The following is a 72089-nucleotide window of genomic DNA, read 5'->3' as shown; positions in this document are numbered from 1 at the left end:
TTCCTCCATGGTTTCCACGTCCGATTATTTCTCCAAAGGCATGTTTGATATTCTTATGCACGTTGGTTAGGAAACAAACTACTCTTTCCTAGCTTTGTGCGTGTATGCACTTGCATGGACTCCTTTAATCTAGTAGCAACGCTCTCATATTTAACATGCACTCTTTCTTTATGTGTAATTGGCATAAATTCTGGACCACATAGAATACACAAGGTTTCATCCTTTCCTTTGCTAAGATGTGTCATCTCCTCCATGATATTTTTATCCTCGTCTCGGTTAACTTCATTTCCGACATCCGCCTCATCCACATGCATTGTCGTCGCCTCATTCATAATATCCTTCGTTTGCACCATTTTGTCATTGACCGATGCACTCATCATGACCTGTGTATTAGTTATGTTTGCAGTAGGACATGCCGTATCAAGAGGGGCAGGGCTAGCACCCGAAACACATCAAGATTCATCAAGTCGTGTGCCGGCAACCCCACCCCTCTAGTTTATCCTCCGTCATAGTTTTCATTGTGTTTGGCGAAGCCCTGCCGGAGATTGTTCTTCACCACCACCGTCACCACTACTTCACCCCTCTTGCTGGATCAAGAAGGCGAGGACGTCGTCGAGCTGAACGCGGAGTTGTTGTAAGTTCGGTACTTGATCGAGACGGATCGTGAAGGTGTACGATTACATCAACCGCGTTGATAAACGCTTTCGCTTAGCGATCGTCAAGGGTATAAAGATGCTCTCCCCCACTCGTAGCTATGCATCTCCATGGATAGATCTTGCGTGTGCGTACAATTTTTTTGTTTTTCATGTAACGTTCCCCAACACGAAGGCACCCCCACCAGGTTATATGAAAATACATGTGGATGCGGCCACGGCAAGAAATCGAGTGAGGAGTACGGCAGCGGCTGTATGTCGTGATGGAGGGAAATTAGCTGGGAAGCTCCTCCTTGGTAATTTGTGGCATAAATGATGCAATGACACCGGAAGCTATTGCATGTCGGGAGTTTGTATCTCTAGGAGAAGATCTCACGGGAACATTGAGAGTACATGGGAACATTCAGGGAGATTAATAGTAGGTCTCAATGTTTAATTATATATTTTTTCCCTTTGAAGGCCGAGCTACTAATAGCGACACCGATAGGTTAGCCAACTTTTCGCATTCTCTCGATCAGGGGCGACATGTCTGGTTGGTCCAACTCCATGATCCATTTTGTATCTCATATCATGTGGATTTTGAGCAATAAAATTTGGTTATATCCTAAAAAAATCGTGCATTATTGATGATAGTGGGTCTATATCCGGTACAATCATACGTTCATGCAGTTCTGCAACCCATTCCCACATGCAGCCCATTCCGGTACATGTGATCGTCGTATTCGCATCTGGGACAAAGAAACAACTCAAAACTCTTGGACCCTTGAAAAAACCGACACTTGCAACATAAACCAACGATTATCTGTCAGTCATCGACCGATCGACGCGTTCCACTAGCCACGAAAAGCGACGGCTCAAATGATCCAATAATCATCCACTACTGAAGCAAAGCACGTTGAGTTTCAAAAAGAGATGTAAAATGAATATATTCTAAGGCACAGTGGGCTTCAATGGAATTTCTGAAAGAAATGGATGGCGGGTTCCCAAGAACCTGGTTGTAGTTTCTTTTTAGTTGGGGTGCTTTGTACCATTGTTTGGCTTTGATATAATTCTACGGTCCTTTCCGCAGTGCTTTTTAAATTTTCGTGGAGTAGGTGCAAGTTGCTAGTTGCTACTGCGAGTGCTAAACGAAAGTGCCGAGCATTTTGATTTTGATTGGAGTGTCCAGTCTCTAGCCGAGAAAAGGGAAAGGGTTAGCTCAAGATTCCCTACTCAACTTGACGAGATACTTAGCATACTTCTTTGTTTCTCTCTCTATCTCTCAACGATGCTGCTATGCTTGCTGTCTTGGATAGATAATTGATGGTTGAAGCACAATCGATTTGACACACATGCGAGAAGATTCCGAGTAAGCATGCACGCAGAGCCGCCTTGCCCTTGCAACGATCCAGTGATCGAATGGCCGGACAAAATCCCCAAACAAATAAGTATACCATTCTTTAATTAGTACTCACGCTTTAGCGCAATAAATCGCAGCGCAGATCGCTTTTATTCACGGGAATAAACAAGGCAGGGGAATCTGAACTATTCTCTCTCTCTTTCCGCTCGGTAATTTTGCTTGCAGCTGCAGATCTCCTCGTCATCTACGCGGAATCTGCACTGCGGATTCCCGTGGGCCCCCCCAGGCAGGAAGCCCACGTGAACTCGCCGATCTGGCGCGTGGGGCTGTTGCCGATAGCACGCGTGGCCTGGTTCACGTCCCTCCGTGGCCATCTGGACGGCTGTGCCAGCGCGACCCACGAGGAAGGAAAAGGTCAACACTGACGTGGACCCACAGGCCCGCGGCCGGGAAACGTCCGTCCAGGACACGTGTCACCCCGGCGCGTCCCACGTCTCCCAACGGCCTCAAGCTGTCGCGCACCCCCACGAGGGGTTCTGGTTGACTAGGACCACGCGCACCGGCTCCATCTTTAATCGTCCTGGTGCATCACAGGACCAGTCCTCCACTCCATGTGGTTAGTGCTAGTGACCTCGCTTGACTAAGGCTGCTTGTAATGGATAGTATCATAAGTTAGTATCATCCATGTGATACTAGTATATAATACTATCTCCCTAATGCATAGTATCATATAGTAGTATCATAGATGACTTTATTTATTGCCAGACACATAATAGGATTGCATTTATTATGATACGGTATCATGATATGGTACTCAATCCTTTTTTTCTCATTTAATTCTATGCCACCTCATCTAAATTGCCTAGTTGACATGTATGATACTAGCTATGATACTTCCATTACGACCAGCCTAAGAGGGTATTTGGATACGTTTTAGTCCCATGATTAAAAGCAGTGGGACTAAAACTTGCTAGCCTCATCCATGCTTGGATATAAATACTAAATAGATTAAAATCGAGTTAATGAGCATTTATTATTCTCCAAACCCTCCAATCCAGAACTCCCATGTGTTAAAGGAGATGAGTTAAATGAGGAGAGAGAGGACTAATCCATATTTTAGTAGGGTTCCCATGACTAAATTTTTTTAGTCTCAAGACTAGTTTTATTCTCTCTTTAGTCAGGAGTGATTGGAATTTTAGCCTCTAAAAGATACTAGTTTTAGTCAGACTAAAAATAGTCCCTTGGATCCAAGCATGCCCTAATGAAACCACTCCGCTAGCATTTTTTTATTTTCGGCTTTCTATCTAATGATCGAGCTAGTCATGCTAGGAGCATCTCCAACCGTTGAGCCTCTCAGAAAGCATTTTTTTTGCCGCTTGGAAGGCTGCCGGCTAAAAATTTGGTCGGAAGTGAGAAAATCTCCAGCCGTATCCACCCCCAAGCGAGGCAGTCGTCCTCACCGCTCCGTCCAGCTCCTCGCCTCCGCTGGCCCCGCGCTGTAGCTGCTCGCGTCCTCGCCGCACCGTCCCGCTCCTCGCCTCCGCTGGCCACGCTGTAGCTGCTCGCATCCTCGTCGCGCCGTCCTGCTCCTCGCCTCCGCTGGCCCCGCGCTGTAGCTGCTCGTCGGGCCTCGCCGGGCTGGTGGCCGGCGCCTGCAGCATGGCCATCGGCGAGTTCGTGTCCGTGTATGCGCAGTACGACATCGAGGTGGCCCAGATCAAGCGCGAGGGCGCCAAGGGCAAGAAGGAGAGCCTGCCGAGCCCGACGCTGGCCGCGCTCGCGTCGGCGCTGGCGTTCGCGGTGGGCGCGCTCCTGTCGCTGCTGGCCGGCGGGTTCGTGAGGCCGCGGGGCGCCAGGGTCGGGGCGGTGGGCTGCACCTTCTCCCTCGGTTGCTGGCGCTGGGCGGCCCTGCCACGCCCCCGCCGGCAACGGAGGACAACGGCCGCGGCGCCAGCGTCCTCCCGCCTCCCTGCTCCAGCGCCCTCCCGCGGTGCTAATGGACGAGCTCCCCACCTACCTGCTCCAGCGCCCTTCCGAGCCGCACCTTCTTGTCTGGTGGTTGTCGAGCCTTGACTTCATCGGCGAAATGGAGGAGCAGGAGATAAATCTGGTCGGCGCCGGCGGAATGGAGGTGAAGGAGGAGGGGATGGAGTCGTTCGAGCCGACGGAGGACGAGCTGGTGCTGCACTTCCTGCGGCCGCAACTGCGTGTGGGTTCGCGTCGCGCGTAGCGGGCACGGTGGAGGAGGCGGACCTGTGTGCGGCGCCGCTGTGGGAGCTGCTGGAGCGACACAGCCTGCTGGGGCGCGGACACAACTACTTCTTCACGGCGCGGTGGCGCGGTGGTGGAGGCGGACCCGTGCGCGGCGCCGTCGTGGGAGCTGCTGGAGCGACATAGCCAGCTGGGGCGCGGGCATGGCGGTGCGGGAAGGTAGGCCGCCAGCCGACGCAAGGCGGAGAGGATCCCCGAAGAATCTCGTTCTGCGTTTGAAGGAGAGAACGAAAAGAGAGGGCATGCAAGTGGGTGGGACCCAGAGAAAAAGGAAGGAGAGAGAGAATGGGAGGCTGACTGTGGGCCGAATGCATGCAAAATCTTCTCTCTCCGCCCCCAAGTGCTCCCCGATGGGCTAGGTTTGGCATGGGAGTGCCGGTGCTAGTTTTGGCTAAATCCGGCAAAAATCGAGAGCCTGAGGGTATGGCTGGGACACTTTTTTACTGCCGGTGATTAAAAAGTGGTCCAGCGGGGCTTCTTGGGACGGTTGGAGATGCTCTAAAAAGTAAATCCAGGGAATCCATACAACTTCCGTATAGCATATTGCCACCACCTGCCAAACATCATTTTCAACGTTCGGGCCTACAGAATTCCAAGGTAATAAAGCTCAAAATAAGCATCAAGATATTTATTTTGGGTATTCTTAAATCTTGACCTTCATTTTTGATTTATTCAGCATGTGTCATGGCAGTACAAAGAGCATCAGGAATAACAAAAAATTACAATCACGTCCATAGACCACCAAGCTACCACTGCAAGCACTTGAGCGGACCGAAGGCACGCCACCGTCATTGATCCCTTCCTCATTGAAGTCGCACAAAACTTGTTGTATAAGATAATAAGGAAGTCGCCGTGCTAAGCTCCCACACGACCAGTGCACCAGAACAGCAACATTCGCCGATGAAAAGAAGTGTAGATCAAAAGGATCCAACCTATAGACACGAACGAAAATTGAATTCAAGCAGATCCACCGAAGACCGGCACTGATCGAATCCCACGAGATCCACTAGAGACACATCACTGCACGCCCCTTGGATGAAGCTAGATGCTAGTCACATCACCGAGACGAGGCTAGTTTGAGAACTTTATTCCATCTTCTGGGAGTCATTGCCGCACCGCCTTCCTAAGCATGACACAAACCTAAACGAACTAAAAAACCATCTAAAAAGGCATGATCCTTCCTGCCTGTATGGGTTGGGGTCCACCACACCTCCATGGCCCTAAGATCATCGGACATGAGGCAGACCGGCGACGGGGACAACGGGAGAAAGAGGAAGCTAAACTCTCTTGGGAGAGGAGGCAACGGTTGCGTCAAATAGATACATTTCTTCTTAATTCTTTTATGTATAGTGTATTGTGTTTCATTGGTATAAACACTTGTCCAGTATAAATCAGCGACAATTAATAGGTATCGAAAGGAGTATATTTTTATGATGAAATTGGTTTCATTGTATTCGCTTCAAAACTACTTGCTTAACATTGTAAATTTATACCATCTTTTCTAGGGGTAAATTTATACCATCTAAACCATATATAATCGATGTAATTCTTTATTAAATCATTTTCTTAATGAAACCCCACACTTCCTATATATAGAATGGAAGGAGTGTTTGTTAAAATAATTTCTTGTATCATTCAAATTTTCCGTTCTCGATCGTACTATTGTCGTGTCTGTGTACATCAGTAATTAGACAAGTCGGAGGTACTCTTTATGAAAGAAAAAAAAACATGCCGCTGTCATGTGTTTCACACTATCTGTGCTATCATTTGAATTTGAGCCGACTAATGCCTAGAGAAGCCTGTCGTCTTCTTGGGGGCGATGACAGCGAGGCTATGTCTTTTGGACCGATTCAAGGGTTCAACGATGAAGACTACAGTTCCAGGGCGTTGGTCCTTAGGGTCATGTGCACGATGACTTTCCAATTGTCATCGATAAGGTCAGGCCGGCTTCGGTAGTAGAGCGACGACAACATCGCATCGATGGCTCATTCTGACGGCGGTATTGGTCATTTGGTGGTCTAGAGACATCGATGTAATTTTTATTATGCTTGGGGTGCTCTGTACTTCTTGTGAACTTTTTAAATAGATTTTGATGTTTTTGGTACACAAATAAAAGCCCAGAGAAGCCAAGCTGAGATTATTTTTTTGCCTATGCTATTTGGAAAAGAGCGACAAAAGTCATGTATACAAACTGGGGTCTCATTTTTTTTGAGCATCAGTACAGACACGGGCGCTCATATACACGCGCATACACTCACCCCTATGAACGCACACACGCACACCCTACCCCTATGAGCACCTCTGAGAGACTGAGCTGGCATATCATCTTGAGATTTATGAAGCCACCGTAGGCGCCTCGTCGTCGACGGGAACGTCTCCTCCCACTGAAAGCGCATTGCCGGAAATCCTGAAATAATTCCAGGAATAATGCGAGCACCAGGATTTGAACCCTGGTGGGTTGGGAATACCACTATCCACCTAACCAACTCACTAAAACTAGATAAAATGAGTAACTTACCATTACCATGTTAACAATTCTCCCTTGCGTAGCTATCAACATCTCGCTGTGAATTGAGGTTTCATTTTTCTGGATTTATTTTAGACTTTCCGGCGATGCTCGCTCGGTGGAAGGATATGTTCCCATCGACTACGAAGGCGTCCGTGATGACTTCGTCAATCTCAAAATAATATGTAGATCCAGTCTCGGGGGTGCTTACAAAGTAAGACGTGCATGCGTTCGTAAAGATAAATGTATGTGCATATATGAGTGTCTGCGTCCAGAACGGGTTAGAGAAAACAACTCGCGTGCCGGCTGAATCCTAATGAGCAGGACATGGCGGTTTGGCCTTGGAACGCCAAGCAAGTATACACCTCGGCCTCCGCTTACCAGATGCTCTTCGAAGGCGCAATCAGGGTGACCTTTGCGAGGTGGATTTGGAAGTGTTGGGCACCTCTCACCTGCAAAATCTTCCTGTGGCTGGCAATTTAGCATATGGTATGGACATCCAGTCGTAGGGTTAGGCATGGGCTGCAAGATGCGCCCTCACCCTGCTACCTCTGTGACCAAGAGGAGGAGAACGTCGATCACCTCCTGGTCCAATGCGTTTACTCACGGCAAGTGTGGCACATGACTCTTTCCAGGACGAGGCTCGACCCTAGCCTAGCCCCGGTGGTCAATGATAACCTGGAACAATGGTGGGGCAATAACCGAAAACAGACCGCCAAGGAGAACCGTCAGGCATTCGATTCAATGGTGATTTTAGTGTGCTCTCACTTATGGAAGCAAAGGAATGATAGGGTCTTTCGCTCGGCAGCTTTGCCGTTGACAGTTTCAGAACTTGTCAGTAGGATTTTTTCACGGGCGCAAGTACCTCTACAGCGCACGACAACAAGGAGGGCTGGCCCAAGAGGAAGAGACAGCCTGGTCACAAGTTCGATCCAGCAACCTGGGAATTATGTGGATAAGTGTAGGTGTGCGTGTGGATGAAAGGGCATCGAGAGAATTGCTTGAACCTGTACTCCTTCCTGATCCCCTTCTTCCTCTCTGAACTCTCTCTCTCCCTGCTTCAATTCCCCTCCTCAATCACCAATTTCTCCCTGTATCGCCATGGATTCGAGACAATAGAATAGAGGAGTGTAACATACGATATCAGATTTGCCTACCTACTTACAGAAGTCCACCTTCTCTACACGGCAACAGCGGCAAGCCGTCGCAATGGAGCAACGCGTCGGCAAACTTGCGACCACGCTCAAGTTAATCCAAGAGCAAAACGCCGCGATCCAGAAGGCGGTGGCGCAACCACGGCTCTCTTCGGGGAGATCAAGCCATCGGTCGTGGGTCTCGTGGAGTGGAGATCAGAGTTGGACCAGGCGGTGGCGGATTTGCGCTCGGATCTCAGTGGCGTGCGCCGCGACCTCGACGTCGTCATTCGCAACCCCGTCCTCGCCCTCAAGCTGGCGGATCTTCCGCCGTTGGTGCAGCAGCCGCCAGCGGGGGTCTCGCTCGTTCCTGACATGAGCTCATCCAGGCCTGATGGTCGCCGCGACGACATGGATTTCTAGGGGATGTGAGTTGGGGTAGTGACTACCCTTGTTCCACCTCCGGTCACGGGTATGTTACTGATAACCCACAAGTGTAGGGGATCGCAACAGCTTTCGATGGTAGAGTATTCAACCCAAATTTATTGATTCGACACAAGGGGAGCGAAAGAATATTCTTAAGTATTAGCAGTTGAATTGTCAATTCAACCACACCTGGATAACTTAGTATCTGCAGCAAGGTATTTAGTAGCAAAGTAATATGATAGTAATGGTAACAGTGGTAAAGGTAAAGATAGTAATGATAGCAGTATTGTAATGATTGTAACAGTAGCAATGGAAAAGTAAATAAGCGAAGCACAATATATGAAAAGCTCGTAGGCAATGGATCAGTGATGGATAATTATGTCGGATGCGATTCCTCATGTAATAGCTATAACATAGGGTGACACAGAACTAGCTCCAGTTCATCAATGTAATGTAGGCATGTATTCCGAATATAGTCACACGTGCTTATGGAAAAGAACTTGCATGACATCTTTTATGCTACCCTCCCGTGGTAGCAGCGTCCTAGTGGAAACTAAGGGATATTAAGGCCTCCTTTTAATAGAGAACCGGACCAAAGCATTAACACATAGTGAATACATGAACTCCTCAAACTACGGTCATCACCGAGAAGTATCCCGATTATTGTCACTTCGGGGTTGTCGGATCATAACACATAATAGGTGACTATAGACTTGCAAGATAGGATCAAGAACTCACATATATTCATGAACACATAATAGGTTCAGATCTGAAATCATGGCACTCGGGGCCTAGTGACAAGCATTAAGCATAGCAAAGTCATAGCAACATCAATCTCAGAACATAGTGGATACTAGGGATCAAACCCTAACTAAACTAACTTGATTACATGGTAAATCTCATCCAACCCATCACCGTCCAGCAAGCCTACGATGGAATTACTCATGCATAGTGGTGAGCATCATGAAATTGGTGATGGAGGATGGTTGATGATGACGATGGCGATGAATCCCCCTCTCCGGAGCCCCGAACGGGCTCCAAATCAGCCCTCCTGAGAGGTTTTAGGGCTTGGCGGTGGCTCCATATCGTAAAACGCGATGAAACTTCATCTCTATTTTTTTTCTCTGCAAAACGGAATATATGGAGTTGAAGTTGAGGTCGGTGGAGCAGCAGGGGGCCCACAAGACAGGGGGCGCGCCCTATAGGGGGCGGCGCCCCCCACTCTCTTGGACAGGGTGTGGGCCCCCTGGCCTTCATCTTTTGCCAGTATTTTTTATATTTTTTGAAACTTATCTCCGAGGATTTTCAAGTCATTCCAAGAACTTTTGTTTCTGCACAAAAATAACACCATGGCAGTTCTGCTGAAAACAGCGTCAGTCCGGGTTAGTTTCATTCAAATCATGCAAGTTAGAGTCCAAAACAAGGGCAAAAGTGTTTGGAAAAGTAGATACGATGGAGACGTATCAACTCCCCCAAGCTTAAACATTTGCTTGTTCTCAAGCAATTCAGTTGACAAACTGAAAGTGATAAAGAAAAACTTTTACAAACTCTATTTGCTCTTGTTGTTGTAAATATGTAAAGCCAGCACTCAAGGTTTCAGCAAAGATTATGAACTAACCATATTCTCAATAACACTCAGGTCTCATATTTTACTCATATCAATGGCATAATCAACTAGCGAGCGATAATAATAAAACTCGGATGACAACACTTTCTCAAAACAATCGTAATATGATATAACAAAATGGTATCTCGCTAGCCCTTTCTGAGACCGCAAAACATAAATGCAGAGCACCTTTAAAGATTAAGGACTGACTAAACATTGTAATTCATGGTAAAAGAGATCCAGTCAAGTCATACCCAATATAAACTAATAGGAATGCATATAAATGACAGTGTGCTCTCCAGTGGGTGCTTTTTAATAAGAAGGTGATGACTCAACATAAAAGTAAATAGATAGTCCCTTCGCAGAGGGAAGCAGGGATTCGTAGAGGTGCCAGAGCTCGATTTTAAAGTAGAGATTGAATAACATTTTGAGCAGCATACTTTCACTGTCAACGCAACAACTATGAGATGGCTATATCTTCCATACTACATGCATCATAGGCGGTTCCCAAACAGAATGGTAAAGTTTATACTCCCCCACCACCAACAAGCATCAATCCATGGCTTGCTCGAAACAACGAGTGCCTCCAACTAACAACAGCCCTTGGGGAGTTTTGTTTAATTATATTGATTTGCTTGATCTTTTTGGATCATGGGACTGGGCATCCCGGTTACCGGCACTTTCTCGTGAATGACGAGTGGAGTCCACTCCTCTTGAGAATAATCCACCTAGCATGGAAGATACAGGCAACCCTAGTTGAAACATGAGCTGCTCGAGCATACAAAACAGAATTTCATTTGAAGGTTTGGAGTTTGGCACATACAAATTTACTTGGAACGGCAGGTAGATACCGCATATAGGAAGGTATGGTGGACTCATATGGAATAACTTTGGGGTTTATGGAATTTGGATGCACAAGCAGTATTCCCGCTTAGTACAGGTGAAGGCTAGCAAAAGGCTGGGAAGCGACCAACTGAGAGAGCGACAACAGTCATGAACATGCATTAAAATTAATTTACACTAAGTGCAAGCATGAGTAGGATATAATCCACCATGAACATAAATATCGTGAAGGCTATGTTGATTTTGTTTCAACTACATGCGTGAACATGTGCCAAGTCGAGTCACTCAATTCATTCAAAGGAGGATACCATCTCATCATACCACATCACAATCATTTTAATAGCATGTTGGCACGCAAGGTAAACCATTATAACTCATAGCTAATTAAGCATGGCATAAGCAACTATAATCTCTAAATGTCATTGCAAACATGTCTACTTCATAATAAGTTGAATCAGGAACGATGAACTCATCATATTTACAAAAACAAAAAAGGTCGAGTTCATACCAGCTTCTCTCATCTCAATCAGTCCATCATATATCGTCATTATTGCCTTTCACTTGCATGACCGAACGATGTGTATAATAATAAGAATGCACGTGCATTGGACTAAGCTGGAATCTGCAAGCATTCATTTCAAGAAAGAAGACAAGGTAATATGGGCTCTAAATTAAATCAACACTCATGCATAAGAGAGCCACTAAACATTTTCAATATGGTCTTCTACTCTTGACCCCCAAAGAAAGGAAAAAGAAATAAAACTATTTACACGGGAAAGCTCCCAACAAGTAAAAGAAGAACGAGAAATCTTTTTGGGTTTTCTTCTTTAATTATTTCTACTACAGGCATGAAAATTAAACTAACTAATTTTTTGGTTTTTTTATTAAAGTTTATCAAACACACAAGAAAAAACTAGAAAAAGAATTTAAACTAGCATGGATAGTACAATGAAAGAGTATGAGCACTGACGACTAGAATAGTGTGTGAACATTAATGTAAAGTCGGTGGGAAATACGTACTTCCCCAAGCTTAGGCTTTTGGCCTAAGTTGGTTTATGGCCATGGATAGCCTGACTGATATCCGTAATTGTAACTGGGGTCGTACTGAGATGCGATAGTCATTGCCTCCTCAGCTGCTGCCTGACGGCGGGCTGCTTCCGCCCTCCTCTCATGTTCATTTGCCTCCTCCCTGGTGACAACATATCTTTGTTTTGCCTGATAATCAAAAAGGGTAGGAGCAAGGAGAGTAATATGGACAGCACGACGTCTGTCAAAGATTAGTCGATACTGGAGGAATTGGTCATTCCTTTCAAGGAATTAATGACTAACCATAGCATTATGATCTAAATAAGCAGGGAGCAACCCCGTACCATTTTCATGTATGGGTATCTCAAGATAATTGGCCACACGGGTTGCATAAATTCCTCCAAAAAAGTTTCTAGCTAAAGCATTATGATGCAACCTACGTGCAACAATTGCCCCTAAATTGTATCGTTTATCACCTAATACAGCACTCTTGAGAACACACATATCAGGGACACACATGTGACATGCTTCATCTTTACCATTAATGCATCTACCAATGAAGAGAGCAAAATAATGTATAGAAGGGAAATGAATGCTCCCTAAGGTTGCTTGTGCTATGTCCCTGGATTCTCCCACAGTGATATTAGCAAGAAAATCTTTATATTCAGATTTACTAGGTTCATTAATACTTCCCCACTGCGGGAGTTTGCAGGCAGTAGTAAAATCTTCTAGGTCCATGGTATATGATTTATCATAAATATCAAACAGGACACTTTGAGAATTGCGCGAAGACGTAAATGTAAACCTTGTCACAAATGAATTAGTTAAGTACTGGTACTGCGGGCACTTATCTTGCATGAACGTCTCAAGGTCGGCATTACGCACATATGCATCAAATTCATCCTTGATACCCGCTGCAACCATAAATGGTTCCGATGGCCATTCACAAGGCCGTACATAATCTTCCCTTGGTAATTTGTCATCGAGCTCACGTATTGCGAGTCGGGGTCCTTTCTTTCTTGAAGAACCACCTTGGTACATTTTCCTGAACATATTTCTTTTTCCGCAATATTTCTGAATTTTTTTAGTAACTTCAAAATAAAAGTAAATAAAACTGAACAAGATTGATAGCAACTACTCCTACAAGTGCCTAGAGCCTATATCATGCATTAAAATTACTTAGGACCTCATAAATTTGACATGCAAGCTCAAGAACAGGGTCACCTATGCAGCAAAAATTTGCAATGAATAAAGCACTAAAACAAAAACTAATTGGATCAATGGAGGAGTCACATACCAAGCAACAAGCTCCCAAAGCAGTTTTGTGAATGGGGCTTTGAGCAAGGAGATCGAAAATCACAGCAAAATGGGCTGGAACTCGTGCTTGAGCTAGATGAGGTTTTTTTGGCAGGAAGATGGAGTGTGTGGGTGCAGGAATAAGTGGAGGGGGTCCACCGTGGGCCCACAAGACAGGGGGCGCGCCCTATACGGGGGGGCCTCCACCCTCGTGGCTAGGTGGCAGACCCCCCTGCAGTGTTTTCAGTGCCTAAAATCCTTAAATAATCCATAAAAAATCATACTAAATTTGCAAGGCATTTGGAGCAATTTTATTTTCGGGATATTTTTTATTGCATGGATAAATCAGAAAATAGACAAAATATTTTATTTCTACTTTATTTATTCTAAGTAACAGAAAGTAAAGAGAGGGTACAGAAGGTTGTGCCTTCTAGCTTCATCCATCTCATGATCCTCAAAATGAATCCACTAACAAGGTTGATCAGGTCCCATTAACAAACTCATTCCGAATCGCATAAAAACGGAGAAATTTCGAAGTGACACTAGGTTACCTCAACGGGGATATGAAAATCCCCAATAATAAGAATATCATACTTTTTCTTTGCAGTAGGAAGAGTAAATTCAAAACCTCCAATAATAATTGATGGAATTTTCCCAATAGAATTCATGCTGTGAACTTGAGGTTGTTTCCTCGGAAAATGTACCATATGCTCATTTCCATTAATATGAAAGGTGACATTGCCTTTGTTGCAATCAATAATAGCACCTGCAGTATTTAAAAAGGGTCTACCGAGGATAATTGACATATTGTCGTCCTCAGGAATTTCAAGAATGACGAAGTCTGTTAAGATAGTAACATTCGCAACAACAACAGGCACGTTCTCACAAATGGCGACAGGTATAGCAGTTGATTTATCGGCCATTTGCAAGGATATCTCACTGGGTGTCAACTTACTTAATTCAAGTCTACGGTACAAGGAAAGAGGCATAACACTAACACCGGCTCCTAAATCACATAAAGCAGTTTTAACATAATTTCTTTTTATGGAGCATGGTATGGTGGGTACTCCAGGATCACCAAGTTTCTTAGGTATTCCATCCTTAAAGGTATAGTTAGCAAGCATGGTGGAGATTTCAGCTTCAAGTATTTTCCTTCTATTAGCGATGATATCTTTCATGTATTTAGCATAAGGGTTTGTTTTAAGCATATCAGTTAAGCGCATGCGTAAGAAAATAGGTCTAATCATTTCAGCAAAACGCTCAAAGTCCTCATCATCCTTTGTCTTGGATGGTTTTGGAGGAAAGGGCATGGATTTCTGAACCCATGGTTCTCTTTCCCTACCATGTTTCCTAGCAACAAAATCTCTCTTATCATAACATTGGTTTCTTGATTGTGGGTTATCAAGATCAACAACAGGTTCAATTTCTATATCATTGTTATTACTAGGTTGATCATCTACATGAACATCATTATTAGCCTTATCATTAGGTTCATGTTCATATCCGGATTGTGTTTCAACATCAGAGATAGAAGTATTATTAGGATTCTCGGGTGTTTTTACATTGGGTTCACTAGAAGCATGCAAAGTACTGTCATTTTTCTTTTTCTTCTTCTTAGAAGAACTAGGAGCATCTAGATTATTATTCTGAGAATCTTGTTCAATCATCTTAGGGTGGCCTTCAGGGTACAAAGGTTCCTGAGTCATTTTACCAGTTCTAGTAGCCACTCCAACAACAAAGTCATGTTTATTATTTAGTTCATCTAGCAGTTCATTCTGAGTCTTAAGTACTTGTTCAACTTGAGTGGTAACCATAGAAGCATGTTTACTAGTGAGTTTAAGTTCACCCTTAACTCTAGACATATAATCACTCAAGCATCCTATCATATAAGCATTATTTTTCAACTGTCTACTAACATAATCATTGAAATTTGTCCATAAAGTCATCAAACTCATCTAAGCATTGGCTATGAAACTTAGTAGACAGAATTTCAACTTTATCATATCTATAGAGAGAATTTACCTTCACTACTTGTGTCGGGTTATCAAGACGATGTGTTTCTTCAACAGGCGGTATATTAAGACCATGAATCTCTTCAATAGGAGGTAAATTCTTAACGTCTTCAGATTTAATACATTTTTCTTTCATTGATTTCTTTGCCTCTTGCATATCTTCAGGACTGATAAATAGAACACCTCTCTTCTTCGGAGTAGGTTTAGGAATAGGCTCAAGGGTTGGCTCAATTGGCTCAGGAATTGGCTCAGGAAGAGTCCAATTATTTTCATTTGTCAACATATTATTCAATAATAATTCAGCTTGGTCGACTGTTCTTTCCCTGAAAACACAACCAGCATAACTATCCAAGTGGTCCTTGGAAGCATCGATTAGTCCATTATAGAAGATATCAAGTATTTCATTTTCTTAAGAGGATGATCAGGCAAAGCATTAAGTAATCGGAGAAGCCTCCCCCAAGCTTGTGGGAGACTTTCTTCTTTGATTTGCGTACAATTATATATTTCTTGCAAGGCAGCTTGTTTCTTATGAGCAGGGAAATATTTAGCAGAGAAGTAATAAATCATATCCTGGGGACTACGCACACAACCAGGATCAAGAGAATTAAACCAAGTTTTAGCATCACCCTTTAATGAGAACGAAAATATCTTAAGGATGTAATAATAGCGAGACTTCTCATCATTAGTAAACAGGGTGGCTATATCATTTAACTTGGTAAGATGTGTCACAACAGTTTCAGATTCAGTGCCATAGAAAGGATCAGATTCAACTAAAGTAATAATCTCAGGATCAACAGAGAATTCATAGTCCTTATCAGTAACACAGGTAGGTGAAGTAGCAAAAGCTGGGTCAGGTTTCATACTAGCATTAAGGGATTGCTGCTTCCATTTAGCTAATAACTTCTTAAGATCGTATTTATCCTTGCAAGCAAAAATAGCTCTAGCAGCTTCTTCATCCATAACATAACCCTCAGGAACAACAGGCAATTTATAATTAGGAGGAGAACCTTCATCATAACTTTCATTTTTAATAATTTCATTCTCCCTAGCGCTAGTAAGTTATTCATCAAGAAATTCACCTAATGGCACAGTAGTATCAAGCATAGAAGTAGTTTCATCATAAGCATCATGCATAGCAGAAGTGGCATCATCAATAACATGCGACATATCAGAATTCATAGCAGTAGCAGGTTTAGGTGTCGCAAGCTTATTCATAACAGAAGAAGAATCTAATGCAGAGCTAGATGGCAGTTCCTTACCTCCCCTCGTAGTTGAGGGATAAATTTTAGTTCTTTGATCTTTCAAGTTCTTCATAGTGCTCAGCAGATATAAATCCCAAGTGACTCAAAGAATAGAGCTATGCTCCCCGACAACGGCGCCAGAAATTAGTCTTGATAACCCACAAGTGTAGGGGATCGCAACAGCTTCCGAGGGTAGAGTATTCAACCCAAATTTATTGATTTGACACAAGTGGAGCCAAAGAATATTCTTCAGTATTAGCAGTTGAGTTGTCAATTCAACCACACCTGGATAACTTAGTATCTGCAGCAACGTATTTAGTAGTAAAGTAGTATGATAATAATGGTAACGGTGGTAAAGGTACAGATAGTAATGATAGCAGTATTGTAATGATTGTAACAGTAGCAATGGAAAAGTAAATAAGCGAAGCACAATATATGAAAAGCTCGTAGGCAATGGATCAGTGATGGATAATTATGTCGGATGCGATTCCTCATGTAATAGTTATAACATAGGGTGACACAGAACTAGCTCCAATTCATCAATGTAATGTAGGCATGTATTCCGAATATAGTCACACGTGCTTATGGAAAAGAACTTGCATGACATCTTTTGTCCTACCCTCCCGTGGCAGCGGGGTCCTAGTGGAAACTAAGGGATATTAAGGCCTCCTTTTAATAGAGAACCGGACCAAAGCATTAGCACATAGTGAATACATGAACTCCTCAAACTACGGTCATCACCGAGAAGTATCCCGATTATTGTCACTTCGGGGTTGTCGGATCATAACACATAATAGGTGACTATAGACTTGCAAGATAGGATCAAGAACTCACATATATTCATGAAAACATAATAGGTTCAGATCTGAAATCATGGCACTCGGGCCCTAGTGACAAGCATTAAGCATAGCAAAGTCATATCAACATCAATCTCAGAACATAGTGGATACTAGGGATCAAACCCTAACAAAACTAACTTGATTATTACATGGTAAATCTCATCCAACCCATCACCGTCCAGCAAGCCTACGATGAAATTACTCACGCACGGCGGTGAGCATCACGAAATTGGTGATGGAGAATGGTTGATGATGATGATGGCGATGAATCCCCCTCTCCGAAGCCCCAAACGGACTCGAGATCAGCCCTCCCGAGAGGTTTTAGGGCTTGGCGGCGGCTCCGTATTGTAAAACGCGATGAAACTTCCTCTCTGATTTTTTTCTCCGTGAAACGGAATATATGGAGTTGGAGTTGAGGTCGGCGGAGCAGCAGGGGGCCCACGAGACAGGGGGCGCGCCCCCATCCTCGTGGACAGGGTGTGGGCCCCCTGGCCTTCATCTTTTGCCAGTATTTTTTATATTTTCTGAAACTTATCTCCGAGGATTTTCAAGTCATTTCGAGAACTTTTGTTTCTGCACAAAAATAACACCATGGCAGTTCTGCTGAAAACAACATCAGTCCGGGTTAGTTTCATTCAAATCATGCAAGTTAGAGTCCAAAACAAGGGCAAAAGTGTTTGTCAAAGTAGATACGTTGGAGACGTATCAGTTACCGCACCCCTGTTCTCGTACTCTGGTTCGTTCACCGGAGTCGCGCCCATTGCAGTCTAGCACACCTCAGTTTCGTCCCAACTCGCGCTCTAGCAGTCCCTATCGGTCGCGTTTGTCTTTGCCGCCGTGGCCTAAACTGGAGTTTCCTCTGTTTTGGGACGAGCAACCGCGTAGTTGGAAGCGTAATTTTGAGTCCTATTTTCGGGTGTTTCACCTCGATCCAGACCTCTGGGTCGACACCGCAGCCATGCATTTTTCTGGCGCTGCGATGACATGGTTGGAGAATGGAGGTTTCGATCTCCGTCGGATGGAGTGGGAGAAATTCTGTTTGTTGGTCTGCGATCAATTCAAACGCAACGAGTTTAACTCCCTATTGCGTCAACTTTTTCACCTTCGTCAGACAGACTCTGTTTCTGAATACACCACTCAGTTTAATGAGCTGATGCACTCCCTGTTGGCTCACAGTAGCTCATGGGATCCTACCCTTTTTCCTTCTCGATATGTTGATGGTCTCAAAGATGAAATTCGAGTGGTGATTATTGTTCATAATCCTCAAGATTTGGATACTGTTGTTTCCTTAGCTTACCTGCAGGAAGAGGCATTGGATATTTCCAAAAGGTATGAACCACATCGGGGGGACAGTAATAGTGGGGGGCGCTCGCATTTGCGAGGGGTTATGCCATTACCACCACCGCCTGGACGTCCTCCTACCCCAGTTCCTGTAAGCTAAGCAAAGCTAAGCGACCGACGCCCAATGATATGACACGGTATGGTACATCTACTGATGAACGGCTGACCACCTTGCGATCTTATCGGCCTGCTCGGGGGCTCTACTATTTGTGTGGTGAAAAATGGTCTCGGGAACACAAGTGTGCCACAACAGTTCAGCTACATGTTGTTCAAGAGTTATTTGATGTGTTGGGCATTCCAGGTTTTGACATGGCCTCTGAACATTCGGACACGGGTAGTTAATGTCATACCATCTCCAAGGAGGCGTTGAAGGGCACTGTGGCTCCTCAAATTGCTCGTTTACAAGGCCTCATTCAGAATCAGAAGGTGTTGATGTTGATTGATTCTGGGAGTTCTCATAGCTTCATTAGTGTCACTTTAGCTGCTCGGTTGACAGGTGTGATAGCTTCAGATCACCCTCTACAAGTGTGTATTGCTGATGGGGGACATCTCTGTTGTGCTCAGGAGCTGCCAAACTATGAATGGTGGGTTCAAGGCAACAAATTCTCCTCCAACCTTAAAGTGTTACCACTTGGCTGTTATGACATGATTGTGGGAATGGATTGGTTAGAGGCACATAGTCCCATGGACATTCATTGGGGGCTGAAAAAGGTGCAGTTCTTGCACAAGGGCAAGCAAATAGTGTTGAAGGGGGTACAACCAAGTGTACAATAGTGTTATGAGCTATCTGCAGCTCAGTTACACGCTCTGTTAGACTGTAATGACGTGCATCAAGTGATTCAACTCTGTGCGGTGGATGTATCAAAAGGAGAGGAGAAAATCCCTCCGGTTATATCAACCTTGTTGCAAGAATTTGCTCATCTATTTGAGACACCATCGATTCTACCTCCAGAACGAGCATTTGATCACACTATTCCCTTGATTCCAGGGGCACAACCAGTCAACTTGAGACCTTACCATTACACTCCAGCTCAAAAGGATGAAATTGAGAGATAAGTAGCAAAAATGATCAAACATGGCATCATTCAGCACAGTTGTAGTCTGTATGCTGCTCCGGTATTGTTGGTGCAGAAGAAGGACATAAGTTGGAGGTTTTGCATTGATTTCCGCAGGCTAAATGCTATCACTATCAAAAACAGATATCCGTTGCCTATCATTGAGAAATTGTTGGATGAGCTTGCGGGATCCATTTGGTTTACTAGTCTTGATTTACGGCCTGGTTATCACCAAATTCGCATGAAATCTGGAGAACAATACAAGACGGCTTTCAAGACACATCATGGGCATTATGAGTTCAAGGTCATGCCCAATGGTGTCACCGGTGGTCCTTCTACCTTCCAAGGCACTATGAACATTGTCATGTCGCCTCTGTTACGCAAGGGTGTGCTTGTGTTCATTGATGACATACTTGTCCACAGTGACACCTTAGAGAAACATAAAGAGCTTCTGCGCCAAGTGTTCTAGCTATTGCACAAGCATCACTTCTACCTCAACCAAGCGAAGTGCAAGTTTGCGCAACCGCGTCTCACTTATTTAGGTCATGTTATCAGTGCTGATGGAGTCTCGACTGATGACAAGAACATAGCAGTTGTTCGGGATTGGCCTACCCCCACCATCGCCAGGGAGGTATGCGGGTTTCTTGGGCTGGCTGGCTACTATAGATGATTTGTGCACAATTTTGGTGTGATCAGCAGAACTTTGACAAACCTGCTCAAGAAGGGGGCGATCTTTATTTGGAGTGACGAGGCTGAGGCAGCTTTCCAGCATCTGAAAAAGGCCCTGATCACTGATCCAGTGTTGGCTTTACCGCGATTTGACCGCACCTTTGAAGTGGAGACCGACGCATCTAACACAGGGGTTGGTGCGGTGCTCATGCAAGATGGCCATCCGCTGGCCTTCTTCAGTAAGGCTCTAGGTCCGCGCAATCAAGGGCTCTCTGCATATGAAAAAGAATTCATGGCAGTGTTAATGGTCGTGGACCATTGGCGTCCGTATTTGCAGTCGGGGAGTTCATTATACATACTGATCAGCGCAGTCTCGCCCACCTTGATGATCAACGGCTAACAACTCCCTGGCAACGGCGTGCTCTCAACAAGCTGCTTGGGCTTCAATACAAGATTGTGTACAAGAAGGGCGTGGAGAATCGAGCGGCAGATGCCTTGTCTCGTCGGGATGGAGTGTTGCTAGCCATTTTAGTGGCTCTGCCTACTTGGTTGACACATATCACACGGGGGTACCAATCAGACCCTCAGGCTTGTGAACTACTGCAGAAATACATTGGGTCAAATGATCTGGCGACTCCATACACAGTGCAAGATGGGGTTATCAAGTATAAGGGGCGTGTGTGGCTTGGTTCCAACACGGCAACACAAGATCTCATTCCGCATTCAATGCATTCTAGTCTGTCGGGGGGACATTCTGGCATCCATGTGACATATGATCGGCTTAAAAGGTTGTTTTCTTGGCCCGGAATGAAGATGGCAGTGACCACATTTGTCTCCAACTGTGACGTTTGTAAGCAAGCAAAGCCTGAGCATGCACGCACACCTAGACTTTTGGAACCTCTAGAAGTTCCACCGCATCCATGGCATACTGTCACCTTAGATTTTGTGGAAGGGTGCCAGTGTCGAAGGGTTACACCTGTATTCTAGTGGTTGTGGAGAAACTGACGAGGTATGCTCATTTTGTGCCTTTGGCTCACCCTTTCTCTACGGTTCAAGTGGCCTCAGCGTACATGGCGAACATCTACAAGTACCATGGACTTCCCTATGCTCTTATTTCGGATCGGGATCGAATCTTTACCAGCAAATTGTGGCGTGAGCTCTTTCGGCAAGCTGGCACAAAGTTGCGCATGTCTTCTGCGTATCATCTGCAAACCGATGGCACCATAGAGCGGGTCAACCAGTGTTTAGAATCCTACCTGCGCTGCTTTGTTCATGCCTGTCCACACCGTTGGTTTCAGTGGCTACACCAAGCTGAGTTCTGGTACAATACTTCCATGCATTCAGCACTTGGCACCTCCCCTTTTGAGATGTTATATGGCCATCCACCTAGGCACTTTGGCATCGTGGATGCCTCAGCCTCGGTTTCCCCCGATCTTGCTGACTGGATGCATGAACGGGCTCTGATGACAGCACTTGTCAAGCAACAATTAGAACATGGTCGCCAGCGCATGAAGGATCCGGTAGATAAACACCGATCCGAGCGCTCATTTAAAGTTGGGGACTGGGTGTTTGCGAAGTTGCAGCCATATGTTCAAGTCTCTGTGGCGGAGCGAGCTAACCATAAGTTGTCCTTCCGTTATTTTGGCCCATTTCAGGTCTTGGCGCGCGTTGGCACGGTTGCTTATCGTCTACAATTGCCAGCATGAAGCAAAATTCATCCTGTCTTCCATGTGTCACTGCTTTGAGGAGCCCTGCCACCGACTACCATCGTCGAGCAATGCCGCACTCGCCGCCGGGAATCCCAGAACAAGTGTTGGCTTGCCGTGTCATCACCAAAGGCGCCGCCAAGCTGCCTCAAGTGCTGATCAAGTGGACGGGCCAGCCGGCCTCGTTGGCGTCATGGGATGACTACTTCGAGCTGCGCAGTCGCTTCCCAGGTGCTGCGGCTTAGGGACAAGCCGATTTTGAAGGAGGGGAGAATGTCACGGGCACAAGTACCTCTACAACGCACGGCAATGAGGAGGGCCGACCCAAGAGGAAGAGACGGCCCGGTCACAAGTTTGACCCAGCACCCTGGGAATTATGTGGATAAGTGTAGGTGTGCGTGTGGGTGAAAGGGCATCGAGAGAATTGCCTGGACCTGTACTCCTTCCTGGTCCCCTTCTTCCTCTCTGAACTCTCTCTCTCCCTGCTTCAATTCGCCTCCTAAATCACCAATTTCTCCCTGTATCGCCATGGATTCGAGACAATAGAATAGAGGAGTGTAACATATTCTAGACGAGCTTCGCACACGGGCGATAGCAGAAGGACGAGGAGTTAGTGACCTTTTGTGAGGATTTAGCATTGTATGCGGAGTTGGAGTCTTGTGTTGCCTCGGGCGGCTTGTGGTTGCTGCAGCACACAAAATTCTCTTGTACATTATTTTCTCTCTTTTATGAAAGTTAAGGTACGCAATTTGCGTACTTTCGAAAAAAAAACTCGCGTGAAAAGGACTAACAGGTCCTGGAAAGGAAAAACTAGAACAGCAATGGTTAACCAACACCCAAAACAAACAAAGATGAGATGGTCCATGAGGGTTTAGCATCGTACGATGTTAACAAATGCAGCCAGCCCACGGGCGTAGACCCGGTCCACGGGGACAGAGCGGAGAGGAGACGAAGGGGATTCTTTCGACCTGAGAATTAGATCGAATCGATCTGTTTATAAAAGAGAGGGCATCACATCCCTCCCCTTCCTTTATCCACCCCATCCAAATCCCCCGATTCCTCCAACCCTCCCAGACCGCAATGGCCGCCGCCGCCGCCGCCGAGCCCTCCTCCGCCGACAGCCGCCGCTACGTCGTCGGCTACGCGCTCGCGCCCAAGAAGCAGAACAGCTTCATCAAGCCCTCGCTCATCTCCCGCGCGGCGGCGCGCGGCGTGGACCTCGTCCCCGTCGACAACGCGCGGCCCCTCGCGGACCAGGGCCCCTTCGACCTCGTCATCCACAAGCTCTACGGCCACGACTGGCGCGCCCAGCTCCAGGCCTTCTCCGCCCGCTACCCCTCCGTCCCCGTTATCGACCCGCCCCACGCCATCGACCGCCTCCACAACCGCATCTCCATGCTCCAGGTCGTCTCTGAGCTCGACGTCCCGCTCACCGACGCCGCCTCCGCCTCCGCTGACGGCGAAGGCCACCGCCACACCTTCGGCATCCCCAGCCAGGTCGTCGTCTACGACGCCGCCGCGCTCGCCGACTCGGGCCTCCTCGCCGCGCTCCGCTTCCCGCTCATCGCCAAGCCCCTCGTCGCCGACGGCAGCGCCAAGTCGCACAAGATGTCCCTCGTCTACCACCGAGAGGGGCTCCGCAAGCTCCGCCCGCCGCTCGTCCTGCAGGAGTTCGTCAACCACGGGGGCGTCATCTTCAAGGTTTACGTCGTCGGCGGCCACGTCACCTGCGTCAAGCGCCGCAGCCTACCGGACGTCTCCAAGGAGATCCTCGAGGACGCCGCCTCCGAGGGCACCATCTCCTTCTCGCAGGTATCCAATCTCCCCAATCAGCGCACGGCCGAGGAGTACTACGAGGACATGCGGCTCGAGGACGCCGTCATGCCGCCCACTGATTTCGTCAACGAGATCGCAGGCGGGCTCCGCCGTGCCCTGGGCCTGCAGCTCTTCAACTTCGACATGATCCGGGATGTTCGTGCCGGGGACCGGTATCTCGTCATTGACATCAACTACTTCCCCGGTTACGCGAAGATGCCCGGCTACGAGATTGTCCTTACTGATTTCTTCTGGGATATGGTTCACAAGGACGACGTGGCCCTCAAGGAGGAGGAGGAGCAGAGCAATCATGCTGTTGTGAAATGAGATGGATTTGCTCGGCATAGCTTGCTCGCAAACCTGCAATTCTTTCATGTCTGGGGGAAATGTGAGGTGGCAGGATGGTTACAAGACTCGAGGGGAATAACAAGCAACCAATTAGGATGGGGAGATGGGGATTAACAGGTTCTGGATTTACTTGGGTTTCAACCAGCCGCAAGCGGAGGACCTGCAATGTAAATCCTCTCTCCTTGCTCCTGTCATACCGGTTGTTTAGGTATCTTTCTGTTCTTCGTAATTTGCTTCACCCAGTTTAGTTAGAACAAAAGTGGGGGAACGGAAGCCAAGTTCTGAAGAAGGTATATTTGTTCTGGATGTGCAAATCTTTTGTTCTTGATGAGTACTGGATGAATGGCAACCAAACCTTAGTGGTACTAAATGATGAATATGTTTCCAATGATACTGGAGGTCTGAGTTTTATCACCTCCTCGAAAGAAAGGGGTTATGCAATTCTCTGAACTTTTAGCATTTGAAATGCAAACTTGAGTCAGCTCTGTCTGTGGCACTAGTTCTATCATCCAAAACTGAATTTTACATCTTTGATCAGAGTTAAATATGTACATGTACCTGCAATGATGTCATTTACCCTATGCTTGACTATCTGTTTTTGAAATTTGGTTGACTGGAGAAACTCTTATTTGCACATATGATTATCCTATGTGAGCATGGATTCCTGCTTAATACTCCACTTTTTTATGGAGTAACATAATTTGAAGCGTTTGTAAGTTGCATGAGGGCAACCTTTCCACATATTCCTTCATAATTTGAAAATTTTAACCTTGAGTGCACTTGCATGTTTTACTGGACTCTCTGCAACTTCAGATTATTGGCTGCATCATGGCATGTTTTCCTTATAGCGATATTGTGATAGTGCCTTACTTTTCTTTAGAGTGTGAAAACAGCAGGGAAGAATTTGGCTGTTATCTTTATCAGTTTCAGTTGAAAAAGTGAACAAGATAGCCATAAGTATTTTGCATTGCAACCATTCATTGCTTTATTTTACTTTATTTTTCGGCTGCTCTAACTTCATGTTCTGAATAATGACCTATTTTCCTTTACTAGAAATTTGTTCAGTTATTGGGACTGTAGTTGATGAATATTTACAACTTCATGTGCTGTTGAAATAGTGAAGTTTTATTTTGAGGTTGAAAATTAGAGCACACATGACACATGATGCAGTTTGATGAGTACTGGATGAATGGCAACGTCAAAGCAGGCACCATTGCTCCAGTTTGCAGAAAATTCAACTTCTACTGGGGCAAACAAATCCGGAAGTTGCAACTGGAGCAATCGTGCTTGCTTTCACGTATCGGTTCTGACAAACTTTTTCAGCATTACGCTATGGGCATATTGACCTGAAAACGTTATATCCAGCACCCCCCCTGTTGTGTCAAGGAGAATGTATGTAGCTCTATAGCATCAGGATCAGTACCAGTTAACTAGAAATGTTATACTCTGTTTATAAGTTTTCTGTTTTGGAAAGTCTAGTTACATGGCCCTCTGGTTTGCATTCTCCGAAGGCACCTGAATCTCGGCTGCCTCCCCATTTCATTCAGTACGGCAATGTGCAGCTCATTTCATACAAAAAAGGCAGCAGTGACATAATAGAAAGAACTTGTACGGCACAGCAAGAGCCGTCTTTCCTACACACTTGTAAACTCAAGATGCAAAGGCAAAAGGGCAACTAAACATCATTTGTATAAATGAAACTCGAAACAAGGTAGGCAAGTCCAAGCAACGATTTGCTTAACTCCTTGAATTTGACAAAAGAAAAAATACAGACACCACACAACAATGTTTCCTTCGCATCATCATTTATTAAATGCCTATCAGCAACTTCAGAGGTAAGAGATGAGCTGCGGCAATTCAAGTTACTTCCTTCACTTCGAATGGAAAGATGACCTGCGCGTCAAATAGAAGGGCCAGTGTTATGGTCTACTTTATTCCAACAGATCACAGTCACCAGAATTCTTAGACAGTTGAAATGCATTTGCAAGGCAGAAAATAGAAGGACAATTAATTACAGACATATGAGACAAAATAATTAGCATAGTAGATAGTCGCTCTGTATCAAATACAAGACGTTTTTTGACACTAACATAGTATCAAAAAGCGTCTTATATTTTGATACGGAGGGAGTAGCATTCAATGAATTTAAAAAATGGTGAGACATGCCAAGTAGATGCTCTAGTAAGTAGCAGTAAATAATATGTGCAACTAAATTTCTTTCACTCCGATATTAAGAAAATTATATATTCAATCAAAAGCGACTCCACGATCTTTTTTTTCCTGAAACGAGAAGATGATACGAGGCTTGAGTGGTGGAAGATGATGTTCCCAGTAAGAAAATCAGATAAACCCTCGTACTGTCTTACACGGGCTTTAAGAAACTGTTAAAGATGAATTCATGCAGTGGTTCTTCAAGAATGTGTGAGCAATTACAGGAAGAAATTAGCTATCTAGTTGTTTCAACTGTTCAAAAGTAACTTAAAGTGATTTCAGACATTAAGTGTAGTGTTAGCTCAATTGCCCTATACAATGACAAATCGCTTAGTGATAGTAAGATACTCCTTGTATAACTCGACTCTGAAAGAGCAGACAGCCTGTGTTAGTCCATGGTACTATCTACTCCCTCCGTTCCATAATTCTTGTTGTGGTTTTAGTTCAACTAAAACCACCACAAGAATTACGGAACCGATGGACTAGTTGTTTCAACTGTTCAAAAGTAACTTAAAAGTTAAAAATGATTTCAGACATTAAGAGTAGCTTTAGCTCACTCCCAAAAGGGGTGATGCAATGACAAATTGCTTAGCAAAGATACTCCTCGTACTCTGAAAGAGCAGAGTGCCTTTGTTAGTCAGTACCCGTTACCTGGGCCTGAGTAGCAGAGCACATCTCAGCAATCCAGCTTTACTAACAATTGAGGTGAACAAGGTTATAGCATGGATGTGTGAATCATGATATCCTTTCAGCGTTAGGCCAGATAAGGTATGATGATGGCTAACAAAATTATGAATCGATCATGATTTGATCCAGGGAAATATGACCGCAAGAACCAAAAACATCCAAAAATATTAGTTGTCTGGATATCACTAAATGTAAACACTACATAAAGTTGACTTCATGTAGATTTTGATTCAAATATCTTAGGTTCAGGAAAAATAAGAAATAGGCCAGCAGCAATAGTGAGTCTTAGCAGCGAGGTAACACATAGGGAAAACGATGCTAGCCCCTTAACAGATAACTCCTTTTCACCCAGGTTTGGTCCGGGGATAAGTCATGAGTCAACTTAGTGGGCATTAGAGTGAGGGATATTTCTTTGGGAAGTTTTAGGATTTAATACCGCTCGTCTGCATGACAAGCAGTATTTGTTGTTCGACAAGAGGAAAATCCATTTCAATACAAGCTGGAAAGAACAGTTTGCACACACAGTTAAGATGCCAAGACAAACACCCTTCCAGTTCAAACCCCTTCCGCCTTCCTCCTCAACTCTTGGACAAAACCTTTTGTCCTAGTTCAAACCCCCTTATAAACCAAAAATGTTCACCAGTGCTAATGTTTGGTGTTCTACTACTACATTCCCAAGCTCTCAACTATCTAAGCATGGCGATGTGACCCCAAACAGAGATCTCAATTGGTTAATGGAATGGTAAACATTTGAAACAAATCATGTGCATTTCACCATAAACTGCATCGAGCGTACATAATAACAAGAAGCACCCTGACCTCTCCATTCCAGGAACGGCAGCGGAAGCAGAGCTACTCCTCGACCTCAACCACCTTCTTGGGCTCTGCGCAACACCAAACAACCAAACCATATCAGCCAGTGAAACAAACGGAACCATAGCCTGCAGGCAGAGAAGGATTCGGGCGGCGGTACCGTGCAGGTCCGCCGGGCGGTGGTCCTTGCCCCATCCGACGCCGCGGGTGGACTCGAGGTACTGGTCGACGAGGTGGCGGCACTTCTGGTGGTGGTTGACGCCCTCGATCCGGTAGCACCAGCGGAGGCGGTCGCGGATGATCTTGGCGGTCTCGATCTGGATCCACTTCTCCCGCACCAGGTGCTCCCTGTACTCCAGCATCGCCACCGGGTCCCCGTACGGGTTCTTCGGGTCGAAGTCATCCGGCGGCCTCTCGTCGAACTCAACCTTCGCCTTCCGCACCATCTCCGATCGTCTGATCCTCCGCCGCCGCCGGCCTCTCTCTCTCCTCCCTTCTCTTCTTGGCCTCTGGGGTGGATGGATCTCGTCGTGGGGATTGGGGAATGGGGGAGAGAGACGAGCGGATGGCTTCCCACTTACAGACAGAGTGCAGTAGCAGCCCGGCCCATTTATATGGCCCATTTACACGGCCCACTTGGCGGGTTCCTATAATTCGCTGTTGAGTCTGACCAGTGACCACCCCTACGGAAAGGGCGCCGCGTTTCAAACGAGGCCGATCTCCGATGAGCTCTCCGGCGAGGTCGACCGTCTCGGCGGCGAGCGCGGGTGGCGGGATCGCGATCTCCGCTGCCGACGACCTCGCCGACTCGATCGACGCGCTCTACCGCAAGGACGAGGCCATGGCCGGTAAATCCATCCCCCTCGGCACCTCGCAAGCCCTAGTTCCCCTCCCTTCATGTCCTCCCCCTCTCAGTTAAGCAGTCGAATTGGTCTGTCTGGTTCCCCCGCAGAGCTCAAGTCGGAGGTCATGGAGGCGCTGCAAAAGGAGGTCAGGTCGCTCGACGACAACAGCTGGATGTTCGCCGCCCCGCGCTCCCGCATCAACCTCGTCTCCAGGCCAGGTAGCAACAGACAGCAACACCATAAATCTCACTCAAATACAAAATGGGCATAAGAGTTTAAGGTTGACTATGGTTTATTGTACCCCGCTAGGAACTGAGATTGTGGTGTAATACGATTACAAGAATGGGATACAAAATGCATAAGAATTTAAGGTTTGATTTCCGGTTTGGCATGTTCTTCTCAGGTGGTTACCTGCCCAAGCAACAGGGGAAAATTGCGGAGCTGGATCAAGCGCTCAAGAAGACAAGGAACTGCTAGGCATTATAGGTTTTCCATCCAGGCTGTGCTCCTAGGGGCTATCACCTGATTTCAGTCACCTGTAGTTGCATTCTGCTAAATCATTTCCAAGTACATGCTAGGATATTTAGGTGACCCAAGTGTGATGATGCTGTTCATAACTTGTTTAAATCATTTTCAGGTACATTTACATTTAAGTAATCCAAGTGTTATGATGATGTTCATCACTTGTGCCTTCTGCTACCAAATCCTTGCAAACTGATCCAGTTTTTTCTCAGATAAATCTTGAGATACAGTGTGTCGACTTTGTAGGTGAAACTGTCAAATATTGATAAGCACATGCACTTTCACTATCTTTGATCTTCAGTCTTGACCAGCAATACATCGTCGTTTCAAATATCACCTGTGAGTTGTACTTTAGAAAAGAGATTTAACTGTGTCATTTTTTCCTAGAATACAATAGCCTGGAAGTAGAAAAGATGCAAGGTGTATTTTCTTCTTGTCAACTGGGTCATCCTTTTTGTATGGGATTGTTTTGTAGCTGTTTGTGATCTTATGCATGCCTGGCTGGCGGCTTCCTCTTATGCATCTAATAAGTGATTCCAATTGCTTACATCCTTCAGACAGGAGAAGGTCCTAAAAACACATTATTACCTGAACACTTCTGAGTCGATCTTCAGTCTGATAGCCCAACACGGCACACTTTGATGTTGCTGCGGAATAACTATTGACCCAAATGAAGAATATAGGCTGGTTTTCTACTCAAAGCTAGACGATTCAAAACTATCTTTGCACCCATGATACTTCTGGGTTTTTGCTATAACAGCATACTTTTGTTATGGCCAGTGTTCTTGAGTAATCACCGCTCACCCTGTCCATCTGCCTCTACATCGTCTCTGCGGCTTGTTGAACACAGACTTGCAGTGCTATTCTATACATACTAGTATGAGCTATTCAGTGCCCCACAGCTTAGTAATTTGAGGGGCAGGAGACAATTGCATTGATAATATATTGGCAAGCATGATATAAGAATGTACGGCCTAACTATGATTTTTCCAGAGGTAATGATTTGAAAGTTGAAACTTTATAATAATGTAGGCCGGTTTTCTACTCAGAGACACACATTAAAGCTAATCTTTGCACCCCCTGATACTTCTGGGGTTTGGTGGTAGTCACCATTCTCCCTTGTCCAACTGCCTCTGTTGCCTCTGCGGCTTGTTGAACACAGACTTGCAGTGCTATTCTATACATAATAGTATGAGCTATTCCATGGCCCACAGCTTAATAATGTAAGGAGAAGGATATAAGTGCTTTGATAATATATTGGCAATGGCAAGCATGATATAAGGATGTACAGTCTGACTATAATTTTGTTCCAGAGGTAATGATCTGAAAGTTGACACTCTAGAAGAATAACTTTTCTGCTAGTGCCCACGAGTTGCGCCAGTCTTTACTTTTCCACTGATGGTGTTCAATGTCAGTGTGAACCTGAAACTGCCTTTGCGAATGTGGTTGTCATCATGAGTAAACATTAGTTCGAAAGTGCTTGGCAACTGAAGATAATAGCAGGCCGCACTAAAACATAGATAAGTCGTATTTTGCTCATTCCAGTTAAAGACAGTGATTAAGGGTGTAATTAGTTCAAACGATACTTTTAGTTGCTGCTTTCTAATGTGAACTTTTCTCTTGAAGAAAATCCAGCGCGTATCTAAAATGATTGGCTATAAATAAACCATAGAATCATTATGTATTCAGTAAGATACAGTAAATGTTCCTGTTTTTTTTTTAAATCTGTGTGAATAAGTTTTCTGTTAGACCTGTGTCTTAGATCCCTTCTGCAGGATTGTTTAGATTCTTAGGTGCCTTCCCCAGTTTTTTCACATTTTCTTGGTCATTTGTGTTTGGTTATGCGTGCTCTGTGCGTTTACCATGCAGGTCCAAATGTTTGTTTGAACTAATAATGCATATATTCACCAGTTGTAAGACGTTGTTTACCTGAGCAAGCGGCAGCCAGCGTTCTCGTGTTTAAAGCTCCTTGTCGGTGGATGTGACTTGCCGGGGGGAATGGGGTGCGCTGCTGATAGCACTTGTATATGGATCTCGTGCTGTGGCTACTGCTCAGTTGCCTGTGCTCCCCGGCGCACCACCGACGATTGCCACTCACACTTCTGTTACTTGCCTGGTTTTGTTTCAGACGAAGCTTTGTACTGTACGTAGTCTGGTAGTGTTCATGGAGATGCAGTTAATCTGTGTTTGCAGCGTGTATGCGTGAGACGCAAAGTTGACCGTGCAACATCACCACGAATCTTGCATAAGTGAGAGATGGAGGGCATAGGGAAAATATCATATAGAAACCAACATTTGATGAAAACCGGTGAAAACTACATGAAAAAGATGTTTTGAAGTTTCAAAAAATTCTAAAAAATACGGGACGTTGAGAGGGTGATGTTATTTTTCGCAAAAAAAAGAAAAAAAAGAAGAGGGTGGTGTTATATTGCCATGAAAAATTCCAAGTTCAAACACATTACGGGATATAATGTGAGCGGCGAAAATAACAAAATCAGCATTGAATAGTGCCAAATAGTAACGTCACTAGTCAGTGCTGAATTATTATTTTTTCATAGTAGTTCACATCTTGTAATGTGTTTCAACTTGACGTTTTGTGTGGTAAGAAAACATCACCCTCTTAGCATCCCATATTTTTTTCCAGTTTTCTTAATTTTTTTAAAATGTAGTTTCCATAAAGTTTTCTTTGAATATTGGTTTCCGTATGAAATGGGCATTTGTCCCCAACTTGGGTATAATCGTTACAACTGAGGCTTGGGGCTCTGTTCATTTTCAAGTTGAGCCAGAGCATCCAATCCAAGCCAATTAACCAGCCAGGCGCCCAGGCCTGGCTGCCCTAGCACAGCAGCAGCAACGTGAATGTACCAGTGTCCAGTATGTTGTGGGTTGTGGTCTGTCTGTCCACTTGACTGCTGCCGAGCAATAAATTTTCCCGTGATCTCCTGCGGCAGCTTGGCCCCGAAATCGAACGCTGGAGCCAGCTCATTAATTCGCTCGTTCGTTTACCCGCCCGTCCCATTCATTTCAATCCAAAAGGCAAAAACAAGAACCAGTTCAAAGACGATGGACAATCTGGCGCACCTGAACCAGAATTCTATCCATCAATTACCTCATCAGTACTACTACCAATTACGGAAAAAGAATTACAGAATCAATAGCAGGTGAACAACCGAACGGAAAAGAATGACGATGGGGTATGAACAGATGGTGATTGACGATTGCGATGGGCGGCTGGTAATCTAATCCCAATTTCTAGAGGTCACAGGAAGACGAACGCTCGCGGCCATTCAAGTTCCACCAACGACGCAGCACGGGGGTGGAGGGAAGAAAGAGACGTGCGCTGAGGACGCGTCGTACGTTCCAACGGCTAGCTGCTTGCGCGGACGTGGGCTAGCCTTAGCCTTCCCGTTCCCCAATTCCGCGCCGTCGCCGTCATTGCCGCGGCGCTCCCAGCCTTCGCCCGCGGCGCGGCGTCGGGTCCGCCTTCAGCCGCTGGTGCGCGCCGCCCCGCGCCACCGACGGCGTCGTGTCCGCTGCAGGAACGAATAAAGGAGAGAGAGAGAGAGAAAATCAAACGAGGTAAGAGAAGGGGAAACGGGACGCAGACGGAGACTGCTGTGTTGGTCGCGACTCTTATCGCCTACCTGTGGCCTCGAGGGAGCGGGCGGTGACGGCCAGGACGGGTGGCGAATCTGCACGGACGCGCGAGCGGCGTTAGGGACAGGACCGGCGAGGCGAAGGGAGTGGAGCGAAAGTTTGGCTGGCTACTTACCGGCGATGGCGCGGGAAGTGGCCGGGTCGTGGGAGAAGAGGAAGAGGACGAGGAGGCAGAGGAGCGTGAGGAGGGGGACGAGGTGGATGGACTTGTCCGGCGCGGCCGCCCTGGCCGCCTTCCCCGTCGCCTTCTCGTCCGCCTCGTCCGCGGCCGCGGCGGGGGCGGCATCCAGGCTGGGTCTCGAGCCCGGCGATCCGATGGAGAGGCGCTGCATTGCGGCGGCGGCGGAGGAGGAGAAGGAGGAGATCTTTTTCTTTCTGTTGCTACGATGCGGGGATAGGTGCGGTGCGGTGCGGTGCGGTGGGATGGGGTTTAACAGGGGAACGGGAAGGTGATTGTTGTACGCGGGCGTGTTTATCCGCGGGGATTGAGACGAGATGTTTGCTGCAGAAATGACAGCGTGGCTTTTCCCGTTTATTAGTCCATCCCCTTTGTAAGGGGTGCTTGATTCAGGGACTTTTTAGTCCGAAAGAATAAAAAAAGTCCCTAAAAAGTCTCTAGAAACCAAACGGGAGGGACTTTTTCTACAGAAACTAAAAAAAGACTTTACTGGAGAGTCTTTTTTGATTACTCTCTGGGACTAGAAAAAGTCCTATGACTTCTGAACCAAACACCCCTAAAAGCACGGCTAAAACTCTTCAAAATCTGGTCCGGCTTCTATTAGTCGGTCCTGCCCTATGTAATTAGTTTTTGCTGATTCTCGAGTAGAATCAACAGCGTTTCGTCCAACCTTTGATTTCACACGGAGATTCATGCGGACCTTTTCTTTTTCTTTTCCTGTTTGATTAATTTACCTTTTTATTTTATTTTTATTTCCTCCTTTTCATCCGTGCTTGCATGCCCGATTGTCATACAAGTCTATAGTTGCGCGTCCGCGCATAACTATAGTTGCATGTTCACGTATCAGTGCGCAACAACGTGTCGGTTATGCATCTCACGGTTACACGCTGAATGACCACGCGCAACTGCATGTCCATCCACCACGCACAAATACAATTGCATGTACTTGCATCTAGTCATAATATATGTCAAAACTGCTTAAAGTTTTAAGTACCTCAGTTTGACGAAAGTTTTGCCTCTTGTTTTTAGAGGAGATGAAGAGATTGTTGTGAAGGTTACACAAAATAATTGTTGTAAAAGTTACACAAGACAACTTCATGACTGATAAACTATCGGACTATAAATTTTGAAATAGTTTTAGAAATGATAAATTATGGATCTATAAATGATATAGTTAGAGAGTTGAGAAGTTTTCAATATAATATAATCTGGGTCAATAAAAATTTATTGATGTAGTTTCAATTAAATATTGACTATATTGAGATATAGCAATTGGACTATATGGAGATATAGTGTTACTATAAAATGGACTAGATGGAGATATATTGTCACCATTAATGTAACAAATGAATTACACAATAAAACCAAATGTTACCGACACAAATAACATTGGGATTTAAAGAGTGATGCTCTACCATTAGCAAAGCATGAGCAACACCGGATAAGCCATATGTGTTAAGAAAAATATGCAATTAGATTACTGACTCTAGTGCAAGTGAAAGACTGTTGAAAATATGCCCTCGAGGCAATAGTATTTGTATTATTATATTTCCATATTCATAATTAAGAGTTTATATTCTATGTTATAACTGCTGTGATCTTGGAATATGTGATTCAGTGAAAAACTCATATGCACGTGTAAAATGATAAACGGTAAATAAAAGGTTCCTAATCTTGCCTCTAGGACTAGCTCAAGTGTGGTTGGTGATCACGTTTTCTGGATCTTAGCATATCATTAAGTGTAACAATGATCCTAAAACAAAATTGAGATTATGACGTTAGAAGAACGATCCTATTGGTTCATCGGAAAGTTTGAAAAGTGATCAGATAGCTCGAGAGTGGGATTTGCTCCTCCGACGATGGAGAGATATGTTGGGGAACTAGCATGCAATTTCAAAAAAATTCCTACGATCACGCAAGATCTATCTAGGAGATACATAGCAACGAGAGGGGGAGAGTGTGTCCACGTACCCTCGTCCGAAAGCGGAAGCGTTAGTTAACACGGTTGATGTAGTCGAACGTCTTCACGATCCAACTGATCCAAGTACCGGACGTACAACACCTCTGTGTTCTTCACACGTTCAGCTCGATGACGTCCCTCGAACTCTTGATCCAGTAGAGGGTCGAGGGAGAGTTCCGTCAGCACGACGGCATGGCGATGATGTTCATGATGTGATCCGCGTAGGGCTTCGCCTAAGCACTACGGCTAAGAGAATTCTTGGTGTGCCTTTGGGGTGCCCCCACCCCCGTATATAAAGAAGGGGAGGAGGAGGCCGGCGACCTAGGAGGGGCGCGCCAAAGGGGGGAGTCCTACTTGGACTCCTAGTCCAAGTAGGATTCGTCCCCCCTTCCAACCAACGGAGGGGGAAAAGGGGAAGTGGGAGAAGGAAAGGGGGGGGGGGGGGCGTGCCCCCACCCCTTGTCCAATTTGGTTTGGGCAGGGGAGGCGCGCACCACCTCATGTGGCAGCCTTCCCTCTCTCCACTATGGCCCGTGAGGCCCATTAACTTTCTCGGGGGGTTCCGGTAACCTCACGGTATTCCGAAAAATCCCCGATCTTCTTTGGAACCATTCCGGTGTCCGTATATAACCTTCCAATATATCAATCTTTACCTCTCGACGATTTTGAGACTCCTAGTCATGTCTGTGATCTCATCCGAGACTCTGAACAAACTTCGGTCATCAAAAACACATAACTCATAATACAAATCGTCATCGAACGTTAAGCGTGCGGACCCTACGGGTTTGAGAACTATGTAGACATGATCGAGACACATCTCCGATCAATAAGCAATAGCGGAACCTGGATGCTCATATTGGCTCCTACATATTCTACGAAGATCTTTATCGGTCAAACCGCACAACAACATACGTTGTTCCCTTTGTCATCGGTATGTTACTTGCCCGAGATTCGATCACCGGTATCATAATAACTAGTTCAATCTCGTTACCGGGAAGTCTCTTTACTCGTTCCGTAATGCTTCATCTCGCAACTAACTCATTAGTCACATTGCTTGCAAGGCTTATAGTGATGAGCATTACCGAGAGGGCCTAGAGATACCTCTTCGATACACGGAGTGACAAATCCTAATCTCGATCTATTCCAACCCAACAAACACCTTCAGAGACACTTGTAGAGCATCTTTATAATCACCCAATTATGTTGTGACATTTGATAGCACACAAGGTGTTCCTCCGGTATTCGGGAGTTGCATAATCTCATAGTCAGAGGAACATGTATAAGTCATGAAGAAAGCAATATCAATAAAACTTAATGATCATTATGCTAAGCTAACGGATGGGTCTTGTCGATCACATCATTCTCTAATGATGTGATCCCGTTCATCAAATGACAACACATGTCTATGGTCAGGAAACATAACCATATTTGATTAACGAGCTAATAGAGTAGAGGCATACTAGGGACACTATGTTTTGTCCATGTATTCACACATGTACTAAGTTTCCGGTTAATACAATTCTAGCATGAATAATAAACATTTATCATGATATAAGGAAATATAAATAACAACCTTATTATTGCCTCTAGGGCATATTTCCTTCAGTCTCCGACTTGCACTAGAGTCAATAATCTAGTTCACATCTCCATGTGATTTAATACCAATAGTTCACATATGCATGTGATTAACACCCATAGTTCACATCGCCATGTGACCAACAACCACAGGGTTTACTAGAGTCAATAATCTAGTTCACATCGTTATGTGATTAACAACCAGAGGGTACTAAAGTGTGATCATTTTTTGCTTGTGAGAGAAGTTTAGTCTACGGGTCTGCCATATTCAGAGCCATATGTATTTTGCAAATTTTCTATGTCTACAATTCTCTGCATGGAGGTACTCTAGCTAATTGTTCCCACTTTCAATATGTATCCATATTGAGACTCAGAGTCATCCAGATCGGTGTAAAAGCTTGCATCGACATAACTCTTTACGACGAACTCTTTTTCACCTCCATAACCGAGAAATATTTCCTTAGTCCTCTTAGGTAATTAAGGATAACTTTGACCGCTGTCCAGTGATCCACTACTGGATCACTATCGTACCCCCTTGCCAAACTTATGATAAGGTACACAATAGGTCTGGTACACAACATAGCATACTTTATAGAACCTATGGCTGAGGCATAGTGAATAACTTTCATTTTCTTTCTATTTTCTGTTGTTGTCGGGTTTTGAGTCTTACTCAACTTTACACATTGCAACACATGTAAGAACTCCTTCTTTGTCTATTCTATTTTGAACTACTTCAAAATCTTGTCAAGGTATGTACTCATTGAAAAATCTTATCAGGCGTCTTGATCTATCTCTATAGATCTTGATGCGCAATATGTAAGTAGCTTTACCGAGGTCTTTTTTTGAAAAACTCCTTTCAAAATTTCCTTTATGCTTTCTAGAAAATTATACATCATTCCTGATCAACAATATGTCATTCACATATACTTATCAGAAAGGCTGTAGTGATCCCACTCACTTTCTTGTAAATACATGCTTCACTGCAAGTCTGTATAAAACTATATGCTTTGATCAACTCGTCAAAGCGTATATTCCAACTCCGAGATGCTTGCACCAGTCCATAAATGGATCTCTGGAGCTTGCACACTTTGTTAGCACCTTTAAGATCGACAAAACCTTCTGGTTGCATCATATACAACTCTTCTTAGAGATATCCATTTAAAGAATGCATTTTTGACATCCATTTGCCAGATTTCACAAAATGTGGCAATTGCTAACATGATTCGGAAGGACTTAAGCATCACTACGGTTGAGAAAGCCTCGTCGTAGTCAACCCCTTGAACTTGTCGAAAACCTTTTGCGACAAGTCGAGATTTATAGATAGTAACATTACCATCAGCGTCAATCTTCTTCTTGAAGATCCATTTATTCTCTATGGGTCACCAATCATCGGGCAGATCCACCAAAGTCCACACTTTGTGTAACGCCCCAAGACCGGAGTTTCAGATGTCCAGGGTTTCCGAGATTCGTTGTGTGATTTGTTTTTGCTTGTTGCATTCTCCATTGCATCATGTGCATGGCATCATGTCATTATGTCTTTAATCTTTCCAACTCAACTAAATAAACCGTATGGATCTTCGATCCATTTAAATTGAGGAAACTTACATCGTGGGTTCTCTTTAAAACATACCCTCCCGATATTTAGGGAGATATTATAAAATATTCCATTGTTTTGGAACCACCCATGAACCCACTTGCATATTAAATCCCTTGGCCTTTTCTTCTTCAAGTTTTGACTCTCTAACCTTGCCAATAATTCTTTTACCATTTTCCGGAGCTCTACCAAAATTCTCAACATTTTGGATACTCCTAAAAAAACCTCGTCCTAGTTCAAACCCATTTGAATTCTTATCGTTCGATCTTGGCCATTTCTATTTCCTTGGAACCAGCGCATTTTTGTGAGTCCGGGAAAATTATCCCCATGCGCAAATTCTTTCCCAAACCCTCTCTCCTTTTTCTTCTCTAATAATTTTCTGCTAAGGAAAATAAGAGAAGGGAGAGAGTGCGACCCAACATTCCATCTAGGCCCATCCGCAGCCCAGGCCAGCCCATCTAACCTCTAAGGCCCAGCTACCCCCTCTAACCCTAGCCGCAGGGGAGAGCATCGCTCGATCCCATCTCCTCCTCGTTCCCCTCGCTTGCGCCGCCAGGAAGAACCTCAGTTCGATCCCTTTTTCCCCTCGACTCGTCTCTCACCTCGCGCACACAGGAGAGGGACCCAATCCCCATGGCCACGCGCGCCTCGCGCCCTTCTCCATCAGCCAGCCACCACGCTCCTCTCGGTCCCTCGCCTCCCCGTCGTATCTGCCTCGCCCGGCCTCCTCAACCCCATCGCTAGCAGCCGCGTGTCGTCCATGGCGTCAGCCGGACCTCCACGGCGCCGCCACCTCAAGCTCCAATCCGGTCGGCCCCATCGCCCTGTCCCAGCCGTCCTTCTCCTTCCCTCGTGACGCCGCGCACATCGAGCTCGTCGCCCCGAGCCCCAAGTCCCTCGCCGCCTTTCTCTGCTACACCTCGCGCAGCCCTCGACCTCCCCTCGCTCCCGCGCTCCGCCCTCGCCGGAGAGAGAACCAGGTCGGAGCCCCGTCGGCCTCCTCACCACCATCAGCGCCCGGCAGCACCTCCTCTGTCCGTGACTCGTGCTGTTGCTGCTTGCCTTGCCCCTGCCATGGCCTTCCTCCTCCCGTGCCTGCAGCGACGCTGCCCTGCTGCAGCTGCTCTTCCTGCGTGCTGCCTTCCTCGCTGAGCCCCGTGGCGTGGCCCTTCTCCGGCAGCTAGCGCCCCTCCATGGACGACCACCACTGCCTGTGCACGCCTCTGGATTCGTCCAAGTCCGATGATGTTTTTGTACAACTATGCTGCGGAGACCAAGACCACCAAGTCTGCACGGGAGCCCGAACGACTACTTCCACGACGATGCGAGTACAAGTACCCTCTTCATGGTTTTCGCCAAGTACCGCACCGGACGCCAAGTACCCCTTCGAGTTGACAAGACCGGCAAGCCCGACGACCTCGGACATCTATGAAAACGTGTACCACTACCGTCGCCGTGTACCACTACGTCCAAGTTCCACTACAAGATGTACCACTACCGCCGTCGAAGACCGTCAAGTGTACAACTACCACCGCCATTGATTCGACAAGACAACGTGTACAACTACTTCAACTACCATTGCGAGAACGACTACTTCCACTACGACCCATGTACTACTACTTCCCTCGACGACTCGAACCGCTCCGAAAACGCACGCTTCAAAGGTATAACCGTCGAGATGACCGCGTTGAGATGCCCTTGCATGTATGAGATGTACCATATGTTTGCATCGTGTTCGTTTGCTTCATGCACGTTCGTTCCTCGTTTCCCATGCCATTGACCCGTGGGAACCCGGTAGCTGGGATCAGCCCACCATCTTGCATGACTCGCTCACGTCACACTTCCTTTTTGCACCGGCACCTCCATGAGTTACCGGGACCGGAATGTTGCCGTGGCACCATTTCTGTTTCGCCGCCGTGGCACCCTTTTTGTTCCGCCATGGTGACAAATGCTTCATAATATGCTCATGTCAACATTTTCATAAAAAATGCATAAACCTTGATTATGTCATCCGCATCATGTTAACAACATTTAAATGGTTAAAATTGTGTTTGCATTAAATTGCTAAATAACATATGGGGATTTCCGAAATTGTTGTTTGTTGTTTTCGGCCTCATTTAAACTTGCCTAAATAGGTGGCTTGCTCATGCTTCACCTCTTGCCATGTTTAATAACATTTAATATTGTTGGGTACATAACTGAGAGAGAACTAAATAATTGATGTGGTGTTCCGTCAATATGCAACTCGTTGCATATTGAGCTCCACTTAACTTGTAGTATTGTTTGTGCACTTTGCCATGCCATGCCTTTTAAAACCGGACATGCATCATACCTTGATTGTGCATCATGCTATGATTATGTTTGTGTGTTTACCATGTTGTTTGCTTCTTTCCGGTTTGCTTCTCTCGTTAGCTTCAGTTTCATTCCGGAGTTGTGAGGATTCGTTCTACTACGTTCGTTTGTCTTCTTCATGGACTCGTTCTTCTTCCTTGCGGGATCTAAGGCAAGATGACTATTACCCTCGATATCACTTCTATCTTTGCTTGCTAGTTGCTCCGTTCTATCTCTATGTTGCGCTACCTATCACTTGTCTGTCAAGCCACCCAAAATGCCTTGCCAGCCTTTAACCTTTTTCACCCTTCCTCGCAAACCATTGTTTGGCTATGTTACCGCGTTGGCTCAGCCCCTCTTATAGCATTGTTAGTTGCAGGTGAAGTTGAAGATTGCTCCATGATGGACAGGATTATGTTGGGATATCACAATATCTCTTATTTAATTATAATGCATCTATATACTTGGTAAAGGGTGGAAGACTCAGCCTTATGCCTGGTGTTTTGTTCCACTCTTGCCGCCCTAGTTTCCGTCATAACGGTGTTATGTTCCTTGATTTTGCGTTCCTTACGCGGTTGGGTGATTTATGGGACCCCCTTGACAGTTCGCTTTGAATAAAACTCCTCCAGCAAGGCCCAACATTGGTTTTAACATTTGCCACCTAAGCCTTTTTCCCTTGGGTTCTGCAGACTCAAGGGTCATCTTTATTTTACCCCCCGGGCCAGTGCTCCTCCGAGTGTTGGTCCAAACTAGAGCACCGTGCGGGACCATTCCTTGGCAACTTGGATTACGTTGGTACCTGTACGCTTAGCTTATCCGGTGTGCCCTGAGAACGAGATATGTGAAGCTCCTATCGGGATTTGTCGGCACAACGGGTGGTTTTGCTGGTCTTGTTTTACCATTGTCAAAATGTCTTGCGAACCGGGATTCCGAGGCTGATCGGGTCTTCCTGGGAGAAGGTATATCCTTCGTTGACCGTGAGAGCTTGTGATGGGCTAAGTTGGGACACCCCTGCAGGGTATTTTAACTTTCGAAAGCCGTGCCCGTGGTTATGTGGCAGATGGGAATTTGTTAATGTCCGGTTGTAGATAACTTGACACCAGATCTGATTTAAAACGTATCAACCGCGTGTGTAGCCGTGATGGTCTCTTTTCGGCGGAGTCCGGGAAGTGAACACGGTTTTGGGTTATGTTTGACGTAAGTAGGAGTTCAGGATCACTTCTTGATCATTGCTAGCTTCACGACCGTTCCATTTTCTCTCTTCTCGCTCTTATTTGCGTATGTTAGCCACCATATTTGCTTAGTGCTTGCTGCAACTCCACCTCATTACCCTTTCCTACCCATAAGCTTAAATAGTCTTGATCTCACGGGTGTTGAGATTGCTGAGTCCTCGTGACTCACCAGATACTATCACAACAGTTGCAGGTGCCGATGATACCAGTGCAGGTGATGCAACCGAGCTCAGATGGGAGCTCAATGAAGACCTTGGTTGTTGCTATGTATCATTTCATGTTGATCAGTAGTGGAGCCCAGTTGGGACGATCGGGGATCTAGTAGTTGGGTTATCTTCTTTTCTTTTGGCTTCGTCCGTAGTCGGACTATGTGTGTACTCTGAATGATGTATGAATTATATGTTCATTGTGTGAAGTGGCGATTGTAAGCCAACTCTTTATCCCATTCTTGTTCATTACATGGGATTGTGTGAAGATGACCCTTCTTGCGACAAAACCACAATGCGGTTATGCCTCTAAGTCGTGCTTCGACACGTGGGAGATATAGCCGCATCGTGGGTGTCACAAGTTTGTAATCAGAGCCATCCCCGACTTAGGAGCCCCCTGCTTGATTGTTTGCTGGCGTTGTTGAGTCTAGAAAAAAAATGTTTTGAGTCTTAGGATTATATATATCAGAGAGTAGGATTCTTTTTACTCCTCAGTCCCTTCGTCGCTCTGGTGAGGTCTCCTAACGTAGATGTTTTGACTTTCCTCTCCTCAAATTTCACTATTTTTTTAGGATCACGCGGGTATCTTCGAATCATTCCGATGATTTTGTGATGAGAACATTGTTCTTGGTGCCTCCTATCTTTTATGTGGCAGTGACCCGGGGAGTTGAGCTCTGAGGTGTTGTCGTCATAATTTTATCGTCGCAGTTCTGGAATACCTGAGTTTTGCCGACATCGAAAATCTCTTTTATGCAGTTGTTGGTGAGATAACCTCGACGCCACCCAGTACTGGGGCAGGAGTTCGGTAGTATTGCCATAGCTCGTATAACGGATGCTTTTCGAAGGTTGAGGTACACAATTTTCGAAGGTTTCTTGGTTATGTGTTGACGGATGGATACAGCTTGGATGTAGGTATTGTTAGTTTTGGGTGAGATATATATTGCTTCCCCTGTATCCCCAACACCAGATTGCATAACCAGAAAGTTTCGGGAGTTTTATAGGTGGGAATTCAAGTAGCTCTAGTTTTTTTTCTTTCCGACAGATGCATGATATGAGATTGGGGTTCGACGTCTAGTGGTCCGCCTTTCCACGATCGTTTTTACAGTGGTCTCATTGTGTCTTAAAGAACCCTTGGCTATGCTGGTTCGGGGACACTTCGTATGTCATGTGCACTGCCTTGTACATGATGGTGCTGTACACTCGAGCCCGTGTGGGCCCCACCACGAAAACTTCGGACGGAATCTCTATCATATGTTTGTTCCGGCTTATTCTGCAAGCCAAATCCTTTGCTTTGTTTTATATGTGGTATTCGAGTTGCTTCGAAGCCAAATGTGGAATCCATACCTTTCCTAAACGCTGTTCTCATAGTGCTATGTGAATACTAATCCTTTTGATCATTGAGGTTGTCATGTTAATTCTTTTCCAACCGGTGCGCTTCTCTTCGAGATGATCCCATCATTCTCCCCATCCGCAAGATCAATTCTAAGTTTTCTCAACGGTGTTTGTTTCATCTGTCCCAAGTTGCCTTTATTTTCCCGCCCTCCCACCATTTTCTTCAAGGACTCAGATTTCTTAATCGGGTATCCATTTGATTGATGGTAAGTCTCTCCATTCTTTTCTGTCAATGTTTTTATCCGGTGATTATCAGGAAGATACTAACGGAGCTTCAAGTTTATCATTCTTCGTCTCTTTTCTTCTTCGGTGGATTAATTTCAAGCTTTGGTGTGATCATATCTTTTCCTTTTGTTTCACATATCTTCCCATGTGAATTTCTTATCCAAGGTTGTCTTATTTATTCACCTCTCACAGTTCATATCCGGAGTGTTAGAACATATATCACAAGGCTCGTCTTTTCATTCAAGATCCGTTCGAGTTACTTTGAGTTTTTTTATCTCATTCAAGTCATTTAATTCAACCGGCGCAATCCCCCCTTTCAATCAATCGTTCAACGGTGTTTTCCTTTTGAGTGGGCCCTAACCCACAAGTCTTTTCCCACGATCTTACCTGACTCTTCTAATTTTCCCGGAGTTATTCTCAAATTCATTGCAAAGGTTAACGTAAGAATGAATCTCATCAGTCAGCTATTTTTTGAAGACCGAAGAAGAGTTCCTCTTAAATCCTTACCCGTTCTTCCAAAGATGCGTGGTTCTAGCTTGATGCCATCCTCTCATAATTGTTTTTGATTGTGAGAATTCTTTTCACCCACCCGGAGTAATTCAAGAGTCTTTTCAGTTTCATTCTCCGGAGCCAATCATCTCAGAATTATTCATTCGCAGCTTTCAACTCTTGTTCTTGAATTCTTCCGGTGCATCGTCCAAATATCCTCTAATCAGTTCATGATCTCTTCGTTCTCTTGTATCTAAATCCCCTCAAGTATCTTCATTTGTTTTCCAATTCTTCTCGGTGAATTGTGCCTTTGCTATTTTCATTTTTAATTCTTATGGTGGTTCATTCAAGATTTCTCTTCATTCGTTATCGTATCAATTTATTCGTTCTTTCGTTGTTTCAATCCCACCGGTGGTTCCATCAACACCTTCTCTAGTTTTCCACATTATATCATCACGAAGCTCCTTCTAAATCATCGCAAGGCTTCACCCTGTGTTTTAAACTTCCATTTCTTTCTATCATCCTTTTATTACCGGAGTTCTTCATGGAGGCTCAACATGGTGGTTCATCAAAGATTCTTTTCATTCTTCAATTGTACTTCAAGATTTCTCTCGAAGCTAAGATCTGCCAAGCTATACTCTAAAATAAACATGGTGCTCAACACATGTTTTGTTTTGTGGAGTTCAGGTATTCTTCTTCTTGCATTTTGAAGTGCAGTTCTTTCTACCTTATCTTTTGAGGTGGTGTTATATCATTCTTGACAATTTCCATTCACGTTTCGCGATTCACATGTTGTCAAGAATGAGGTATTTTAAATCCATTAATCTCTTCGTTGGAGTTATCTTGGATTATATTTCACCTACAACCTTCCCTAAGGAATGTTGCTATTTGTGGTGCTTATCAATGATCCAAGTTATCTCTCTATCATCTTGGTGGAAGGATTTTTTCATCTCGTTGGTGTTATCAATGATATTATTTGTTCCCATTGTGGCAGAATTTCACCTCAATTTTGAGAAGTTTTCCATAAGCCCACAACAAGCTTATCCTTTCGTTGTTGATAATCCAACAACTCCGTTCTAGCAATTCCTGTTAGCGTGCTCTTTCAAGATCAAGTTTTCCTCCGTTCATTCCATTCCATTTTTTCATTTCTTCCGGAGGCATTGTGATGTTGTGCTCTTCACCCATCACGTCATTTTGTCAAGTTCATGTTATTTTCTTGCTTATCCATTTAACCGGAGTGTTATGTTCTCTACTAAGTTCTTTTCATCTTATCAAGTCTTGCATCTCTTTTCAACCGGAGTGCTGTCCAAATTTGTTCTTCGTTGTTCCTTGTTTATCTCGTTTCAACCAGAGTGGTTCCAATTCCTTCTTGTCCATTGTACTCGTCATTCATAGCTTTGCAACCTCCAAGGTTCACATGGTGTTCCTTGTTTCTATTTTCTACAACACTGCTCTCAATTGTGTTCAACTCCGTTGTGTTCTTTCTTTCAAGTTTTCAACCTCTCAAGGTTCTTTGGTTTCACTCTTTTGACGAAGAAGCAACTTAGTTCTACCTCTTCTCTTCCTCTTTCGTTTCTCTCCGGTGCCATCCTAGATCTCGGGACGAGATCCTCTTGTAGTGGTGGAGTGTTGTAACGCCCCAAGACCGGAGCTTCAGATGTCCAGGGTTTCCGAGATTCGTTGTGTGATTTTTTTTTGCTTGTTGCATTCTTCATTGCATCATGTGCATGGCATGATGTCATTATGTCTTTAATCTTTCCAACTCAACTAAATAAACCGTATGGATCTTCGATCCATTTAAATTGAGGAAACTCACATGGTGGGTTCTCTTCAAAATACACCCTCCCGATATTTAGGGAGATATTATAAAATATTTCATTGTTTTGGAATCACCCATGAACCCACTTGCATATTAAATCCCTTGGCCTTTTCTTCTTCAAGTTTTGACTCTCTAACCTTGCCAATAATTCTTTTACCATTTTCCGGAGCTCTACCAAAATTCTCAACATTTTGGATACACCTAAAAAAAACCTCGTCCTAGTTCAAACCCATTTGAATTAAATTCAAATGCGTTTGAATTCTTATCGTTCGATCTTTGCCATTTCTATTTCCTTGGAACCAGCGCATTTTTGAGAGTCCGGGAAAATTATCCCCATGCGCAAATTCTTTCCCGAACCCTCTTTCCTTTTTCTTCTCTAATAATTTTCTGCTAAGGAAAATAAGAGAAGGGAGAGAGTGCGACCCAACATGCCATCTAGGCCCATCCGCAGCCCAGGCCAGCCCATCTAACCTCTAAGGCCCAGCTACCCTCTCTAACCCTAGCCGCAGGGGAGAGCATCGCTCGATCCCATCTCCTCCTCGTTCCCTTCGCTTGCGCCGCCAGGAAGAACCTCTGTTCGATCCCTTTTTCCCCTCCACTCGTCTCTCACCTCGCGCACATAGGAGAGGGACCCAATCCCCATGGCCACGCGCGCCTTGCACCCTTCTCCATCAGCCAGCCACCACGCTCCTCTCGGTCCCTCGCCTCCCCATCGTATCTGCCTCGCCCGGCCTCCTCAACCCCATCGCTAGCAGCCGCCGTGTCGTCCATGGCGTCGGCCGGACCTCCACAGCGCCGCCGCCTTAAGCTCCAATCCGGTCGGCCCCATCACCCTGTCCCAGCCGTCCTTCTCCTTCCCTCGCGACGCCATGCACATCGAGCTCGTCGCCCCGAGCCCCAAGTCCCTCACCGCCTCTCTCTGCTACACCTCGTGCAGCCCTCGACCTCCCCTCGCTCCCGCGCTCCGCCCTCGCCGAAGAGAGAACCAGGTCGGAGCCCCGTCGGCCTCCTCGCCACCATCAGCGCCCGACAGCACCTCCTCTGTCCGTGACTCGTGCTGCTGCTGCTCGCCTTGCCCCTGCCATGGCCTTCCTCCTCCCGTGCCTGCAGCGACGCTGCCCTACTACAGCTGCTCTTCCTACGTGCTGCCTTCCTCGCTGAGCCCCGTGGCGTGGACCTTCTCCGGCAGCTAGCGCCCCTCCATGGACGACCACCACTGCCTGTGCACGCCTCTGGATTCGTCCAAGTCCGATGATGTTTTTGTACAACTACGCTGCGGAGACCAAGACCACCAAGTCCGCATGGGAGCCCGAACGACTACTTCCACGACGATGCGAGTACAAGTACCCTCTTCGTGGTTTTCGCCAAGTACCGCACCGGACGCCAAGTACCCCTTCGAGTTGACAAGACCGGCAAGCCCGACGACCTCGGACATCTATGAAAACGTGTACCACTACCGTCGCCGTGTACCACTACTTCCAAGTTCCACTACAAGATGTACCACTACCGCCGCCGAAGACCGTCAAGTGTACAACTACCACCGCCGTTGATTCGACAAGACAACGTGTACAACTACTTAAACTACCGTCGCCACGTGAACAACTACTTCCACTATCGTCGCGAGAACGACTACTTCCACTACGGCCCGTGTACTACTACTTCCCTCGACGACTCGAACCGCTCCGAAAACGCACGCTTCATAGGTATAACCGTCGAGATGACCGCGTTGAGATGCCCTTGCATGTATGAGATGTACCATATGTTTGCACCGTGTCCGTTTGCTTCATGCACGTTCGTTCCTCGTTTCCCATGCCATTGACCCGTGGGAACCCGGTAGCCGGGATCACCCCACCATCTTGCATGACTCGCTCACGTCACACTTCCTTTTTGCACCGGTACCTCCATGAGTTACCGGGACTGGAATGTTGCCGTGGCACCATTTTCGTTTCGCCGCCGTGGCACCCTTTTTGTTCCGCCATGGTGACAAATGCTTCATAATATCCTCATGTCAACATTTTTCATAAAAAAATGCATAAACCTTGATTATGTCATCCGCATCATGTTAACAACATTTAAATGGTTAAAATTGTGTTTGCATTAAATTGCTAAATAACATATGGGGATTTCCGGAATTGTTGTTTGTTGTTTCCGGCCTCATTTAAACTTGCCTAAATAGGTGGTTTGCTCATGCTTCACCTCTTGCCATGTTTAATAACATTTAATATTGTTGGGTACATAACCAAGAGAGAACTAAATATTTGATGTGGTGTTCCGTCAATATGCAACTCGTTGCATATTGAGCTCCACTTAACTTGTAGTATTGTTTGTGCACTTTGCCATGCCATGCCTTTTAAAACCGGACATGCATCATACCTTGATTGTGCATCATGCCATGATTATGTTTGTGTGTTTACCATGTTGTTTGCTTCTTTCCGGTTTGCTTCTCTCGTTAGCTTCGGTTTCGTTCCGGAGTTGTGAGGATTCGTTCGACTACGTTCGTTTGTCTTCTTCATGGACTCATTCTTCTTCCTTGCGGGATCTAAGGCAAGATGACTATTACCCTCGATATCACTTCTATCTTTGCTTGCTAGTTGCTCCGTTCTATCGCTATGTTGTGCTACCTATCACTTGTCTGTCAAGCCACCCAAATTGCCTTGCCAGCCTTTAATCTTTTTCACCCTTCCTCGCAAACCATTGTTTGGCTATGTTACCGCGTTGGCTCAGCCCCTCTTATAGCGTTGTTAGTTGCAGGTGAAGTTGAAGATTGCTCCATGATGGACAGGATTATGTTGGGATATCACAATATCTCTTATTTAATTATAATGCATCTATATACTTGGTAAAGGGTGGAAGACTCGGCCTTATGCCTGGTGTTTTGTTCCACTCTTGCCGCCCTAGTTTCCGTCATACCGGTGTTATGTTCCTTAATTTTGCATTCCTTACGCGGTTGGGTGATTTATGGGACCCCCTTGACAGTTCGCTTTGAAGAAAACTCCTCCAGCAAGGCCCAACATTGGTTTTAACATTTGCCACCTAAGCCTTTTTCCCTTGGGTTCTGCAGACTCAAGGGTCATCTTTATTTTACCTCCTGGGCCAGTGCTCCTCCGAGTGTTGGTCCAAACTAGAGCACCGTGCGGGACCATTCCTTGGCAACTTGGATTACGTCGGTACCTGTACGCTTAGCTTATCCGGTGTGCCCTGAGAACGAGATATGTGCAGCTCCTATCGGGATTTGTCGGCACAGCAGGTGGTTTTGCTGGTCTTGTTTTACCATTGTCGAAATGTCTTGCGAACCGGGATTCCGAGGCTGATCGGGTCTTCCCGGGAGAAGGTATATCCTTCATTGACCGTGAGAGCTTGTGTTGGGCTAAGTTGGGACACCCCTGCAGGGTATTTTAACTTTCGAAAGCCGTGCCCGCGGTTATGTGGAAGATGGGAATTTGTTAATGTCCGGTTGTAGATAACTTGACACCAGATCTGATTTAAAACGCATCAACCGCGTGTGTAGCCGTGTTGGTCTCTTTTCGGCGGAGTCCGGGAAGTGAACACGGTTTTGGGTTATGTTTGACGTAAGTAGGAGTTCAGGATCACTTCTTGATCATTGCTAGCTTCACGACCATTCCATTTGCTCTCTTCTCGCTCTTATTTGCGTATGTTAGCCGCCATATTTGCTTAGTGCTTGCTGCAACTCCACCTCATTACCCTTTCCTACCCATAAGCTTAAATAGTCTTGATCTCGCGGGTGTTGAGATTGCTGAGTCCTCGTGACTCACCAGATACCATCACAACAGTTGCAGGTGCCGATGATACCAGTGCAGGTGATGCAACTGAGCTCAGATGGGAGCTCAATGAAGACCTTGGTTGTTGCTATGTATCGTTTCATGTTGATCAGTAGTGGAGCCCAGTTGGGACGATCGGGGATCTAGCAGTTGGGTTATCTTCTTTTCTTTTGGCTTCATCCATAGTCGGACTATGTGTGTACTCTGAATGATGTATGAATTATATGTTCATTGTGTGAAGTGGCGATTGTAAGCCAACTCTTTATCCCATTCTTGTTCATTACATGGGATTGTGTGAAGATGACCCTTCTTGCGACAAAACCACAATGCGGTTATGCCTCTAAGTCGTGCTTCGACACGTGGGAGATATAGCCGCATCGTGGGTGTCACACTTTGTTCTCATACATGGATCCTATCTTAGATTTCATGGCCTCAAGCCTTTTATCGGAATCTGGGCTCATCATAGCTTCTTCATAGTTCGTAGGTTCGTCATGGTCAAGCAATATGATCTCCAGAACAGGATGACCGTACCACACTGGTGCGGATCGTGCTTTGTTTGACCTACGAGGTTCTGTAGCAACTTGATATGAAGTTTCATGATCTTTATCATTAGCTTCCTCTCCAGTTGGTGTAGGCATCATGGGAACAGTTTTCTCGGATAAGCTACTTTCCAAATTGAGAGAAGGTACAATTACCGCATGAAGTTCTACTTTCCTCCCACTCACTTCTTTCGAGAGAAACTTCTTCTCTAGAAAGGTTCCATTCTTAGCAACAAAGATTTTTACCTTCGGACTTGTGGTAGAAGGTGTACCCAATTGTTTCCTTAGGGTATCCTATGAAGACGTACTTCTTCGATTTGGGTTCGAGCTTATCAGGCTGAAGCCTTTTGACATAAGTATCGCATCCCCAAACTTTAATAAACGACAGCTTAGGGTTTGTTGCCAAACCACATTTCATACGATGTCGTCTCAACGGACTTTGACGGTGCCCTGTTTAATGTGAATGTAGTTGTCTCTAATGCATAACCTCAAAACAATAGTGATAAATCGGTAAGAGACATCATAGATCACACCATATCTAATAAAGTGCAATTACGATGTCCGGACACACCATTATGCTATGGTGTTCCAGGTGGCGTGAGCTGTGAAACTATTCTACATTGTTTTAAATGAAGGCAAAACTCGTAACTCAAATATTCACCTTCACGATCAAATCGTAAAAACTTTATTTTCTTGTTACGATGATTCTCCACTGCACTCTGAAATTCTTTGAACTTTTCAAATGTTTCAGACTTGTGTTTCATTAAGTTGATATACCCATATCTGCTCAAATCATCTGTGAAGGTCAGAAAATAACGATACCCTCCATGAGCCTCAACACTCATCGGACTGCATACATCGGTATGTATTATTTCCAATAAGTCATTAGCTCACTCGATTGTTCCGTAGAATGAAGTTTTAGTCATCTTGTCCATAAGGCACGGTTCGCAAGTATCAAATGATTCATAATCAAGTGATTCCAAAAGTACATCTGCATGGAGTTTCTTCATGCGCTTTACACCGATATGACCTAATTAAACGACAATGTCACAAATAAGTTGCACTATCATTATCAACTTTGCATCTTTTGGCATCAATATTATGAATATGTGTATCACCATGATTGAGATTCAATAAACCATTAACTCTGGGTGTATGACCATAGAAGGTTTTATTCATGTAAACAGAATAACAATTACTCTCTGTCTTAAATGAATAACCATATTGCAATAAACATGATCTAATCATATTCATGCTCAACACAGACACCAAATAACATTTATTTAGGTTCAACACTAAGCCTGAAAGTATAGGGAGTGTGCGATGACGACCATATCAATCTTGGAACCACTTCCAGCACACATCGCCACTTCACCCTCAACTAGTCTCTATTTATTCTGCAACTCCTGTTTCGAGTTACTAATCTTAGCAAACGAACAGGTATCAAATACCCAGGGGCTACTACGAGCACTAGTATAGTACACATCAATAACATGTATATCAAATATACCTTTGTTCACTTTGCCATCCTTCTTATCAGCCAAATATTTGGGGTAGTTCCGCTTCCAGTGATCATTCCCTTTGCAGTAGAATCACTCAGTTTCAGGCTCGGGTCCAACTTTGGGCTTCTTCCTGGGAGTGGCAACTTGCTTGCCATTCTTCTTGAAGTTCCCTTTCTATCCCTTGCCCTTTTCTTGAAACTAGTGGTCTTGTTTAATCATCAACACTTGATGCTTTTTCTTGATTTCTACCTTCGTCGATTTCAGCATCACGAAGAGCTCGGGAATCGCTTTTGTCATCCCTTGCATATTATAGTTCATCATGAAGTTCTAGTAACTTGGTGATGGTGACTAGAGAACTCTGTCAATCACTATCTTATCTAGAAGATTAACTCCCACTTGATTCAAGCGATTGTAGTACCCAGACATTCTGAGCATATGCTCACTACCTGAGTTATTCTCCTCCATCTTTTAGGCTAAGTACTTGTCAGAGGTCTCATACCTCTCGACACGGGCATGAGTCTGAAATACCAATTTCAGCTCTTGGAACATCTCATATGCTCCGTGGTGTCCAAAATGTTTTTGAAGTCCCGGTTCTAAGCCGTAAAGCATGGTGCACTAAACTATCAAGTAGTCATCATATTGAGCTAGCCAAATGTTCACAACATCTGCATCTGCTCCAGCAGTAGGTCTGTCACCTAGCGGTGCATCAAGGACATAATTCTTTTGTGCAGCAATGAGGATAAACCTCATATTACGGACTCAGTCCGCATCATTGCTACTATCATCTTTCAACTTAGTTTTCTCTAGGAACATATAAAAAAACATAGGGAAGCTACAACGCGAGCTATTGATCTACAACATAATTTGCAAATACTATCATGACTAAGTTCATGATAAATTAAAGTTCAATTAATCTTATTACTAAAGAACTCCCACTTAGATAGACATCCCTCTAGTCATCTAAATGATCACGTGATCAAAATCAACTAAACCATGTTCGATCATCACGCGAGATGGAGTAGTCTTCAATGGTGAACATCACTATGTTGATCATATCTACTATATGATTCACATTCGACCTTTCGATATCCAGTGTTGCGAGGCCATATCTGTATATGCTAGGCTCGTCAAGTTTAACCCGAGTATTCTGCATGTGCAAAAACTGGCTTGCACCCGTTGTATGTGAACGTAGAGCTTATCACGTCTGATCATCACGTGGAGTCTCGACACGACGAACTATAGCAATGGTGCATACTTAGGGAGAACACTTATACCTTGAAATTTAGTGAGGGATCATCTTATAATGCTACCATCGTACAAAGCAAAATAAGATGCATAAATGATAAACATAACATACAATCAAAATATGTGACATGATATGGCCATCATCATCTTGTGCCTTTGATCTCCATCTCCAAAGCACCGTCATGATCTCCATTGTCATCGGCTGACACCTTGATCTCCATCGTGGCATCGTTGTCGTCTCGCCAACTATTGCTTCTACGACTATCACTACCGCTTAGTGATAAAGTAAAACAATTACATGGCGATTGCATTTCATACAATAAAAGCGACAACCATATGGCTCCTGCCAGTTGCCGATAACTTTGTTACAATACATGATCATCTCATACAACAATTTATATCACATCATGTCTTGACCATATCACATCACAACAAGCCCCGCAAAAACAAGTTAGAGGTCCTCTAGTTTGTTGTTTCAAGTTTTACGTGGCTGCTACGGGCTTCTAGCAAGAATCATTCTTACCTACGCATCAAAACCACAACGATTTTTTGTCAGGTGTGCTGTTTTAACCTTCAACAAGGACCGACCGTAATCAAACTCGATTCAACTAAAGTTGGAGAAACAAACACCCGCCAGCCACCTGTGTTCAAAGCACGTCGATAGAACCAGTCTCATGAATGCGGTCATGTAATGTCGGTCTGGGCTGCTTCATCCAACAATACCACTAAATCAAAGTAAGATGTTGGTGATAAGCAGTCTGACTATTATTGCCCACAACTCTTTGTGTTCTACTCGTGCATATCATCTACACACAGATCTAGCTCGGATGCCACTATTGGGGAACATAGCATGCAATTTCAAAAAAATTCCTATGATCAGGCAAGATCTATATAGGAGATGCATAGCAACAAGAGGGGGAGAGTGTATCCACGTACCCTCGTAGACCGAAAGCGGAATCATTAGTTAACACGATTGATGTAGTCAAACGTCTTCACGATCCAACTGATCCAAGTACCAAACATACGGCACCTCTGTATTCTGCACGCATTCAACTCGATGACGTCCCTCGAACTCTTGATCCAGTAGATCGTCGAGGGAGAGTTTGGTCAGCATGACGGCGTGGCGACGGTGTTGATGATGTGATCCGCGCAGGGCTTTGCCTAAGCACTACAACGCTATGACCAGAGGAGTAAACTGTGGAGGGGGGCACCGCACATGGCTAAGAGAATTCTTGGTGTGCCTTTGGGGTGCCCCCCGCCCCCGTATATAAAGGAGGGGAGGAGGAGGCTGACGACCTAGGAGCGGCGCGCCAAAGGTGGGAGTCCTACTTGGACTCCTAGTCCAAGTAGGATTCCCCCTTCCAACCAACGGAGAGGGGAAAGGGGAAAGGGGGGAGAGGAAGAAGGAAAGGGGGGGCACCCCCACCCCTTGCCTAATTCGGTTTGGGCAGGGGGAGGCGCATGCCACCTCCTGTGGCAACCATCCCTCTCTCCACTATGGCCCATTAGGTCCATTAACTTTCCCGGGGGGGGGGGGGGGTTCCGGTAACCTCCCGGTATTCTAAAAAATCCCCGATCTTCTTCAGAACCATTCCGGTGTTCATATATAACCTTCCAATATATCAATCTTTACCTCTCGACCATTTTTAGACTCCTCATCATGTCCGTGTTCTCATCCAGGACTCCGAACAAACTTCAGTCATCAAAAACACATAACTCATAATACAAATCGTCATCGAACATTAAGCGTGCGGACCCTATGGGTTCGAGAACTATGTAGACATGATCTAGACACATCTCCGATCAATAACCAATAGTGGAACCTGGATGCTCATATTGGATCCTACAAATCTATGAAGATCGTTATCGGTCAAACCGCACAACAACATATGTTGTTCCCTTTGTCATCGGTATGTTACTTGCCCGAGATTCAATCATCGGTATCATAATACCTAGTTCAATCTCGTTACCGGCAAGTTTCTTTACTCGTTTCATAACACTTCATCCCGCAACTAACTTATTAGTCACATTTCTTGCAAGGGTTATAGTGATGAGCATTACCGAGAGGGCCCAGAGATACCTCTCTGATTTACGGAGTGACAAATCCTAATCTCGATCTATGCCAACCCAACAAACACCTTCAGGGAAACCTGTAGAGCATCTTTATAATCACCCAGTTATGTTGTGACGTTTGATAGCACACGAGGTGTTCCTCCGGTATTTGGGAGTTGCATAATCTCATAGTTAGAGGAACATGTATAAGTCATGAAGAAAGCAATAGCAATAAAACTTAATGATCATTATGCTAAACTAATGGATGGGTCTTGTCCATCACATCATTCTCTAATGATGTGATCCCGATCATCAAATGACAACACATGTCTATGGTCAGGAAACATAACCATCTTTGATTAATGAGCTAGTCAAGTAGAGGCATACTAGGGACACTATGTTTTGTCTATGTATTCACACATGTACTAAGTTTCTGGTTAAACAATTCTAGCATGAATAATAAACATTTAGCATGATATAAGGAAATATAAATTACAACTTTATTATTGCCTCTAGGCCATATTTCCTTTAGGATATTCTTAGGGTCCTCTCGGTGTGACGACATCAATCATCGTCTAGCCAGACAAATGTGAATTCGTCACGGGGATGCCGGAACAATAACAAGAAAGAAGAACAAAACCCATAACGAGGATTTCGGTATAGAGAGCATGGTGATGACTCATGAGGATACCGAGGCATCCCTGGTTTTGTGAAGTATCGTGGGGCAAAGGGAACATCACATGATAACCAAATGTTCACTCAAATATCATTCATGTGCTCATGATACATCTCCAACATATCTATAATTTTTGATTGTTCCATGCTATTATATTACCTGTTTTGGATGTCTATGGGCTTTATTTTACACATTTATATCATTTTTGGGACTAACCTACTAACCGGAGGCCCAACCCGTATTGCTTTTTTTTGCCTATTTCAGTATTTCGAAGAAAAGGAATATCAAACGGAGTCCAAATGGAATGAAACCTTCGGGAGCGTGATTTTTGGAACGAACGTGATCCAAAGGACTTGGAGTGCAAGTATGGAAGCAGCCGAGGATCCCACGAGATAGGAAGGCGCCCCCCCTGTAGGGCGCGCCCCCTGTCTCGTGGGCCCCTCGGGCGTCCACCGACGTACTTCTTCCTCCTATATAAGCCTACGTACCCCGAAAACATCCAGAGGCAAGACGAAACACAATTTCCACCATCGTAACCTTCTGTATCCGCGAGATCTCATCTTGGAGCCTTCGCCGGCACTCTGCCGGAGGGGGAATCGACCATGGAGGGCTTCTACATCAACATCCTTGCCTCTCTGATGAGTTGTGAGTAGTTTACCACAGACCTACGGGTCCATAGTTATTAGCTAGATGGCTTCTTCTCTCTTTTTGGATCTCAATACAATGTTCTCCCCCTCTCTTGTGGAGATCTATTCGATGTAAACTCTTTTTGTGGTGTGTTTGTCGAGATCCGATGAATTGTGGGTTTATGATCAAGTTTATCTATGAATAATATTTGAATCTTCTCTGAATTCTTTTATGTATGATTGAGTTATCTTTGCAAGTCTCTTCTAATTATCAGTTTGGTTTGGCCTACTAGATTGATCTTTCTTGCCATGGGAGAAGTGTTTAGCTTTGGGTTCAATCTTGCGGTGTCCTTACCCAGTGACAGAAAGGGTTGCAAGGCACGTATTGTATTGTATTGTTGCCATCAAGGATAACAAGATGGGGTTTATATCATATTGCTTGAGTTTATCCCTCTACATCATGTCATCTTGCTTAATGCGTTACTCTGTTCTTTGTGAACTTAATACTCTAGATGCAGGCAGGAGTCGGTCGATGTGTGGAGTAATAGTAGTAGATGTAGGCAGGAGTCGGTCTACTTGTTATGGACGTGATGCCTATATACATGATCATGCCTAGATAACGTCATAATTATTCGCTTTTCTATCAATTGCTCGATAGTAATTTGTTCACCCACCGTAATACTTATGCTCTTGAGAGAAGCCTCTAGTGAAACCTGTGGCCCCCGGGTCCATCTCTTATCATATTTGCTTCCAATCTACTTTTATTTGCATCTTTATTTTCTACATCTATATTATAAAATACCAAAAATATATTTATCTTATCATACTATCTCTATCAGTTCTCACTTTTGCAAGTGGTCGTGAAGGGATTGACAACCCCTTTGTCGCGTTGGTTGCGAGTTCTTTTTTTGATTTTTGTAGGTTCGTGGGACTTGTTGAGGAGCCTCCTACTGGATTGATACCTTGGTTCTCAAAAACTGAGGGAAATACTTACGCTACTATTGCTGCATCACCCTCTCCTCTTCGAGGAAAACCAACGCAAGCTCAAGACATAGCAAGAAGGATTTCTGGCGCCGTTGCCGGGGAGGTCTTCGCTCAAGTCAAGACATACCAAGTACCCATCACAAACTCATCTCCCTCACATTTACATTATTTGCCATTTGCCTCTCGTTTTCCTCTCCCCCACTTCACCCTTGCCGTTTTATTCGCCCTCTCTTTCCCTATCTCCTCCTCTCTTTTCCGCTTGCCTTTTTCTGTTTGCTTGTGTGTTCGATTACTTGTTGCCATGGCGCAAGATAATACCAAATTGTGTGATTTATCGAACACCAATAATAATGATTTCCTTAGTACTCCAATTGCTCCTCTTAATGATGTTGAGTCTTGTGAAATCAATGCTGCTTTGCTAAATCTTGTTATGAAAGATCAATTCGCTGGCCTTCCTAGTGAAGATGCCGCTACTCATCTAAACAACTTTGTTGATTTGTGTGATATGCAAAAGAAGAAAGATATGGATAACAATATTGTCAAATTGAAGTTATTTCCGTTTTCACTTAGAGATCGTGCTAAAGTTTGGTTTTCGTCTTTGCCTAAAAATAGTATTGATTCTTGGAACAAGTGCAAAGATGCTTTTATCTCTAAGTATTTTCCTCCCGCTAAGATCATCACTCTTAGGAACAATATTATGAATTTTAAACAACTTGATCATGAGCATGTTGCCCAATCTTGGGAAAGAATGAAATTGATGCTTCACAATTGCCCTACTCATGGTTTGAATTTATGGATGATCATACAAAAATTTTATGCCGGTTTGAACTTTGCTTCTAGAAATCTCTTAGATTCGGGCGCGGGAGGCACGTTTATGGAAATCACGTTGGGAGATGCTACAAAACTTCTTGATAATACTATGGCTAATTATTCTCAATGGCACACCGAAAGATCTTCTAGTAAAAAAGTGCATGCTATAGAAGAAATCAATGTTTTGAGTGGAAAGATGGATGAACTTATGAAATTGTTTGCTACTAAAAACACTCCTTTTGATCCTAATGATATGCCTTTGTCTTCCTTGATTGAGAATAATAATGAATCTATGGATGTGAATTTTGTTGGTAGGAATAGTTTTGGAAACAATGCTTATAGAGGAAACTTTAATGCTAGACCGTTCCCTAATAATTCCTCTAATAATTATGGAAATTCCTACAATAATTCTTATGGTAATTTCAAAGTTGCCCTCTGATTTTTAGAATAGTGTGAAAGAATTTATGATTTCTCAAAAGAATTTTAATGCTTTGCTTGAAGAAAAATTGCTCAAAGTTGATGATTTGGCTAGGAACGTTGATAGACTTTTGCTTGATGTTGATTCTCTTAAACTTAGATCTTCTCCTCTTAAGCATGATATCAATGAGTCTCTCAAAGTAATGAGAATTTACATTGATTAATGTAATGAAAGAACCGCTAGATTGTGTGCTAAAAAGATAGCTTTATAAAAGCGTGTTCTTCTAGTTTCCATGAAAATAATGATGAGGATCTTAAAGTTATTGATGCGTCTCCTATTAGATCTATATTTTGCAATATGAATTTTGATGATTATGGGACTGATGATGAATCAACTTTGCCTAGAAGGCGTCCCAAGAATTCAGAGTTTTTAGATCTTGATGCTAATTTTGGTAAAAGTAAGATTGGAGAGGTCATGACTTTAAATAGCATTGAACCCACTATCTCGGATTTCAAGGAATTTGATTATGATAATTGTTCTTTAGAAGGTTGTATTTCCTTGTTGCAATCCGTTGTTAATTCTCCACATGCTTATAGTCAAAACAAAGCTTTTACCAAACATATTGTTGATGCCTTGTTGCAATCTTTTGATGAAAAACTTAATTTGGAAGTTTCTATACCTAGAAAACCTAATGATGAGTGGGAACCTACTATAAAGATTAAAATTAAAGATTATGAGTGTTTTGCTTTGTGTGATTTGGGTGCTAGTGTCTCCACGATTCCGAAAACTTTATGTGATATTCTAGGTTTCCATGATCTTGATGATTGCTCGTTAAATTTGCACCTTGCGGATTCCACCATTAAAATGTTGGGGAACGTTGCAGAAAATAAAAATTTTCTACGCTTTCACCAAGATCAATCTATGAGTTCGTCTAGCAACGAGAGAGAGGAGTGCATCTACATACCCTTGTAGATCGCGAGCGGAAGCGTTCAAGAGAACGGGGTTGAGGGAGTCGTACTCGTCGTGATCCAAATCACTGATGATCCTAGTGCTGACGGACAGCACCTCCGCGTTCAACACATGTACGGTTGAGAAAGACGTCTCCTCCTACTTGATCCAGCAAGGTGGAAGGAGAGGTTGATGAAGATCCAGCAGCACGACGGCGTGGTGGTGGATGCAACAGCGATCTCGGCAGGGCTTCGCCAAGCTTCTATGAGAGGGAGAGGTGTAGCAGGGGGAGAGGGAGGCGCCAAGAGCATGGGTGCGGCTGCCCTCCCTCCCCCTACTTTATATAGGCCCCCTAGGGGGGGGGCGCCGGCCCTAGGAGATGCAATCTCCAAGGGGGGGTGGTGGCCAAGGGGGGTGGCTTGCTCCTCGATGATCTCATCGGATGAACCACGATGTCGAGGATTCAATCAATCCCGTATACAATTCCCTTTGTCAATCGGTACGTTACTTGCCCGAGATTCGATCATCGGTATCCGAATACCTTGTTTAATCTTGTTACCGGCAAGTCACTTTACTTGTACCGTAATGCATGATCCCGTGACCAGACACTTGGTCACATTGAGCTCATTATGATGATGCATTACCGAGTGGGCCCAGAGATACCTCTTCGTCATACAGAGTGACAAATCCCAGTCTCGATTCGTGCCAACCCAACAGACACTTTCGGAGATACCCGTAGTGCACCTTTATAGTCACCCAGTTACGTTGTGACGTTTGGCACACCCAAAGCACTCCTACGGTATCCGGGAGTTGCACAATCTCATGGTCTAAGGAAATGATACTTGACATTTGGAAAAGCTCTAGCTAAACGAACTACACGATCTTTGAGCTATGCTTAGGATTGGGTCTTGTCCATCACATCATTCTCCCAATGATGTGATCTCGTTATCAATGACATCCAATGTCCATAGTCAGGAAACCATGACCATCTGTTGATCAACGAGCTAGTCAACTAGAGGCTCACTAGGGACACGTTGTGGTCTATGTATTCACATGTGTATTACGATTTTCGGATAACACAATTATAGCATGAATAATAGACTATTATCATGAACAAAGAAATACAATAATAACCATTTTATTATTGCCTCTAGGGCCTATTTCCAACAGTCTCCCACTTGCACTAGAGTCAATGATCTAGTTACATTGTGATGAATCGAACACCCATAGAGTTCTGGTGTTGATCATGTTTTGCCCTAGGGAGAGGTTTAGTCAACGGATCTGCTACATCAGGTCCGTATGTACTTTACAAATATCTATGTCTCCATCTTGAACATTTTCACGAATGGAGTTGAAACGACGCTTGATGTGCCTGGTCTTCTTGTGAAACCTAGGCTCCTTGGCAAGTGCAATAGCTCCAGTGTTGTCACAGAAGAGTGTGATCGGCCCTGACGCATTGGGTATGACTCCTAGGTTGATGATGAACTCCTTCACCCAGATTGCTTCATGCGCTGCCTCCGAGGCTGCCATGTACTCTGCTTCACATGTAGATCCCGCCACGACGCTTTGCTTGCAACTGCACCAGCTTACTGCCCCACCATTCGAAATATACACGTATCCGGTTTGTGACTTAGAGTCATCCAGATCTGTGTCGAAGCTAGCGTCGATGTAACCCTTTACGACGAGCTCTTCGTCACCTCCATAAACGAGAAACATATCCTTAGTCCTTTTCAGGTACTTCAAGATGTTTTTGACCGCTGTCCAGTGTTCCATGCCGGGATTACTTTGGTACCTTCCTACCAAACTTACGGCAAGGTTTACATCAGGTCTGGTACACAACATGGCATACATAATAGACCCTATAGCTGATGCATAGGGGATGACACTCATCTTTTCTCTATCTTCTGCCGTGGTCGGGCATTGAGCTGAGCTCAATTTCACACCCTGCAACACAGGCAAGAACCCCTTCTTAGACTGATCCATATTGAACTTCTTCAATATCTTATCAAGGTATGTGCTTTGTGAAAGACCTATGAGGCGTCTCGATCTATCCCTATAGATCTTGATGCCTAGTATGTAAGCAGCTTCTCCAAGGTCCTTCATTGAAAAACACTTATTCAAGTAGGCCTTAATGCTGTCCAAAAGTTCTATATCATTTCCCATCAAAAGTATGTCATCTACATATAATATGAGAAATGCTACAAAGCTCCCACTTACTTTCTTGTAAACGCATGCTTCTCCATAAGTCTACATAAACCCAAACGCTTTGATCATATCATCAAAGCGAATGTTCCAACTCCGAGATGCTTGCACCAGCCCATAAATGGATCGCTGGAGCTTGCATACCTTGTTAGCATTCTCAGGATCGACAAAACCTTCCGGCTGCATCATATACAGTTCTTCCTTAAGATGGCCGTTAAGGAATGCCGTTTTGATGTCCATTTGCCATATCTAATAATCATAGTATGCGACAATTGCTAACATGATTCGGACGGACTTTAGCTTCTCTACGGGAGAGAATGTCTCATCGTAGTCAACCCCTTGAACTTGTCGATAACCCTTAGCGACAAGTCGAGCTTTATAGATGGTAACATTACCATCCGCGTCCGTCTTCTTCTTAAAGATCCATTTGTTTTCTATCGCTCGCCGATCATCGGGCAAGTCTGTCAAAGTCCATACTTCATTTTCATACATGGATCCTATCTCGGATTGCATGGCTTCAAGCCATTTGTTGGAATTTGGGCCCGCCATAGCTTCTTCATAGTTCAAAGGTTCACCGTTGTCTAACAACATGATTTCAAGGACAGGGTTGCCATACCACTCTGGAGCTTATAAGAATGAGTTCATTACAGTACCTTATGTGGTGGTTTTGTTTTCTTTCACTAACGGAGCTTATAAGATTTCCTGTTGAGTTTTGTGTTGTGAAGTTTTCAAGTTTTGGGTAAAGCTTTTATGGACTATGGAATAAAGGGTGGCAAGAGCCTAAGCTTGGGGATGCCCAAGGCACCCCAAGATATTCAAGGATAGCCAAAATCCTAAGCTTGGGGATGCCCTGGGAAGGCATCCCCTCTTTCGTCTTCGTTCATTGGTAACTTTACTTGGAGCTATATTTTTATTCACCACATGATATGTGTTTTGCTTGGAGCGTCGTGTATTATATTAGTCATTGATTTTAGTTTACCACAATCATCCTTGCTGTACACACCTTGATTTTTAGTCGTGTATTATATTAGTTTTGTGTTGCGAAGGATGATTTCCTATTTAGTTTACCACTCTGGTGTGGAACGTGTCCTCGTGGACCTACGAAGTTCAGTAGTAACTTGATCCGAAGTACCTTGATCATCATTATTAACTTCCTCTTGAGTTGGTGCTGGCACCACAGGAACATCTTCCTGAGCTGCGCTACTCACCGGTTCAAGAGGTAGTACTTCATCAAGTTCCACTTTCCTCCCACTTACTTCTCTCGAGAGAAACTCTTTCTCCAAAAAGGACCCGTTCTTGGCAACAAAGATCTTGCCTTCGGATCTGAGGTAGAAGGTATACCCAATGGTTTCCTTAGGGTATCCTATGAAGACGCATTTTTCCGACTTGGGTTCGAGCTTTTGAGGTTGAAGTTTCTTGACATAAGCATCGCATCCCCAAACTTTTAGAAACGACAGCTTAGGTTTCTTCCCAAACCATAATTCATACAGCGTCGTCTCAACGGATTTAGACGGTACCCTATTTAAAGTGAATGTAGCTGTCTCTAGAGCATATCCCCAAAAAGATAGCGGTAAATCGGTAAGAGACATCATAGATCGCACCGTATCCAATAAAGTGCGATTACGACGTTCGGACACACCGTTACGCTGAGGTGTTCCAGGCGGCGTGATTTGTGAATCGATTCCAGATTTCCTTAAGTGCGTACCAAATTCGTGACGTAAATATTCTCCTCCACGATCTGATCGTAAGAACTTTATCTTTCGGTCACGTTGATTCTCTACCTCATTGTGAAATTCCTTGAACTTTTCAAAGGTCTCAGACTTGTGTTTCATCAAGTAGACATACCCATATCTACTCAAGTCGTCAGTGAGAGTGAGAACATAACGATATCCTCCGCGAGCCTCAACGCTCATTGGACCGTAGACATCAGTATGTATGATTTCAAATAAGTTGGTTGCTCGCTCCATTGTTCTGGAGAATGGAGTCTTGGTCATTTTGCCCATGAGGCATGGTTCGCATGTGTCAAATGATTCATAATCGAGATACTCTAAAAGTCCATCAGCATGGAGCTTCTTCATGCGCTTGACACCAATATGACCAAGACGGCAGTGCCACAAGTATGTGGGACTATTGTTATCAACTTTACATCTTTTGGTATTCACACTATGAATATGTGTAACATCACGTTCGAGATTCATTAAGAATAAACCATTGACCATCGGGGCATGACCATAAAACATATCTCTCATATAAATAGAACAACCATTATTCTTCGATTTAAATGAGTAGCCATCTCGTATTAAACGAGATCCAGATACAATGTCCATGCTCAAAGCTGGCACTAAATAACAATTATTGAGGTTTAAAACTAATCCGTAGGTAAATGTAGAGGTAGCGTGCCGACGGCGATCACATCGACCTTGGAACCATTCCCGACGTGCATCGTCACCTCGTCCTTCGCCAGTCTCCTTATTCCGCAGCTCCTGCTTTTGAGTTACATATATGAGCAACCGCACCGGTATCAAATACCCAGGAGCTACTACGAGTACTGGTAAGGTACACATCCATTACATGTATATCACATATACCTTTGGTGTTGCTGGCCTTCTTGTCTGCTAAGTATTTGGGGCAGTTTCGCTTCCAGTGTCCGCTTCCCTTGCAATAAAAGCACTCAGTCTCAGGCTTTGGTCCATTCTTTGACTTCTTCCCGACAACTGGCTTACCGGGCACGGCAACTCCCTTGCCGTCCTTCTTGAAGTTCTTCTTACCCTTGCCTTTCTTGAACTTAGTGGTTTTATTGACCATCAACACTTGATGTTCCTTTTTGATTTCCACCTCCGCTGATTTCAGCATTGAATATACCTCAGGAATGGTCTTTTCCATCCCCTGCATATTGAAGTTCATCACAAAGCTCTTGTAGCTCGGTGGAAGCGACTGAAGGATTCTGTCAATAACCGTGTCATTCGGGAGATTAACTCCCAGCTGAGTCAAGCGGTTGTGCAACCCAGACATTTTGAGTATGTGTTCACTGACAGAACTATTTTCCTCCATCTTACAACAGAAGAACTTGTCGGAGACTTCATATCTTTCGACCCGGGCATGAGCTTGGAAAACCATTTTCAGCTCCTCGAACATCTCATATGCTCCGTGTTGCTCAAAACGCTTTTGGAGCCCCGGTTCTAAGCTGTAAAGCATGCCGCACTGAACGAGGGAGTAATCATCAACACGAGACTGCCAAGCATTCATAACGTCTTGGTTCTCTGGGATGGGTGCTTCACCTAGTGGTGCTTCTAAGACATAATCTTTCTTTGCAGCTATGAGGATGATCCTCAGGTTCCGGACTCAGTCCGTATAGTTGCTGCCATCATCTTTCAGCTTGGTTTTCTGTAGGAACGCGTTGAAGTTGAGGTGGACATGAGCGTTGGCCATTTGATCTACAAGACATTTTTTGCAAAGGTTTTTAGACTAAGTTCATGATAATTAAGTTCATCTAATCAAATTATTTAATGAACTCCCACTCAGATTAGACATCCCTCTACTCATCTAAGTGATACATGATCTAAGTCGACTAGGCCGTGTCCGATCATCACGTGAGACGTACTAGTCATCATCGGTGAACATCTCCATGTAGATCGTATCTTTCATACGACTCATGTTCGACCTTTCGGTCTCTTGTGTTCCGAGGCCATATCTGTACATGCTAGGCTCGTCAAGTTAACCTAAGTGTTTATGCATGTGTAAATCTGTCTTACACCCGTTGTATGTGAACATTAGAATCTATCACACCCGATCATCACGTGGTGCTTCGAAACAACGAACTTTCGCAACGGCGCATAGTTAGGGGGAACACTTTCTTGAAATTATTATGAGGGATCATCTTATTTACTACCGTCGTTCTAAGTAAACAAGATGCAAAAACATGATAAACATCACATGCAATCAAATAGTGACATGATATGGCCAATATCGTATAGCTCCTTTGATCTCCATCTTCGGGGCTCCATGATCATCTTCGTCACAGGCATGACACCATGATCTCCATCATCATGATCTCCATCTTCGTGTCTCCATGAGGTTGCTCACCAACTATTACTTCTACTACTATGGCTAACAGTTTAGCAATAAAGTAAAGTAATTACATGGCGTTTAATCATTGACATGCAGGTCATACAATAATTAAGACAACCCCTATGGCTCCTGCCGATTGTCATACTCATCGACATGCAAGTCGTGATTCCTATTACAAGAACATGATCTCATACATCACATATATATCATTCATCACAACTTTTGGCTATATCACATCACAAGGCATATGCTGCAAAAACAAGTTAGACGTCCTCTAATTGTTGTTGCATGTTTTACGTGGCTGCAAAAGGGTTCTAGCAAGAACGTTTTCTTACCTACGTAAAAGCCACAACGTGATATGCCAACTTCTATTTACCCTTCATAAGGACCCTTTTCATCGAATCCGCTCCAACTAAAGTGGGAGAGACAGACACCTGCTAGTCACCTTATGCAACTAGTGCATGTCAGTCGGTGGAACCTGTCTCACGTAAGCGTACGTGTAAGGTCGGTCCGGGCCGCTTCATCCCATGATGCCGCCGAAGCAAAATAAGACTAGTAGTGGCAAGAAACTTGACAACATCTACGCCCACAACAAATTGTGTTCTACTCGTGCAAAGAGAACTACGCATAAACCTGGCTCTGATACCACTGTTGGGGAACGTTGCAGAAAATAAAAAATTTCTACGCTTTCACCAAGATCAATCTATGAGTTCATCTAGCAATGAGAGAGAGGAGTGCATCTACATACCCTTGTAGATCGCGAGCAGAAGCGTTCGAGAGAACGGGATTGAGGGAGTCGTACTCGTCGTGATCCAAATCACCGATGATCCTAGTGCTGAATGGACAACACCTCCGCGTTCAACACACGTACGGTTGAAAAAGACGTCTCCTCCTACTTGATCCAGCAAGGGGGAAGGAGAGGTTGATGAAGATCCAGCAGCACGACGACGTGGTGGTGGATGCAGTAGCGATCTCGGCAGGGCTTCGCCAAGCTTCTACGAGAGGGAGAGGTGTAGCAGGGGGAGAGGGAGGCACCAAGAGCATGAGTGCGGCTGCCCTCCCTCCCCCTACTTTATATAGGCCCCCTAGGGGGGGCGCCGGCCCTAGGACATGCAATCTCCAAGGGGGGGGGGGGGGCAGCCAAGGGGGGTGGCTTGCCCCCCAAGCCAAGTGGAGGCGCCCCCACCCCTAGGGTTTCCAACCCTAGGCGCAGGGGGGGCCCAAGGGGGGGCGCACCAACCCACCAGGGGCTGGTTCCCGTCCCACTTCAGACCATGGGGCCCTCCGGGATAGGTGGCCCCACCCGGTGGACCCCCGGGACCCTTCCGGTGGTCCCGGTACAATACCGGTGACCCCCGAAACTTTCCCGATGGCCGAAACTTGACTTCCTATATATAATTATTTACCTCCGGACCATTCCGAAACTCCTCGTGATGTCCGGGATCTCATCCGGGACTCCGAACAACTTTCGGGTTACTGCATACTCATATCTCTACAACCCTAGCGTCACCGAACCTTAAGTGTGTAGACCCTACGGGTTCGGGAGACATGCAAACATGACCAAGACGCCTCTCCGGTCAATAACCAACAGCGGGATCTAGATACCCATGTTGGCTCCTACATGCTCCTCGATGATCTCATCGGATGAACCACGATGTCGAGGATTCAATCAATCGCGTATACAATTCCCTTTGTCAATCGGTACGTTACCTACCCGAGATTCGATCATCGGTATCCCAATACCTCGTTTAATCTTGTTACTGGCAAGTCACTTTACTCATACCGTAATGCATGATCCCGTGACCAGACACTTGGTCACATTGAGCTCATTATGATGATGCATTACTGAGTGGGCCCAGAGATACCTCTCTGTCATACAGAGTGACAAATCCCAGTCTCGATTCGTGCCAACCCAACAGACACTTTCGGAGATACCCGTAGTGCACCTTTATAGTCACCCAGTTACGTTGTGACGTTTGGCACACCCAAAGCACTCCTACGGTATCCGGGAGTTGCACAATCTCATGGTCTAAGGAAATGATACTTGACATTTGGAAAAGCTCTAGCTAAACGAACTACACGATCTTTGAGCTATGCTTAGGATTGGGTCTTGTCCATCACATCATTCTCCCAATGATGTGATCTCGTTATCAATGACATCCAATGTCCATAGTCAGGAAACCATGACTATTTGTTGATCAACGAGCTAGTCAACTAGAGGCTCTCTAGGGACACGTTGTGGTCTATGTATTCACACGTGTATTACGATTTCCGGATAACACAATTATAGCATGAATAATAGACTATTATCATGAACAAAGAAATATAATAATAACCATTTTATTATTGCCTCTAGGGCATATTTCCAACATAAAAAGCAAATGGGAAGGATCAATGATGTTATTATTGTTGCAAATAGAAATTTGGTGCCCGTGGATTTTATCGTTCTTGATATAGATTGCAATCTTTCTTGCCCTATTATTCTTGGTAGACCTTTCCTTAGAACGATTAGCACGATTATTGATATGAAGGAAGGGAATATTAGATTCTAATTTCCATTAAAGAAAGGCATGGAGCACTTTCCAAGAAAGAAAGTGAAATTACCTTATGAATCTATCATGCGGGCTACTTATGAATCAAGTGCCAAAGATGGCACTCGTTAGATCTATCCTTGCTTTTATGCCTAGCTAGGGGCGTTAAACGATAGCACTAGTTGGGAGGCAACCCAATATTCTTTGTGTTTTTTGTTTTTGTTCCTGTTTAGTAATAAGTTTTTGCATCTACTTTCTGTTTAGATGTGTTTTTTTCTTTTAGTTAGTGTTTGTGCCAAGTAGAACCTATAGGATAAACTATGATGATAGTTGATTTGATTCTGCAGAAAAACAGAAACTTTGCGCTCACGAGAAAAAAATAAATAAATCACAGAAACGTGATTTTGCATTGATTCTTTTTGCTGCTGATCAATAAACAAATTGTACAGTACTTCCTATTTTGGTAGGATTTTTAGAGTTCCATAAGTTTGCGTTAGTTACAGATTTCTACAGACTGTTCTGTTTTTGACAGATTCTGTTTTTCGTGTGTTGTTTGCTTATTTTGATGCATCTATGGCTAGTAAAATAGTTTATAAACCATAGAGAAGTTATAATACAGTAGGTTTAACACCAAAATAAATAAAGAATGATTTCATTACAGTACTTTATGTGGTGGTTTTGTTTTCTTTCACTAACGGAGCTTATGAGATTTCCTGTTGAGTTTTGTGTTTTAGTCTCAACACATAAACCTCCTTATATCTTCCTCAAAACAGCCACCATATCTACCTATTATGGCATTTCCATAGCCATTCCGAGATATATTGCCATGCAACTTTCCACCGTTCCGTTTATAATCATGACATACATTACTTTTGTCATATTGCCATTGCATGGTCATGTAGTTGACATCGTATTTGTGGCAAGGCCACCATGCATTATTTTTCATACATGTCACTCTAGATTCATTGCACCATCCCGGTACACCACTGGAGGCATTCATATAGAGTCATATCTTGTTCTAGTTTCGAGTTGTAATTCATATGTTGTAATCAATAGAAGTGTGATGGTCATCATTTTTAGAGCATTGCCCAAAGAAAAAAAAAAGAAAGGCCCAAGAAAAAAAGGAAAAAAAGAAAAAAATAAAAAAATAAAAAAAAGAAAATAAAGAAAATAAATAAAAAGGGCAATGCTACTACCTCTTTTTCCACACTTGTGCTTCAAAGTAGCACCTTGTTCTTCATGTAGTGAGTCTCATATATTGTGCTTCAAAGTAGCACCATGTTTTTCATATAGTGAGTCTCATAAGTTGTCTTTTTCATACTAGTGGGAATTTTTCACTATAGAATTTGGCTTGTATATTCCTACGATGGGCTTCCTCAAATGCCCTAGGTCTTCGTGAGCAAGCAAGTTGGATGCACACCCACTAGTTTTCTTTTGTTGAGCATTCATTTATAGCTCTAGTGCATTAGTTGCATGGCAATCCCTACTCCTCATGTTGACATCAATTGATGGGCATCTCCATAGCCCGTTGATTATCCTCGTCAATGTGAGACTTTCTCCTTTTTGTCTTCTCCACACAATCCCCATCATCATATTCTATTCCACCCATAGTGCTATATCCATGGCTCACGCTCATGTATTGCGTGAAGGTTGAAAAAGTTTGAGATTATTTAAGTATGAAACAATTGCTTGGCTTGTCATCGAGGGTATAGAAGTTGGGAACATCTTTGTGTGACGAAAATGAAGCATAGCCTAACTATATGATTTTGCAGGGATGAACTTTCTTTTGCCATGTTATTTTTAGAAGACATGATTACTTTGATTAGTATGCTTGAAGTGTTACTATTTCTTTTATCATTATGAACTTTTATTTTGAATCATTTGGATCTGAACATTCATGCCACATTAAAGAAAATTACATTGAGAATTATGCTAGGTAGCATTCCACATCAAAAATTCTCTTTTTATCATTTACCTACTCGAGGACGAGCAGGAATTAAGCTTGGGGATGCTTGATACGTCTCCAACATATCTATAATTTTTGATTGTTCCATGCTATTATATTACCTGTTTTGGATGTCTATGGGCTTTATTTTACACATTTATATCATTTTTGGGACTAACCTACTAACCGGAGGCCCGGCCCGTATTGCTGTTCTTTTTTTGCCTATTTCAGTTTTCGAAGAAAAGGAATATCAAACGGAGTCCAAATGGAATGAAACCTTTGGGAGCGTGATTTTTGGAACGAACGTGATCCAGAGGACTTGGAGTGCAAGTCAAGAAGCAGCCGAGGCTCCCACGAGATAGGAGGGCGCCCCCCCTATAAGGCGCGCCCCCTGTCTCGTGGGCCCCTCGGGCATCCACCGACGTACTTCTTCCTCCTATATAATCCTACGTACCCCGAAAACATCCAGGGGCAAGACGAAACACAATTTCCACCACCGTAACCTTCTGTATCCGCGAGATCTCATCTTGGAGCCTTTGCTGGTACTCTGCCGGAGGGGGAATCGACCATGGAGGGCTTCTACATCAACATCCTTGCCTCTCCGATGAGTTGTGAGTAGTTTACCACAGACCTACGGGTCCATAGTTATTAGCTAGATGGCTTCTTCTCTCTTTTTGGATCTCAATACAATGTTCTCCCCCTCTCTTGTGGAGATCTATTCGATGTAAACTCTTTTTGTGGTGTGTTTGTCGAGATCCGATGAATTGTGGGTTTATGATCAAGTTTATCTATGAATAATATTTGAATCTTCTATGAATTCTTTTATGTATGATTGAGTTATCTTTGCAAGTCTCTTCGAATTATCAGTTTGGTTTGGCCTACTAGATTGATCTTTCTTGCCATGGGATAAGTTTTTAGCTTTGGGTTCAATTTTGCGGTGTCCTTACCCAGTGACAGAAAGGGTTGCAAGGCACGTATTGTATTGTTGCCATCGAGGATAACAAGATGGGGTTTATATCATATTGCTTGAGTTTATCCCTCTACATCATGTCATCTTGCTTAATGCGTTACTCTGTTCTTTGTGAACTTAATACTCTAGATGCAGGCATGAGTCGGTCGATGTGTGGAGTAATAGTAGTAGATGCAGGCAGGAGTCGGTCTACTTGTTATGGACGTGATGCCTATATACATGATCATGCCTAGATAACGTCATAATTATTCGCTTTTCTATCAATTGCTCGACAGTAATTTGTTCACCCACCGTAATACTTATGCTCTTGAGAGAAGCCTCTAGTGAAACCTATGGCCCCTGGGTCAATCTCTTATCATATTTGCTTCCAATCTACTTTTATTTGTATCTTTATTTTCTGCATCTATATTATAAAATACCAAAAAAATATTTATCTTATCATACTATCTCTATCAGTTCCACTTTCGCAAGTGGCCGTGAAGGGATTGACAACCCCTTTGTCGCGTTGGTTGCGAGTTCTTTATTTGGTTGTGTAGGTTCGTGGGACTTGTTGAGGAGCCTCCTACTGGATTGATACATTGGTTCTCAAAAACTGAGGGAAATACTTACGCTACTATTGCTACATAACCCTCTCCTCTTCGAGGAAAACCAACGCAAGCTCAAGACATAGCAGCTTACAGGGACCAATATGCACGTTCGCGGCCCCGTTGCCGGTCATTGAATGGACGGTTTCGTCAATGTCCGTGAGTTACCGAACCTACGGGGTCACAAGCTTAAGGCAATCATGATCTGCTGAGTGTTAGTCAGATGGGGTCATGAGAATATATTTGTGGAGTTATTTTTGAATATTCAGAATAGTTCTAAGAGGATCTGGAAGCATTTCGGGGTCATCAGAAGGGTTTCAGTGAGTATTGGGTAATACGGGTATTACCG

The 72089-nt window shown here is 44.5% G+C and overlaps 4 protein-coding genes across 4 annotated transcripts; 2 read left to right on the top strand and 2 right to left on the bottom strand.

Moving 5' to 3' along the window:
* Positions 1-22973: 22973 nt before the first annotated feature.
* LOC123125975 (inositol-tetrakisphosphate 1-kinase 1) lies at positions 22974-24682 on the top strand. The gene has a single exon (XM_044546407.1). The coding sequence runs from the start codon at positions 23043-23045 to the stop codon at positions 24102-24104; it is 1062 nt and encodes a 353-aa protein (XP_044402342.1). The 5' UTR covers positions 22974-23042; the 3' UTR covers positions 24105-24682.
* A 990-nt stretch (positions 24683-25672) lies between these two features.
* Positions 25673-28448, bottom strand: LOC123125985 (NADH dehydrogenase [ubiquinone] 1 beta subcomplex subunit 10-B). Its single transcript, XM_044546416.1, has 3 exons — positions 27997-28448; positions 27843-27907; positions 25673-26018 (listed from the first exon to the last, which is right to left on the bottom strand). The coding sequence occupies exons 1-2, from the start codon at positions 28280-28282 to the stop codon at positions 27876-27878; spliced, it is 318 nt and encodes a 105-aa protein (XP_044402351.1). The 5' UTR covers positions 28283-28448; the 3' UTR covers positions 25673-26018; positions 27843-27875.
* A 16-nt stretch (positions 28449-28464) lies between these two features.
* Positions 28465-29519, top strand: LOC123125996 (protein SAMBA). Its single transcript, XM_044546427.1, has 3 exons — positions 28465-28684; positions 28789-28899; positions 29085-29519. The coding sequence occupies exons 1-3, from the start codon at positions 28561-28563 to the stop codon at positions 29156-29158; spliced, it is 309 nt and encodes a 102-aa protein (XP_044402362.1). The 5' UTR covers positions 28465-28560; the 3' UTR covers positions 29159-29519.
* Positions 29520-32256: 2737 nt separating this feature from the next.
* Positions 32257-33319, bottom strand: LOC123091583 (uncharacterized). The gene is made up of 3 exons (XM_044513141.1): positions 32976-33319; positions 32848-32895; positions 32257-32736 (listed from the first exon to the last, which is right to left on the bottom strand). The coding sequence occupies exons 1-3, from the start codon at positions 33190-33192 to the stop codon at positions 32636-32638; spliced, it is 366 nt and encodes a 121-aa protein (XP_044369076.1). The 5' UTR covers positions 33193-33319; the 3' UTR covers positions 32257-32635.
* Positions 33320-72089: the final 38770 nt, after the last annotated feature.

The sequence above is a fragment of the Triticum aestivum genome, chromosome 1B (assembly GCF_018294505.1).
Source record: "Triticum aestivum cultivar Chinese Spring chromosome 1B, IWGSC CS RefSeq v2.1, whole genome shotgun sequence".
Classification (NCBI taxonomy): Eukaryota; Viridiplantae; Streptophyta; class Magnoliopsida; order Poales; family Poaceae; genus Triticum; species Triticum aestivum.
Note: the sequence above shows the minus strand (reverse complement) of the source record. Positions and strands in the feature narration are given on the sequence as shown.

Coding starts and splice junctions, on each gene's coding strand:
- LOC123125975 (XM_044546407.1), top strand. CDS start 23,043: ATGGCCGCCGCCGCCGCCGCCGAGCCCTCCTCCGCCGACAGCCGCCGC.
- LOC123125985 (XM_044546416.1), bottom strand. CDS start 28,282: ATGGTGCGGAAGGCGAAGGTTGAGTTCGACGAGAGGCCGCCGGATGAC. Junction 27,908..27,996: donor CCGCCCGGCGGACCTGCACG/GTACCGCCGCCC, acceptor GGTGTTGCGCAG/AGCCCAAGAAGGTGGTTGAG.
- LOC123125996 (XM_044546427.1), top strand. CDS start 28,561: ATGAGCTCTCCGGCGAGGTCGACCGTCTCGGCGGCGAGCGCGGGTGGC. Junction 28,685..28,788: donor CAAGGACGAGGCCATGGCCG/GTAAATCCATCC, acceptor GTTCCCCCGCAG/AGCTCAAGTCGGAGGTCATG. Junction 28,900..29,084: donor CAACCTCGTCTCCAGGCCAG/GTAGCAACAGAC, acceptor TGTTCTTCTCAG/GTGGTTACCTGCCCAAGCAA.
- LOC123091583 (XM_044513141.1), bottom strand. CDS start 33,192: ATGCAGCGCCTCTCCATCGGATCGCCGGGCTCGAGACCCAGCCTGGAT. Junction 32,896..32,975: donor CACTTCCCGCGCCATCGCCG/GTAAGTAGCCAG, acceptor GCGTCCGTGCAG/ATTCGCCACCCGTCCTGGCC. Junction 32,737..32,847: donor CCGCTCCCTCGAGGCCACAG/GTAGGCGATAAG, acceptor TCGTTCCTGCAG/CGGACACGACGCCGTCGGTG.